This window comes from Nicotiana tomentosiformis, chromosome 4 (assembly GCF_000390325.3).
Source record: "Nicotiana tomentosiformis chromosome 4, ASM39032v3, whole genome shotgun sequence".
Taxonomy (NCBI): domain Eukaryota; kingdom Viridiplantae; phylum Streptophyta; class Magnoliopsida; order Solanales; family Solanaceae; genus Nicotiana; species Nicotiana tomentosiformis.
Window position 1 is genome coordinate 103,574,231 of NC_090815.1, and position 71,194 is coordinate 103,645,424.

Here is a 71,194-nt window from a genome sequence, read left to right on the forward strand (position 1 = left end):
CAAATGCTCCATCCCTATCTGAGGTAATTAGCAAAATACTGCTGCAATTTTCAGCTTGCTGTTTGGTTTGCGCTTTGTGATCATACGATGTTCAATTTTATCCTATCTTTGTTCATAAATTTTATTTTTGAAATACTTATGATTTATTTGAAGTTTTGAATTTGGAAATAAGCTTGATCTGTAATTTTGTTCTAGTTCTGTGACTGAGAATTTATTTATTTATTATTAATTTACTGAATAATGACATTTAGTTGTGGAAATAGAAAATAAGAACTAGTTCTGATTTCAAAGAAATTCATTTTATAGTGATTTGCTTGAGTCTTTTCTTATCTAGATTTTGGTTTACACGAGCAGTTGATGGAGAACTTCCCAATTATCAACTTGGAAAAACTGAATGGTGCCGAGAGAGCTGCCACCATGGGAATGATTAGAGATACACTCAAAAACTTCATTCTGCATAGCTCACAATACTCTTTCAAAGAACCTTAAAAGAAAGTCCTCCCTCTCTCCCGCTCTTCTCTCTACCTTTTGTCTGTTAGTGCAGCAGAAAAGGACCTTTTCACTCAATATGGTGTCTCCATTTTCTTTTTGATGAAGTAAGGTGTTATATTATTCGCATCAATAAGATGCAAAAGAATACAAAAGAAGTTGGATTAGCTCCTACTACAAAAAAAAATCCTATGTCCAAAGACTTTGCTTAATGAGTCCAATTACACCAAATCACATAAACTAGGGTTCCAATTTATGTGAAAAGCAAAAGATAGCAGCTATAAGCACCAAGCTGTGCCTTTTGTCTTCTGCTGTTGTATTCCTTTCTATTCATGTTTCATGATACGTATTTAGTCTCCAATTTTTGTTTTGACGAAATGGAAAAATTTGTATTTGAAATAATATCCATAGCTATAAATGTACTGCAAGTTAGCTATATAGATATGAGAATAAATTAAAAATTGCTCCAAGGAGTTTCATAGGAAAGTTGAACGTATAGTCTCATTCTTCTTTCATCTTTGTGAGTTTGTGGTTCATTAGTACTTGACCAGTTAACTGGAAAAAATGTCCAATTAACTTCTAGAAAAAGCTAATTGTGAAAAAAAATTAAACTTAAAGACCTATTTTTAAGTAGAAAAAGCTCAAACAAAAAGCCCTCAAACCTACCGAACCAAACCGAATATCGACCAAACCGAACTAACGAAAACCGAAAAAACCGAACTAATATTGGTTCGGTTATTGGTGCATCCAAATGAAAAATCGAAAACCGATCAAACCGAACCGACCGAAAGCCGCCCCTAATTCCCTAGGTGGAAGCTCTATCAGCCCATTTAGTTTTTCCAAGTTGATAATCGGGAAGTTCTCCATCTTTCTTGCAGAATGAAGAATGTGTTTTTGAGAGTGAAGAAATGTGTTTTTGAATATATAGTGAGTGAATAACAAGATCAAAGATGAATGTGAGTTTTTATGTCAAAAGATTGATGCTTTCTTGGATTTACATAATCAGTTGATGGAATTTGAGGTCCATCTAGTGATCGAGAAAGTGAACGAAAAAAGAGAAAAAAGCAAAGTAGTTTATATCCTAAGTGTGTGGGATTTATGGGAAACCTATATGTGTTGTTCATTTCTAGAGAGAATAGCCACGCGAACATGTATAGAAATGCAACGGAAAGTGAATTTCCATAAAATAGTTGTCAATTAGAAAGCTGTAAGGAGTTAAGATCTGTCTGTGACCAATTTATTTGAGCATATCATAAGTTAACATTACTATTAATAAAGAAACTTTGTAACAAATCTTTACTAAAATGTGAACGTGTTTACTTTTTTCTTACAATTTCTTCACAAAATGAAATAAGTTTTAAAAGCAATTGAATTGTTAAAGTCATCCTGAAGCAAAGCATTACTGAATATATACTATTATGCTTAATTTAAGGAAATTTCAACCTTATCAGCCCCTGGTCTTTGGCTGGGGCGGTCTTACTCGATCTAGTTTTATAAAGAGGTACGGTTGCTTGGTGCTATCATAAACATAAGAAAAAATTACTCTCTTTATCAGTTAATGATGCTACCAAAATTGGCCCGTGTTTTACCTTCTTACCTAGTTTGGCCCACTTTGTGTATAACTTGATAAAAGATTTCATTCCTTAGCCCAACATTAAAGACAGTCTCACGAATGGAAGTGTCACTAAATGATGCCAAAATATGGGCAACACCAAGAACGAGCTCTCCATACTCAAAAGTTGGTTTGCCTTTTACATTCTCTTCGGCGTCTTCGAAATGATTTTGAGCTGATGAAACTGCATTGTTTGGTTGAGGTAGTGTATTCAGTTTTTGGATGAGCCAATTAGGTGGAAAGTTTTATAGTCCAAATTGCAGAGATCATCATGGTCCTAGACCATGGAAGAAGAAATCCAAATCAAGATAAGGTTTTTTGCTTTCATTCATAATTTACCTTGTTCATTAATTCTATAATGTATATGGTTTCTGTATGTGGTGGTGAAGTCGATCTTCTCTTTACTATGTTTAATTGAAAACTTAACGAATAGAAGTCCACCATTGAAGACTATTCGAAACTTCAATTTTCGAGTTTGTTAGTTGTTTGGATTGGGAACATCAAGAGGAGTTCAAAACTTAAGTTTGAAGTGATTTGGAGTAGGTTTGAGCTAAATTTTAGAAGAGGCGTAAGGTAGGCGACGAAGTCAATTTTTGTATAATAGTGTATAATAGTGTATATGGGTGTATAAAGACCTTTTATATACTATTATACATTTTTATACACCTACTAGAATAGTGTACGCCCGTTGCGCGTGTACCCTATTTAAATGAGTAAAAAGTTTTAAAACAATTAAATAAATATTATATTAAAAATTATATTTTAACTATTATAGATAAAAAACTATGAGAGATATAATAGAAATCAAAAGATCATTATAAAAAAAAGAAATTTTGTTGGATATAATGTTCGCTTGGCCATTAAAATATGTCAACACTAATATCAATGATACAATAACCAAATTATGTAAAACCATACTAATTAGTTTATTTGATAACAATATGAAATAAAAGCACGAAGAAATGTATTGATCACATTAGCTAGCTAGCTCAATAAAAGAAGAAATTTTACCCCACAAAAGTCCTCAAGTGCCTTATTGATTTATGTTTAGGATCAAATTTCCGTGCTCTTAGAAATGTGTGTGTGTATATATATATATATATATATATATATATATATATAAATACAGATAGTGTATATACGTTGCACATGTACTTCATGCGAATTTAAAGAGCATATTCTTTAAAACATCGTATGATTTGAGTTATTCTTATTATTTTCCTAACAATCTATCGATAAATCAAGAATTTGAAGAATAGAGAACGAGATAGGAATGGAGAAGAAAAAAGGCTAAGATAAGCCCAAAAGCTAAAGTAATAGAAGAACAAGAAGCACTACTGAAGTATACCAAGAGAGGAGGGGAAGAAGAACCCAAGCGTACAAGAGAGGAGAAGAAAGGACAACAAGGAGAACTGAAGCATGCTAGAGAAGAGTCCCAGTACACAAATAGCAAAAAAAAAACCATCTTTTGTCAATTTTTTCTCCTTTTTCTTCATCGTTTAACTTGGATTCAAAGAAGCGACTACTTCTCGCATGGTTCCCTTAGTGCCTCTCCCTCCGATGTGCGCACCTTCTTGAAATTGCTCCCCCTCACGTCATTGTTTTGTTGGAGCTGTCACTTTCGAATTGATCATCGAGTAGTGAAATGTGTTCTAACAGCTTTTCATCACCTAGTTGTGAGCTTGTAACTTATTTAACTCTTCCACTTTGACATGTTTCTCTAGAATTTAATATTATAATAACTGTCTTTTACTTTGTTATCAAAAAAATTCAGCGCATAATAATAGTCTTTGGCTTTATTATTTTGCATTGAGATTGTCTTCGCTACTGATAGAGTTTTTTGCTGCAAATGACAAACTTTGTCCTGTTCCTGGATTTGCAGCAATACTTGCTGAAAGCGCAGGAAGAGAAATCCTCTGAGGCAGCAAAACCAGTGGAAGAAACTGAGGTTAAGACCCCTTCAGCTGCTCCAACTGAAGAAGTTATGTCCAAAACTGAGGAAGATCCAGTGGTTGAGAGCACCGAAGTTTCCCCTGCACCTGAGGAAAACAGTGAAGCTGCAGCTGAATCATCTGAAGCCTCTCCACCTATCAAGGCTTCCAGTGATGAAAGCAGCGAAAGTACTGAAGATGAGACCTCGGGAAATGAGGAATCTGCTGTTGAAACCCCTGAGATTAAGGTTAGATCTGTTAACCATTAGTGTTGACTCCTTTTACTAGTGCTGATATGCATTGACGGTATTCTGTTGTTTATGTTATGATTGGCAATCAGCTTGAGACAGCGCCTGCTGACTTCCGCTTCCCTACTACAAATCAGACAAGGCACTGCTTTACCAGATATGTCGAATATCATCGGTCAGTAAACACAGCTATACTAGCCATTCCTCCTTTTGTGTTTCTTTCTGTATGTCTTGTATTCTAAATCGATTGGAGTAATAAAGTTTCATTTATGTACAATTGATTTGTCTTTCAGCTGTGTAGCTGCAAAGGGTGAAGGTGCACCTGAGTGTGACAAATTTGCCAAGTACTACCGTTCCCTTTGCCCTGGTGAATGGGTATGTTTGTTTTATAGCTTTGGGTCTTCATAGTTATATGCTTTTGGAAGTATGCTAAATCATCTTGATTCCCGTGTTTAACTAATCTTTTGGCAAATATGGGATGAATTATGTATTAGGCGTCTACTAATGAGACGGAATTCCCATTGAGCAGTGGATGGACAGATTTAGATTTTTATGTGGATTTGACATTATGAAATTGAAACTGTTAGAACTTTAAATCACTAAGGTGGTTCGATGGTTCATGAACATGTAATAACTTTAAATCACTAAGGTGGTCCGATGGTTCATGAACATGTAATAACTTTAAATCACTAAGGTGGTCCGATGGTTCATGAACATGTAATGTTGGAATTGTAATGCAAAACTTAATTATCATAATTTCTGGATGGGAGGAGGGGAGGCATGGTGAAGCTTTGATTGAGATCTCGTGAATTATAGACAACAAAACAAGTGAGTCTAGGGAAGAAAGGAGGGATTGGTTGACACTTGTCACAGGCAGTTGGATAAATCCAAATATGGGAGGGAAGGAGGGATGGGGAGGGAGAAGGGTAGGAAGGAGTTAGAGACCTGCTCTCATTATCCTGCATTAAAGAGGAAGATGGATACTTTTCTGTCTTTGATATATAGGAGATCCGAGCTGTGCCAAATCTGGGGGCATGATTTCTTGGGCAGTATTTCATATCAGCTGAAATGGGAAAACACATCCATTGACATTTGAGTTTGCTTTTTCAAGCTTTTTGCTGTAACTGTAGGAAAAGACTTGTGCTTGTGGATTTAAATCCATAGGGCCATCCTAGGAGACCCAAGACGTTATCCTATTTAACTGAATTAGGAAGCGATCAAGTAGTAACCACCAGGATGACATCCTAACCCCAGCCCCGCATTCCAATATATAGATTTTTACAGAACTTTCTTCATAGCGCGCTTTCATGTAAAATTGTCTTGATTATATATACACCCTGGAAGGTGGTGGTGAAAGTTTGGAATTAAATGATGAAGTAGTGGCATTCTGGTGTGTATGGCTGGAGCATTGTTGTCAGCAATGTGGTAGTCATGAAATTACTAGGAGAACTTGGTATTGGTCTTGATATGTCCTTGATGTTAGCTCGGTTGAGGGTTCAAGCGTAGCAATGTAGTGATGCAGTTTCCTGGTGGAGTTACCGTGAGTGAAGTCAGCAATTTAAGTATTCTCCGGGTAGTGATTGTGGTGGACATGGCTGAGATGTGCACTATCGAGAGTTTACAGTTATGATCCCTAGTACTAATCGTGTAAGTCAGATGTAGCCAGTAGTGAATGATCAAATGCTTGAGTGAGGATATCTTTTTGCGGAGCACAGCAATTTTAGTGAGCCTAAAACAAGATTAAACAAGTATTACCAAATAGGCCTTATCAAAAATAAAAATATTACCAAATAAGGACTATCTGAAGCAAGACCTTGTCATTTGTTAGATAGTTTTTCTGGCTAACACATAGGCGGTTTTTCTGGCTAACACGTGATATCTTCTTAACTCGTAAACTTTTAGTTCTGATGGTAATTCTATTTTATGTGCCCTTACAATCTCATGTTATCAGCTTCATGTGTTCGTTGCTTTTGATAATGGCTGCAGATTGACCGATGGAATGAGCAAAGAGAGAATGGCACCTTTCCCGGACCATTGTAAGTTGTGGTGCCCAATTGTTCTCGTCCTTGCTGCATCTGAATTCCCAAATGAATGGGGACTCCATTTTTGTTATCAATAAATTTTGGCGTGCTTATTGGAACTAGCTCAAGCCTTCAATGAGTTCGCACCTACAAAAAAAGTTGTTTTGGATCATCTCTTATTGAGTTATCATCTTCGTAAGTACAATTTCACGCATCAGTCTCTTGTAGTTTACTCGTGATGAATCATCTATTGTTCACATTTTATAAACGATTCGAACTGATGATTAATCACACAAATAATGCTTATTTTTCCATCCCTATATTTAGCTCCTCTCACATTGCATGTGCCACCTCCTAGCTCATGCCTGATATCTAGCCATTGTTCTCATTATACGAAGAAGATTATAGTTTTAATCGAGCGAGTAATAGAAATATAAGATCTCAATAACCTGGTTTAAGGATTTTTATGATAGAAACAAGGAAAACCTGTCTTTCCTTCCAGGGAAAGCTGGTTTCAAAAAGTGAGTTTGCCTCAGTGGTAGGACTTGTCTAAGGTTATCTTGTCATGCACCAGCCTAAATAGGATATACCTAGATGTATAATTGAATAAACGATAATTTATTGACGAAACTAGCAATTATCGCCATTATTCTGTGCTGCATGCTCGTAAGTTTAGAGAACTATGAGAACTGCACGATTGCGTGCCCTCAAGTTCTGAAAATCTTTATTAATGGGTTATAACAATGGTTGTCAGTTCTCTATCTGGTATTTTGCTCCCTTATATATGGCAGATTCTACAGTCCTTTGCATCTTGCACCCTTTATGCATGCACCAAGCAAAAAATTATATTTGATTTGCACCTTCACCTTACATTTTTACGATTTGTCCCTTTACCGATTCATTTATTTAAAACCATAAGAGACCTAATAGAATTATTGTGACTAACAAATAGAAAAGGCATCATGAACGATTCTGGGTAGACATGCACCAAAGGAAAAGCAACAATTTTTCTTGACCGTTGAGTAGAGAGTGCATAGGATAAATTCCTTCCAACATGAGCTAATCGCCCCTAAGCTTCGCCTCTAGGGCAGCAATCTGCGCCATGCAATAATTGGTATGCCTAAGTCTCTGAAATATTTGGGTATAACTAGAACCAGAGATAACTTCAGTGGGTAGCATATATACCAAAAGCCAAAAACAGAACTCCTAATCAAAATTGGTGGAAAGAGAATGGACTGGATAGTGGATAGTGCCAACCAGAGAGATAGATGTCTATGTGGAGACGCAACTAGCAGAAATACTTGCTGAGAGAGAGAGAGAGAGAGAGAGAGAGAGAGAGAGAGAGAGAGAACTACATTAGGAGTGCAAACAGAAGGAACTCAAGATACCAGGCTTTTATGAAGGCACTCCACTTCCAAATTTAAAGACGAAGTAGTTTTCTCATATATTGTTGGCATTCATTCTTTCCAATTCACAAGAGAGAGTGAGAGAGATGAATACAAGGTCAAACTATTTACGAACCGGGTCAAACTAAGGCAACATCCTTAAATTTTAAATCAATTTCCTAAAGGGCACCAAGTATTCTTGAATGATAACTTAAGTAGTAGGGTCGATATCCTAATAATGGTAATGCTGAAGAAATGATAGACTATGTCAACTAAACTCAAACCCACAATTGCTTGGTTTTAAGCTGCAAGTCTTAAGGAACAGACCAAAGAACTCGCACTAGCAGCATCAGTAATGACAACCAACCTTGTGGAGCAAGGCACTGAAATGAGAAATACCAAAAATGTCTGATGACACAGCATCAAATTTCCAGCACCTGACATTCATCAAGATCTACTTATCCATATCATTGTCTCAGAAACAACCAAAATGAAAGAACTTCCAGGATAAAGAACTCTTTCCATCAAGAACTTCACATTAGCAAAGCAGGAGCAGTCCTATCCCCTTAACTAGCCAAATGTACCTATGCTCAGTACTAGAATCCTTATAGTTCCTAAAAATAAGCCAGTAAAATACAGTAGCATTCATCTATCAAAAATTGATGTTTACTTTAAATTGGCATTTTAGACAACCTCTTCACGTCAACCCTCCGTTGCTCCACACATATTTATGATAAGAAAATGGACATGTGGCCTAACTCCACCTCAAAAGCTAGCTCGTGAGGCGAGTATTGCCCAAGACCATACAAGGAGAACCATTTAAAAATTCCCAACCGATGGGGAGCTCCACATATTATTACTATTAAGTGTCTTGAGTAAAGTATATTTGCACAGACTTCTCATGAAAATACACTATATCGAACTGTCAGGATCTAGAGGCAGTTCAAATCCTTTTAAAGATTATTATTTGAAGAAATTTTGATGTAAAGAGAAAAGAACTACATTCACCTAAAGTATTACCTGAAAGGCTGAGCAAAGAACCACATCAAAATGGTTGTTGTTAACAGCATTCTTTTTGACATCCCTAGTCATACAAGGAAACCAATAGGTTCCTGGCCATATTGCATCATACAAAGATGCATACCAGAAGGAAGTTTACCGAAGCTAATTCATATATCCTCATACACCAACATAAATGACTGCGTCAAAGTAGAAGCCCTTGAGTAACACTAACTATGATTCGGTTAACCCATGAATCAGCAAAATCAACAACATGAAACCCTATAAATTTCACATTGAAGAGATTCCATTAAAGCAAACATTCAAATGCTAAATAAGCTGTTGTGACAACTAAAGACAGCGAGACTGGACAACATATGGTTTATACCCAATAAGCAAATCACACATAACAAACTCCAATTTTATATAAAGAAATATGCCACTTGTCAATGCAGAGAGCTAAACTACACAAATTTAGCAATTAACAGAACTACAAACAGAAACAAAACTAGAAAAGCAAGTTCACCCTAAATTAGTTTACTTTTGAAAGATGTTAATCCCCGAAGCTTCCATAGCTTCGCGCACCAGCTTCCCCTGCTCAGTAATCAGCTCCACCCTCCTGAAGCACAAGTCAAACTCAGCTAACCTCAAAGAGGTCAACTTTTCCTTCATCTCATTCCTCTTCTCAATACTAATCAACCCAGAATTCTCTTCAAGCCACTTCTCCAGTTCAGCAACACTTCTCTCACACGAAACCAAACTCAAATTCTGTGCAGCAAGCCCTATATTTTTCTCCCTCTTCACCACATCAGCACTCTGTTCCTCATCTTCCTTCACTGCGTCCTCCAATACCACATTATCTTGACCCTCCCTCTTACTTTGCCCCTTTTCTGAAGTTGTTCCATTCTCCACTACTCTATCAACTTCTTCAACTTTCTCACCCTTATTATCAGTTTTCTCTTTACTCCAAATCTTTTTGGACAATTCATAAGTTTTTTGCTCATGGGGTTTTGAAAAGGTTCTCTCCTTTTTTCCTTTTTTCTCTTTCCCAGCATTGTTCTCATACTTCCTCTTCAACCTCCTAATCTTATCTTGCAACTGTGTCTTACTCACGTCTACATGCAAAGATTTTTTTATAAATTCATGAAACGCACTCAAATCAGCAACCGGGTCGGATTTTTTCTTGGACCTGTAATCAATCATGCCCTTTAAAATAACAATTTCGTCATCTTCACTCCATAATCTCTGAAAAAGCTGCCTTTTCACATCCTCAGTGGGTGTTTTTTGCTTCACTGGAGTTTCAATCTCTTTTTTGGGTGTCTTCTTAGACCTCTTAGATTCCTTTGTTTCCCCATCGTGCACCGTCACCGGCCGTTTAGCTCCGGCACCGGCGGATGACTTCGCCGGAGGAGGAGAAGTGGGTTTGGCAGTAGCATTTGGTTTGGATCTAGGCTTGGGAGCAAATTTTTTTGGGTCGTCCATGGGTTTGGATGCTAAGGGTTTTACTATAACCGGGTTTGGTTTCTGGGTTCCAGGTTCGGATTCAGATTCAGACTCAGACTCAGACCCGGACCCGGATTCCTCTGCAGAAGAAGAGGAATCTTCAGGTGGTTGAGGCTTCTTCGGAGCGGCAACTGGTGGTTTTTTCAGGGGTGGTTGTTGTTTCTCGGGTTCGGGTTCGGGTTCTGACTCTGATTCTGATTCTGATTCAGATCCAGATTCAGAATCTGCGTTTCCTGGGGAAGAAACTTCCATTTCGTCGCCGGATTCTACTTGCTCCTCGGTATGCTTCTTAGCCATTTGAAAGGGTAAAGGGTTTAGGCGATTAGGGCAAAGCCGCAAAGGGTATTAGTCTACAGAATAGAGAAGAGAGTGGATTATAGCTCTGTCTCCCCCACTCTCTTTTCTTTTAAAGCGACGTTAAATCAAGGACTTCACTATCGATAATAAAATCTTCAAATAGAACTTTAATTTTTTTCCAAATAAATATATATTCAAACACAATATTAACTTTTAAAGCCTATATTTTATCTCATTTTCAAACACTCAATTTTTTCAAATTTCAACTAAATTTATATCCAAACGCGAGCTGCAATTCTATCCAAATAATTAATTTTATCGATTAAATATTAAAGTATGAAGTAGTAAATTATGGATACTGGTTATATATATATACTAGTCTTATAGTACGCGTGTTGCGCGTGAATAAATTTTAAAAAATCACATCAGTAATATTATTTGACTTCCTATATTACTTAAATAAGCATAGTTTTTAAAAATTTATGTAGAAAGTTATAATTTAAACGATCTTACATTTCTTATAAATTAGAGTATAGTTTACTGCTAATTTCAATATATAAATTTAAGTATCTTATGTATGTTTATCTTGTCAAATATTGTAATTGGGTTTGTGATTTAATATGGCCATATATTACAATATATAAATAAAAAATTAAAGTATGTTTATATATATTATTACTATGAATTATTATTAATTTTAAACGTAAGCATGTCGTTTATTTAAAGATATTTTCTTACTCGTCCTAATGTGCTTATGTGTAGTTTACAATAGTAAACTTTAATGTTTAAAAATTTAAGAAATAAATTTATATAGCTGAAATATTAGGAGTTTCTACATAGTTCAAATAAGAAAAGATTTAATACCAAAATTTTAATGTATTTCACTTAAATATTAGAAAAAAATATTAATTTACACTTTTATCTAATGTGAAATTATTTTTTAAAGAGTAAAAAATGCGAACGACATTCTGCTAAGGGGTTTCGTGCTTTTAATATAATAGATAATATATAAACAGATATAGATATAGATAATTTATATAAAAAAGTTTAATTAATTTTGATGAAATTTTAATTGATATTAAAATCCTAAATATAAGGACTTAGTTCAAATAAAAAGGATAAATTTAATAAACAAAATTTTAGTTGATCTCAAGATACTAAATATTAGGAAAACAACATAAACAAATTATACTTAATTTTCAAAAACTTTATGCTCAAGAACTCCTTCTACGTGTCTTCTTGACAAGTAGTGGTAGTTAATGTTTAGCCTTAAAATTTTTCTAATTTTGGTACTACTAATTATAAATATGTTACACACTTTAATTAGGAAAAGAAATTATGTAAGGTAAATCTTAATCGATTTTAAAGTCCTAAATATTAAGACTCTATAAATGTTTCAAAAAAGAAAAAAATTAATAATTAAGATTTTAATCAATTTTGAGGTCCTAAATATTAGGAAAATAATTTAAATTACAATCTTGTCCAATATAAAATCTATTTTTAAAGGGTAAAAAAGGTGAACGATATTTCGCTAAGGGCGTTCGTGCTTTTAATATAGTATAGATAGATATATGACTAATAAATTATGTACTAAGTTTTTACCATTAGATTGCGTCTGTACATTTAAATAGCGCTAGTTAGCATGAATATCAACCAAATCAAATTAGGCATAAAACAAGTTCTAGCTGGTTTTTGTTTTAGCAGTTTTCAAAAAATTTATAGTTTATTGGAAAAGGGTCAAATACATGTACTATGAAAAAACAGTTTAAATAAATAAAAGGGATGAGTAAAATAGGTTAGGGGCATCCACCTCATCAAATATAGGATTGGATGTCCACCTTGGATAAAATTAACGAAAGATAGGTATATTTGAACAAATAGTATAACGACAAGAGTATATTTAGATCCAAAGTATAACGAGGGGTATATTTAAATATTTTCTCATAATACATGTGTATATTTGGACATTTTCCGTAGTTTTATAAGTGTTTCGTTACTCTTATTTTTCTTGATTTATCATACTGATTAATTTAAAAATTAACGTATATCTTTGTATCTTGATCTATTTGCCTCTCCTTGTCATTATAGTTATTTGGATTTATTTGACAGCGTAATCTCAATAAATTACAGCATTCATAATATTTATAGAACAAATATTAGCTTATATTCAAGTCCGGCTTACAAGCTTACATGTCAAATATTTGGTATTTATAACCGGTAGTTAAGTAGAAATATATCTGTTATATTGAAAAGGGAAAATACATATATAGACCCTTAAAGTTGCCCGAAAATCCCATTTAGACACTTAAACTTAACTTTGTTCCAATTGAACATAATACTATGTTCATAACCATATCTATTGGGCACAAATAGCTAACTACTCGGCTAGGTGTTATATCAAGTGAAGCGCGTGTTTTTAAGCGCAACTGACGTGGAAAGCTAACTAATTAAAAGACGCCAACTGTTTTAATACGCCACATCAGATTTCTAAGTAGGCAAAAAATTAAAGACCCGTTCATTACTAAGTAGGCACCCATTCTCTCTCCCTGTTAACCCCAATTGAAGAATGGCGATTAGAGGTCCGAAAAATCCCTAGAAAAATTCCATCAATTACCTTTGATTCTTACATTATTTTCAGTTTATTCTCTTCGATTTATCACTGAAATCATCTCTTCTTTCGTATGTTGTGGGTTGTATGTTTATTTACGGTTATTTTGCGGAAGTTATCGATTACGATTTGAAGATTCGAGTTGATTTTTTGGGAAGACTGTCAACGACTAATGTTATTGGATTGTCTATGACTCAAGAGGTATTATTTTGCCCTTTATGTAGCATGCATTGATCAATTTTAGGGTTTTCGAAATTCTCTGTAAAGTTGGGGTTTTTTGGGGAATTTCCTTCGAAATATTCTGTTAGTTTTTGGTGATATATTTTTGGGGTTTTCTTTGAGAGAATCTTATGGATAATTATATTATAACACTCTTTCACTATGGGAGTGTATTTATCAATGATGGGGGGCCTAGCCTATGTCGGGGAAAAGGAACCCGAAGCAGTTTTTCTTATTGATAAAGATCATTTTTCGATGATGAAATTGCTATATTATACTAAACATTTCGGGTTCCCACTGTTGAAGAATTTTATTATAGAACCTCAAAAAGTGATGACCTTTTCAAGGTTGAATCTGATTCTCATCTGTTAGACATTGTAAAAACCCTAATACATTGTGATTTTTTGGATTTGTATGTGCTGCATGTGGTTAATGAGCCAGAGGTGGTTGAAACTATGGGCCAGGCAGCTTTACTAATTGGGCCAGAAATAGGTGAGATAGATAATGTTTATAGTGGTGCTAGGGCAACAAATGATGGTGATATTAATACTCAAACTACTATTGAGAAAGACCTAGGTAAACAACCCATTTAAGTTGTCCTCAACGGTCAGTCAGACATCTCAACTGACCACTTTACCAATTTAACACTTCAAGTGGCTATTAGGTGTACCTCGTAAATCTTTCACGCTGACATGGCAAAGTGTGTTCTTTATATTCAATTCTAAGTGCGTGAACCCTCAAAATTAAGTTTTTTCCTTTTTTAAAAAAAAATTAGCTTTACTTTATGTGGACCACCATAATTTTTATGTGGGTCCAACTATATTTTTTATTTTTCACACATTAATTTCACTTTCTTCCCAAAATATTTCATCTTCACCACCAAATTTACCTGCCCTAAATATGGCAATAGTAGCACCTCCACGTTCTACCATTAATCCACCTCCTCTTCTTCAATTTCAAAGTAATAATAATTAATAACATCCACTACACTGTAACAATTTCACTGACCACCCACAAAAATTCAATCCCATTTTTGACAATTTTCACTCATCGCTAAAGCTGTTGGGTCTTCGCAGGTTTTTAGAAAAATGGATGCCAGGATGACTGTTTTTAGTGGTCTCTTTCATGGTATTAAGGTGGAGTTTCAGTTAGTTAAAAATGAAAGAAAAAAATAGAAATGGAGAGATGGGTGCTCTAAAAGCTATGGCCTTTTTTTCTGGTGAGACAAATGTATTTTGCTGTGTTGCCTTTTCTTTTGGGTCTTACTCCATTTTTCAGAGAAGAAGACCTCCAATGTTTCCTTAAATGGCAGCGTACAACACGTGATGTCCAGATCTGATTATCCTGTAAAACGCATGAGATGAACGAAAAATTCTTGATTGAAACTCAAACTCTTCTAAAACCATTTGGGCCTCTAAATTGTTGTTCAGAATCCCATCATTTTTGGTGATATAATGTGTAGGAAATTAACGTGAGAGGTTTTTTTGGGGGGGGGGGGGAGGAGGGGGGGAGGATGGGGAAAGGCAAACGAAGAAGAGGAATAAGAGGGGGGCGGCAGCGGTCTAGTTAATAGTAGTAAAAAATATTTTTGGTTTCTTTAAATTTATTTGATTTTGGTTAATTACATTTGTGCAATTTTTTATTATAATTTACATGTGTCATTCTTTAATTGGTTATTGACATGTCATTAGAGAGTGTACTTCATGTATATGGCTTGCCGGACTCGGATGTTTGCGAGGTACACATAATAGTCACTTGAAGTGTTAAATTGGTAAAGTGGTCACTTAAGGTATCTGTTGATCGTTGAGGACAACTTAAAGGGGTTGTTTATGTATTTTGCCTAAAAAATATTAATATAGAGGTGGTCAGGTGGATGAAGGATTAACTTAAGGGTGGCAAGTGGGTCGGTCCCGGCCCGGGACCGCAGGCCAAACGGGCCAGGACCGTTTGGCCCAATTTTAGCGGGCCTGGGCCGGTCTCGTGGGCCGGTCCTATAATTTGGGCCCGTCAGGCCCGGGACCGTTTAGCCGTTGGACTGTCAAAAATAGCCGTTGGCTATTTATAAAATAGCCATTTAACCCCTCCAACTTTGTTTTAATCCCAAACTTTTTATAATTATATTTTTTCCCTATTTTCAACAATAAATATCCTATACTATAATATATATATATATATATATAATACATTTAATATATATTCTATATTATACTATACTATATATACATCTTATATATAGTATATAAGATGTATATATCTTATATATAGTATATAAGATGTATATATAGCTTATCGAATATAACTTTTATATATATATATTTAATATATATACTATACTATATATACATCTTATATATAGTATATAAGATGTATATATAGTTTATCGAATATAGCTTTTATATATATATATATATATATATATATATATATATATATATATATATATATATATATATATATATATATATATATATATATCGATATAAGATGTATATATCTTATATATATCTTATAAACTATATATATTCGATATTAAATATTGAATATTAAAATTTAGGATGTTAAATAAAATTTAGGTCACAATTCTATAATAAAATTTACAAAGCATTGCCTTAGATATTTTTTTTATCATCCTTTTGTCTCTAATATCTATTTAATTTTTTTTTTAAAAAATATGTTGGGCCCACTTAGCCCGTTTAGTCCGGGACCGTTTAGTCCGAGACCAAACGGTCCCGGTCCCGGGCCGGTCCATACAAAAAGCCCGTCTAGGCCCTGGTCCGTTTTGGCCCATTTAATTTGGGACCGGCCCAAGGCCGTTTGGACTGGCCCACTTGGCCCGTTTAGGCCCGGGACCTGCCCACTTGCCAGCCCTAGATTAACTGAAGAAAATGAATGGGTTGATGTTGGTGTAGTTGATGAGAGTAATTAACCTACTTAGAAAAATGTGGATGGGGCTCAAACAGATCTAGAAAGTAGCTGTGACTCACAAGAAGATGGTATTCCTGAAGAAGATGACTCAGAGGTTGATGAAGAGTTGAGATATGTTAGGGAAGAAAGAAGGAGTAAATAAAAGAGTAAGGTCCAAAGAAAAAAAGTTGTTGCAAAGAATGAAATACCTCTAGGAGAAGCTGGAATTGATAGAGGCTTTGAAGACAATTGGAAGGAACAAGGCCGCTAGATATACAGGAAGGTTAGGGGGTGATGAGCATTTTATTGATGGTTCAAAGGCAGATAGTGATGACAGTAGAGATGAGTTAGATCCTAAAGCTGTTAGGGGTGTTAATCTACCTGCTAGAAGAAAGATTAGTAAGCTAAGGTATGATGATGATTGTGTTGTGGCTATATTTGAAGTTGGGATGATATTTGAGAATGTTGTAGAATTTAGGAAAGTTGTGGAAAGTATGCTATTGAATACAAAATCCAGTTGATACTAAAACCTAATAAAAAGGAAAGAGTGGGAGTAACATGCATAGAAAAGAGATGCGGTTGGTTGTTGTATGCTGCACTTGACAGAGATTCGGGTGACTTTATGGTGAAAAATTATCACCTTGTGGACAAATGCAACACTTCAAACAAGAACAAATTGTGTACCTCTAAGTTTGTTACAAATAAATTCAATGATGAGATTACTAAACAGCCTTATATGAAGATTTGGGAACTTCAGCTATGTAGAGAAAAATTAGGCTTTTATGTTGGTAGAACAGTGTGTCATAAGGTAATGCAAAAGATTATGAAAGAGTCTATGGGTGACTGGAAACAAGAATTTGCTAGGTTGTGTAATTATGCTGATCAAATCAAACTAACCAATTCTGGCAGCTCATGTTGGGTAAGAACTGGTAGAGTCCTGGAAAAACTACATTTGTTTATTTCTATGTGTGCTTTGATGCTTTTAGGAGGGGTTGGTTGGAAGGATGTAGAAGAATAATTGGTTTTGATGGTTGTTTTATGAATGGTGCTTGTAAGGGTGAGTTGTTAGTTGCAGTTGGCAGGAATGGAAACCAGTAAATGTTTCCAATTGCCTGGGCTGTTTTAGACCAGGAGACCAAGCATATCTGGTTAATTACCTGATAGAAGATCTTCAATTAGGAAGTGGACGGGGGCTTACTGTGCTGTCAGATATGCAGAAGGTTGTGATGTTTATTCTATCCTAATTTTAACTGTTGTTTTATATGCTATTCACTAAATGTCTTATTCTTGTTTGTAGGGGCTTGTGCCAACTATACTTGAACTTCTACCTGACTGTGAGTACAGGATGTGTGCAAGACACATCTGGTCCAACTTGCAGCAACACTGGAAAGGAGAGGAGAGGAGAAAGCAATTTTAGAGATGTACTAAATCAGGTTATGAAGTCAAATTAAAAGAGGAGATGGCAAAACTTGATAAGCTTGATAAGCATATTTGTGAAGACTTGTTAAAATACAGAAAAGAAACATGGTGTATAGCATACTTTAAAGAGCATGCCAAGTGTGACATTGTTAAAAATAATACGTGTGAGACTTTTAACTCCTGGATTTTAGCTCCTAGGCACAAATCAATTATCACTATGTTGGAGGAAATTAGAAGAAAAATAATGACTAAAAATATTAAAATGTTAAAATTTGTTGAAACTTAGATATCAAACATATCTCCTATGGCTAGGTTGATATTAGAAGAGAGCAAGGAACTTTCTGGGAGATGTCAGTTTATGCGGAATGGTCAATATGGATGTAAAATAGAAGAAGGTGTGAAAAGATTTATTGTTGATTTGAGAAGGAAAACATGTACTTGTAGATAAACAAACGAATATTAGAAACATTCTACGAGTTTAGTGTTCCAAATAATATTCAGATTAGCTTGGAATGAACTAGTAAGGGCATTTCAATTCCTTTTTTTTAATTAATCACCTTAATCTAAAATGAATTGCGCACAATGCTTTCTGTCTTCTTTATTTTTGTCCAAAAGGGCCAAATATACCCATCTACTTTGGTATATTGTTCGTTTACCCTTCGTTATACTATCGGGTCACATCTACCCTTACCGTTAGCTAATTTTTTTTAAAAATACCCTCCACCTAACGGAAAGCCACCAAATTTAAAAAGTACCTATTTTTCTAAAACTCATTAATAACCCGTTAAATCTTTTTTATTTACTGCACTTCTTCCTTACAAATTAGTCTTCTCCTTCGTACTCATTTGTTGAATTTAAGACGTGAAAGACATAAAAATACCGACAATCATATATTCATATTCTCGGTTTGTATAATATGGCAGTAGACAAAGGAATGCCATATTATAACTACAAAAAATACAACCAAAAGTGATAACATGACATCCTAACGCCACCATGAACAACTAAGAACCAAAAATATAAATTCTTGCTAATCCTACTTCCACTATTATTCTCGGTCTCTCTCTAAATAAATAAAATGTGTTAAGACGTCTCAGAAATCTAGGTACCGTATTTTTATATGATAGGTTTAACGGGTTATGGGTTAATGAATTTTTTTAAAATGATTATTTTATTAATTTGATGCATTACGTTAGATGAGGGTATTTTTAAAAAGTTTTGCTAATGGTAAGGGTAAATATGTCCCGATAGTATAACGGATGGTAGACGTGAATAATTTACCAAAGTGGTGGGGTATATTTGGTCCTTTTCCCATTAACTATTGACTTACACTGCACAATTGATTCGTGAATTTGAATCTCCTTATTCAGTTGATTTGTTTCCAGTTCAATTTTCCTTTTGTTTCAAATCAAATATTTTGGTACTTCCACTATTTGATAAATTTCCAAACAATATGTAATTGAAGAACGCATTCATTTATTAATGTCGATTTGAGTTGGTCTAGTGCAACTTGTCATTTTTCTTATGGAACATCTATAGAGTAAGAATTGCCTAATATAACAATTAGAACACATTCAGAAAGTAACACAGTAAAGTCAACTTAAGAACCTATAGTACAAATAATGAGCTTATTTAGAAAAAGTCTACTTTTCGATTTATGTTCCAATAAAAGCGTGTTGAAAAGATAATAATCAGTAAAGGTTCTAATCTATTTTGCAATGCTTGGTGTCATTATTCACTTGAACATTAATCTTAACTAAAAATGATTATTAAAGGTAAATTTGTCTCTTATAAGAAGGCAGGAAGAAAATATATTTTCAAAATAATTTATAAAAAGTAACACTCAGACTTTACTCCCTCTACGTAAATGTTTTTCGAGTAGTTCATAATTAATGGCCAAAAGAAAAGCAAAACAATGTAGATCAAGAAATATTTTTGAGTTTTATATCTCGTAATAAATGTGGTCAAAAAAATAAAATATTTTTCGAGTAGTTCATAATTAATGGCCAAAAGAAAAACGAAACAATGTAGATCAAGAAGTATTTTTGAGTTTTATGTCCTTCTTGTGTCGTAGGGATCGTAGCTGATAAATGTGGTCAAAAAAATAGAATATTTTTCGAGTAGTTCATAATTAATCGCCAAAAGAAAAGCGAAACAATGTAGATCAAGAAGTATTTTTGAGTTTTATGTCTCGTAGCTGATAAATGTGGTTAAAAAAATAGAATGTTTTTCGAGTAGTTCATAATTAATGGCCAAAAGAAAAGCGAAACAATGTAGATCAAGAAGTATTTTTGAGTTTTATGTCCTCCTTGTGTCGTAGGGATCGTGGGTGATAAATGTGGTAAAAAAAACTCGCCTGCACCGCTTGTGATATTTTATTTTGCAAATTCTTCCAGAAATAATTAACTATGTTTTGCTTGAACAGTGTGTTCAATTGGTTCTCTCCAAAAGAGTTTTTTGCTTTTTAATAGAGTTGTCAATAAAAAAAAATAGAGTTGTCAATCTTTAAAGATGTATGTACTAGATATAAGCAGTCCAATAATTGGCATATGTGCAGGGGCCAGGAGCACACTGGAAAAAGAAAAGAACTTAATAGAAAATGTAAAATGTAACTTCCTCTTTTTACCAACAACAAAAGATACAAATGGAATGAAAAACAAAAAATTTAAACTCAATATAATGCATCTTGCAATAGATTAATTAAATGAAGGCGACATGTTGCTTTTAAACTGTGCAAGTATGACTATAACATGTTGCAGACGGAACACATAGGATGTTCTTTAAATTAAAGTAATCGTTTTCAGGCTTCTTAGAACAATCACAGCAAATTTTGAGAGTAACCCCAACTTTAGGAGGACTTACTCTTGCACTCTTTGACTGTAGCACATGCATTCCCCTGAAGTATATGTATATGTCAAAAGTTACACCCTTAATGAGATACAAAAGTTTGATTGGTAAACAAAATTTCAATTGGCCATTTGAATTTCTTTTACCATGGTCACTGTGGTCATGAGATTAATTAATGAATATAAAAGGAAGAAAAGTTTATCAACTTCTTACCTCCCTACAAATGAGGTATTTTTATAAGTAGTACATAGTTGGAGGGAGCTGTCTGAAGAGGTTAAAGGGTTGTTAAGGATGGATAAATTGCTTGCAATTATCATCTTTCAGGTCTAAACAGCAAAAAGGATATACTACTATATTTAAAAACTAATTAATAACAAGAATACATGTCTAAGTTAGGAATGTAAATGGAGTCCTTCATGATATTAGATTTTAAGAATTGTTTTGGGGAAGGTAGGCTCAAAGTTTTCTTCCTTATGTAATCGTGTTTGAGCATATATAACCTTTTCCACTCAGAAACCAAGCTGGGAATTTCCTTTAAAAAAGAGGACCACTATTAACAATAATAAGATTAGAACAGAGTGCTAGTACAATATAGGCATGCAAAACAGGAGAAAAAAATTATTACAATGCTAATACCAAATTGGCTTGAAAATAGCATTGTGAGATATTGTCTATTTCTTTTTTCCTTTTTTTTTTTTTAAGGTAAGATATAATCAAACAGTTAATCTATTAGTGTGCCTAAAACATCTTCGACATTCAAGTTAAACGTCACATTATTGTTACAAGATGAGCTTAATTAATTAACACATTGGCCTTGTTATCTAGCATATTAATATTATTAACTCAAACACTCAAAGATTAGAAAAAAATATCATGTGAAAGCATTCAACCATCCAAAGATCATCGAATGAAACACATTCTATTTATTGCATCAAAAGCGTCAGCCTTAATATCTTGTGCCTTTATAGAATCCATTTGGAACTCCAAAGTTTTCCCCCTTTCTTTACAGAACCTCAACTGTATTTTTAAACGTCATCTCACCGAAACAACTACTATCATCTCCTAAAAGAACTTACATGTAAGCCCGAGAAATCAAAAAATCATTTAAAAGCACAGTTGTATAGATAGAAACAATCCTATTCAACAACTCAAAATTAGGATTTCTGTCCAAATTCAGTTTAGCACATACTTAAATGAAAAGAAGTGGCTTCATGACTTCATCTTTTGTCAAGAAAAAGAATTCACAAGAATATTATAGCCAAGAAAGAATGCGAAAATTGTACCATATGTCTAGAAGTCGTTGATTTCCAAATATCATCAGATAAACAAAATAAAGTTAGATGTAACATGCACAACCAAATCTTTGGCATTCAACACTTTTTATATTAAAAAGGAAAGAACACGAGCAGCTAACGCTTTTTGCACCTGAAATTGATACATCATAAACTCACACATAATTATATTCGAGATAAGTCGAGTAACTCCAAATCAAGATTGATTACTAATATTTCTTGTCTGATGACATAACAAAAAAGCTAAAAGGCTTATACTATCCGTAAACAGTCATCGCATTGACAATATGCTTTATATTTGAGGCACGTAAGGTGTATTCATCACTGGAAGCACCAAGAAGGTGTTGATTTACAAAAGATAAGAGAACAGGGGATCCAAGAGCATAAAACCTAGATTTGGAAGTGTCAAAATAGCAAAACCTAGAACATCAACACGCCGCCAGTATTGAAGGATACCAAAGCTCAATTCCATAATGCATCGTTTTAGGTTTAAGCCCAGTCAAAGCAACAATAATAGCATGGTCAAGATGAACACCAAATGAATTGAAAAAAGAAATACCAATTAAATTCGACTATATAATAGAGTATATCAAATTTCCAGTATGCCACAGCCATTCATATTCTAATAAAACTACCTATATGAAGAAGAAGAAGAAAAGCACAAAACGCTAAAAAAAACTTCAACAATCTAAGCACGACAAAGCAGAGCAGATCATTCTAAGCTCTTTCTCCCCTAATCCTTCTGGCCAACTGGATATCCTTGGGCATGATAGTGACACGCTTGGCGTGAATGGCGCACAGGTTTGTGTCCTCAAACAATCCAACAAGGTATGCCTCAGCTGCTTCTTGTAAAGCCAACACAGCGTGGCTCTGGAAACGCAAATCAGTCTTGAAATCCTGGGCAATTTCACGAACAAGCCTTTGGAATGGCAATTTCCTGATCAACAGCTCAGTACTCTTCTGGTACTTGCGAATTTCACGAAGAGCAACAGTTCCAGGTCTGTATCTGTGAGGTTTCTTAACTCCTCCTGTTGTTGGGGCAGATTTACGGGCAGCCTTGGTGGCAAGCTGCTTCCTTGGAGCCTTGCCTCCAGTAGATTTACGGGCAGTTTGCTTCGTACGAGCCATCTGATTTCCTGTAAACAGCAACCAAAATCAATTTAATTTTTCATGGATCAAAGCATAAGATTGAACATTAACAATATATATATATATATATATATATATATATATATATATATATATACACACATAAATCCAAATTCTAGGGTTCCTAGAGTCTAGGTTTAGATCCAGATACACAATAATAACATATAAGACGGTCATAATTTCATCAATTTTTCAGATTCTAGAAGAAAAGGGGGGAAATTCAATGAAGCTGAGCTAACCCTAAGATCTCCCAAATCAAAACCTAAGGACTTCTGGTAATTAAAACGAAGAAACAACATCCGATTTTCCAAAATCGAAACGAAGAAACAACAATTGAAAATCATAAAACCAGAACAGAATTGAAGAACAAAGAAAAGAAGAAGAAATCAAACCTTAAGATTACTTGGGGTTTGAAGGCTGGTGAGGAAAGCTTGAAATTAGAGAGGACTGCGAAAAGTAGAAGAGGAACTTTTGATTTTGATAAGATGAATGATGCGAAAGACTTGTGTGATGCTATTTATAGAACATGTAAAAGCCGGAGTTGGTTAGGACTTCTTTTACTGTGTTTTTATGAAAGTACAGTATCGACGGTGGATAATTGCTTTTGTTGTGTTTTCTGGGGATTAAATGAGCGGTCACGATCAGGAGTTTTTCTCTGACACGATCTATGACGATCTGTACTCGCTCCCTTATTGGTTAATATTATGTCTCAAGGATTGAAGCTTCGTTAAGTCGGAAATTTTCCTCATTACACTGCGTTACAAACACACATCCGGACCGGAAATTTTCCTCATTAGACTGCGTTACAAACACACATAGATCTCATTTATTTATTTATTAAAATTAAGATGTTTGAATTAGATATATTTAATTATCAAGCTATTAATTTTAAATTTAAATACGAATAATTAATAATTTGTTTTTTATACGCTGAAATATGTGTAATGTATCTTCATTAAATAGCAACAAATTTAAGATTTAAAATAAAATGATAATTGAATATTATATTCACAATAATATTAAATAAAATATTTATTTATATGATCTTGTCTATACTATTTGTAAAGAGTTTAAGTTCTTTGAACTGAAAATTGAATTAATTGTGTAAAGATATTTCATAGTTAGGTTATTTATGGATAATTATAAGTAAATTTCTTGATAAATAGATTGATATTTTGATAAAAAATAATAATTGACCTAATATTATATTAAACTTCATTGATAGAGTAGAAGCTTCGTTATACTTTTAGTGTTAAAACTTAAATCCTTTGTATAATAAAATATATTTTATGAGCATGTTTGGCCAAGCTTCTAAAAGTATATTTTTTGTCAAAAAAATACTTTTTGAAAAGTTTAAGGTGTTTGGCCAAGATGAAAAAGTATTTTTGAGCAACAACATACGTTGTTCTTCTGCTTTTGGGGAGAAGTTGTTGAGTTTTTATTTAATAAAAAAAATAAAAAGGTGTGAATGAAAATTGAGAAAAAAACAAAAATTTGAACTATTCTTTTTACTAAGCCACTTTGTCCCTCGTCGTAAAATGGAAACAGAAACCCTCGTACTTACATGGTGCCTCGCGTAGTCGTCGTCGTCGTCGCTCGGATTCGGCTTCGGCCAATTGATTTGTTTGATAAACTTTTTGTACCAATTTTTTCCGTTACTTATTTTATTTTATGATATTTTTTCGAGGAATTTTTAATTTAAAATTTGGGGCGGTAATTTAATTTTCCAACAGTCAAATTCGCGCCTAACAAAAATTTAATTTATGGAGAACAGACACCTTCTCAAACGAACATATATCTTGGCACATGTTGAAACCTAAATCGTTGGCTATAAATACAACGGATTAGCCTCATTTTTTAGACATTGAACAACATAAAATTTGCATATATTAGAACCCGAGGAAAACCCGCAGCCGCTACAGTCTCTGTCACACCCTCTACCCTTCGGATGAGCACTTTGTGCGCACTGGGTAAACCTCATACTATGTAATACCCTGCAACCCACACATGGGATGTAAACCGCACTAGGCAAGCCCTGTGCGATAGGCTTAGACCCACAAGGCATTGAGGGCGGATCGAACTCCCATCACCCGTGTGGACAACACCCCTCCAAACCAACTGAATCGTCCATTCGGGACAAATTTACATATATTCTCTCCTCTCTTCTCTGCATTTCCGTATTGTTTTCAAAGCAAATAGTAAGCATCCGTATGATTTAATGTCATTTGATGAGTTCAGTGAAGTTCTATAATTTTCATTGCTGGTATTGCATAATAATTGTTTTGTTCTATCCTGAGAGGATTTAATCTAATAACCCTGGGCAATAGTGGGTGGGGGAGGGAGGGGGGGGGGGGTTAGAGTAATTACCCAACTCAATTTGGAAGATTCTTAAAATTAGCCCACGGGCCCACGTGTTCGGATTCCAAAAATTTTCGAAGATAAATGTTACCCACGACCTCACGAACTCAAGTATATAATTTATTCCCAATTCCATAATCAATTTCGTGGTCAAATCTCATTTTTTATCAAAACCTAAATTTTTCAACAAACTACTAAAATTTCTACATTTTACCCATTAAAATCTACCTATAATTTATGTATTTAACTCACATTAGATAGAAACTACTAACATTACAAAGCTTGATGAAAACCCCTCTCGAAAAGCTCCAAATCCAGACCACACAAGTGAGAAATGGGAAAAATAGGCCTAAATCCCTTCTTTAAAATATTTTTTGCTTAGTGATTCCTTCTTCGCGATCGCAATAAGGCACTCGCGATCGCGAAGGCAAAAATGTCGAGACCAGGAAAATGCCCTTCGCGAACGTGAGACCGGCCTCGTGAATGTGAAGGTTTAGCTGGCCTGCCCCTCGCGAATACAACGGCCTCAACGCGAACGCGAAGGCCATCGACTGACCCTCTCCCTAGCCGGGCTCGCACTTCGCGAATGCGAAGGCCTGAACACGAACGCGAAGTCCAGTTGCCTAGAGCCCCGCGAACGCGTTCCCCATCTCACGAATGCGTAGGGAAAAAATCCACCCACTCTCATTCCTTTATCACGAATGCGACCACTGCTACACCTTCGCAAAGAAGGAAAAACATAACAATAATTTATGGTATTTTCGACTTAGCTCCGGGCGGTTCGAAACACACCCGAGCCACCCCGGGACCCCGTCAAAATACATGAATAAATATCATACGGACCTGCTCGAACTCTCAGAACACGTAAAACAACAACGAAACTAAGAATCGCACCCCAAAACTAAATTGAATCAATTTATGAACTTCTAACTTCTCAACTAGCTCCGAACGCGCTGAATCATAGTTAGACTACTCAGAATGACACCAAATTTTGCGTACAAGTCATAAATCACTATAGGGACCTATTCCTAGCTCGTAATCCCAAACGGACCTCGTTAACACTAAAGTTTACTCCAAACCAAATTTAAAGAATTAGAAAACTTTCAATAAACCAACTTTCAATATTAAGCGTCGCAACGCTCCTGCATCACCCGAAACCCGATCCGAACACACGTCCAAGTCCAAAATCATCATACAAACTTATTGGAACCATCAAATCTCGGTTCCAAGATCGTTTACTCAAAATGTTGACTCAAGTTAAACTTGACCATCATATGCCACTATTAAGGAACTAAGTATTATGATTTCAACCGGAACCCTTCCAAACCTAAATCCAACATTTACCACAAGTCATAAAATAGTAAACGTACATATGCGGAGTCTTAATTAGGGGAACGCGAATTTAAAAAGTAAAACGATTGGTCGGGTCATTACAGAACCTTTACCGGCCCTTTTGGTAATTTGATATTTAAAGTACTTTGAAAAGATTGGCCAGAAATAATGTGCTTGCAAAAAGTACTTTTGAAATAAATTGGCCAAACACAAATTGTTATTTTGCAAAAGTAATTTTGAAAAAATAATTTGTTCAAAATAAGCAGTTTTTGAACAAAAAGCACTACTTAAGTGCTTTTGAACAAAAATATTTTTTAAAATAAGTAATTTTTAATAGCTTGGTCAAATAAACTCTAAATATTGCAGTAGCAATAATTTATGGTGATGGCTACGAGGTGATAGCTAGTAATAGTTATAATTGACATAAGAGGTTGTGAGTGATAGTTATACTATAAGGGGTCGTTTGGTGCGAGGGATACGTAAAATTAGTGGTGGTATAAAAATTTAATACCACCTTATATTTATCTCTATCAGGAGGTTTATCTCTATCAAGAGGTGGGATAATTAATGTTGGGATTATTATCCCACGACAAAATAGCAAAATTCACCAAAATAGCCCTAAGGTCCCCAAACCCTTTTTCTACATTACTTTTCCTATTCTTTACCCAACATTGGTAAAGCAACGCCGCTACAAATTTCTCTGCTCTTCGGGAAGATTTCTTCTCTTCTTTGGATGCAGAAGTTATGTTGTAGTGATTGAAGAACAACTTTGACATTATCTTCCATTTTGCTTTTCTCACAAGGTTAAAACTTCTATCAAAACCTATTTCTCTTATTCTTTCTTGTTATCATTTATAAGTTCCCTATTGCATAATTTGGGTACAGTCCTCTTCTCTACCAAAATAGTAAAAATCTGAACTCTTTTGTGAATGCTACGCAATTGTTTTGCTGAATTTTATTTAGCAAATAATTGAGGAAAATCATAGCCTTTCAAACTCAATATGTAGTGTCGGAAGAGCTGAAATATATGAAAGAGTACTAGTTATATGTGAAAGAGCTGTAACATGTGAAAATCACAGTTGTGGATTGTCCTCTGCCATTTATTAGCCCTTCTCTCTTTATGTTGATGATGAAATCTTAGTTTAGCCTCTTTCCAGATATTCGTTAGGTTCATTTGTTTCTCTTTATGTGCTTGAAAATTATAAACTTTTGCTCACAGATTTCTTTTTCTAATTGAAATATTTTGTATATTAATTTTTTTATTTTTATAATGGCAAAATTAGGTTTTCTTATGGATCACCAACTAATGTCTGATATTGAATGCGTTATTATCCTTAAAGAAATATTGTGCCAACAATTTCTTGTTGTGTTTATATTTCTTTTCATGGCTATTTATGGTCATTCTATAATAAGACAGCATAGAAATAGGCATGTGATTAGGTATCGTATGAGTGTTCGAATTCCTAAAATTATGTCTCATTTGAATTGTATCATACATGACAGTGATATTGCATGTATTGATAAGTTAAGAATGGATAGAAATTCCTTTCACACTTTAGTTCTCTTAACTAAGAAAATTGGAGGTTTGACTAATAGTAAAAATATGTCAAGTAGTGAAAAGTTAACAATGTTCTTAAATATCTTGGCTCATCATGAGAATAATAGATCAATTAAGGTTGACTATGTTAGCTCGGGTTGGAGCGTAAGTCAAGCTTTCAATGAATGCTTGAGAGCAGTTCTCAGACTAGCTCCATTGTTGCTTGTTAATCCCAAACAAGTGCTTGAAGATGAGATTGAAGATCAATGGAGACGGTTTAAGGTATGTGAAATTTCTTTTGAGCATCTATTAATTTATGTAAAACTAAAAAAATATAATCATACGAAAAGAAATTAATAGTTTGAGATAATCTATGATGCTCAATCTTAACTTGCTGACAATTAGGGCACTGAGCAACAAACTCTGCTATATCCTTCTTCATTTCGCCCCACCAGTATATTTCCCTTATATCATGATACATCTTCGTTGCTCCTGGATGAACAAAATAACGAGAATAGTGAATTTCCCCCATAACTTGCTAGCGCATCCCTGCCACATTAATAACACATAATCGACCTCGATATTTGAGGACTCTATCTCCTGTAATTTCAAATGATGTCTTCTCCTTTTGGGGGGTTGTATCTCTGTAATGAGTTAGCACAGGATCCTCATACTGACGTTCCTTCACTTCAGTTACTAAAGAGGATGTTGTCATGTCCTGAATAGTAACTCCAGTATCACCTGAATCCAGTAATCGAACCCCAAGACTAGCTAGCCCATGAATATCATGGGCTATCTCACTCTTCTCTAGTTGTAAATATGATAGGCTATCCATAGATCTACAACTGGGGGCATTGGTTTCTACATTCGCCTTCCTTGGATGGTATAAAATATCAACATCGTAGTCTTTCAGTAGCTCCAATCATCGCCACTGACGTAAATTCAATTCCTTTTGCTTGAAGACATATTGAAGGCTCTTATGATCTCTCTCTCTCTCTCTCTCTCTCTCTATATATATATATATATATATATATATATATCAACATGAATGCCATATAAATAGTGACTCCACATCTTTAGTACATGAATCACCGCGGCTAACTCTAAATCATGGGTCGGGTAATTTTTCTCGTACTTTCTTAGTTGTCTAGAAGAATAAGCGACAACCTTACCATGATGCATCAATACATAACCCAATCCAACGCCCGAAGTGTCACAATGCCGATGATTGTGTATTACGAGATGCTATAGTGCGAACGAATGGTTTGAAAATCCCTGAGGGTATGCCATGCATATGCTTATACACTCAAGTTATATCACAAAAAGAATGCTACATAAAAGTAACTAAATTTTATGTTTATATTATAGGAAATTATTATTTGTGCGATGGAGGATATACAAATGGAAACGATTTTCTTTCACCTTACAGAGGGTATAGATATTGGTTAAGGGATTGGCAAGGTGACAAGCCGCCACCTTGATGTCGAGAAGTGCTTTTCAATATGAAGCATGCTAGGGCTCGTAATGTTATAGAAAGAGCATTTGGTCTCTTGAAAGGGCGTTGGGGAATTCTTATAAGCTATTCGTGGTACTCAGTTAAGGTTCATAACATGATCATTAGTGCTTGTTGTTTGATGCACAACTTTATTCGTAGAGAGATGGAAGTGGATCCCTTAGACATTGATATGGAAGAACAAGTGGAGTATCAACATGACAGCATTAATATTGTTGAATCACATGAGGAGTGGACCACATGGAGGGGTGAGTTGGCTCAATCAATGTGGAATGCAAGTCTAAACAATTGATCGTTTCAAAACGTTCCATGCTTGTATTATATTTTGTGGTGTTTGGGTATTTTTCTCTTTAGTTTTTTGTATGATTGTAAGGAATATCAACTTTCAGTTTTTTGTGATTATAAGAAATAGTTACTTACTTTGATTTTTGTGAAGATTACTTATGTTTAGTTAGCGTTTCTTTTCTGATAGTTTTATACTTCCATACATATGCTTTTTTATGTGTAAAGTGTATGAATTTTTATTTTTGTGATGCTAAGTAATATTGGAAATACTTATGCTTCTTGTGGTGATACTGGAGAAACTGAAAATACTTATGCTGGACCTAGTTTTACTGGAGCATCTGAAAAGGAAGATGCTAGAGCATCTGAAAATGAACATGCAGGATTCCAACAAAATCATAAACAAGGTGAAATACTAATAGGTCCTCTTCTAATTTCAATGAAAAAGAGAAAAGCAAGAAAAGAAAGGGTTGTGGACGATTATAGTGAGACATTTCTTAAGGGTATGACAGAAGTTATGAAAAACTTTATTGAAAGTCAAGATAAAAGAATGGGTGCCTTGATTGATAAGATTGGGGATCGTGACCGATCCGATATCCGATATTCGTGGTGAAATTTATTCCATCCTTTAATCTCCTCTATTTGAGTTGTACTCTGTACAAGAACGTATCAAAGCTATAATGATTCTCTGTGAAGATATCAAAAAGATGAAATTATTTTTACGTATGGGTGAACTTGAACGCCAAACAATGATGTTCATAGTTGTCAATGGTAAACTTTGAAGTATGGTAAAGTTGTGTATATGTGGTAGCACTAGTTTGATAGTTTTTGCTCGACTAACAACTTTAAAGTTAAACTGCAGTGCTATTTTTGATACCTCGGGTTATGTTCATATTCTTTTGTTTATGACTAGTGGGCACGAGGATGCTATATTTTTTGTGTAACTAATGTCTATTAAATAGCTTAACTATAGTGTAAATGTAAGTGCATATGTAATTATATTACTACTATGACAATTCTTCAATTTCTCTTTTTAGCTTAACTATGTTTTTGATGCCTCTAAATTTTATAGTTTTGGTTATGTCTTTCTGGCCAACTTGCGGATCTTGGTTTGAACCTCTGATGTAGAATTTTTTTTTAAATCACAACACATTCCATGAAAATTGAGAAGACCAAGAAATCAGTAGTATTATACATGGTAATTAACTATCTTACATCTGAAGGAAACATGGATTAAGGTTAGGAAGAAGATTTAGAAGAAGAAATCATCAGATATATTTTAAACAATTGAAAACTAGATCCTCAAAAAATTATTTAATACTTGTTGATGTAAAAATTGGAAATTGACGTATGTCAATTGGATAAAGGAGCAAGAAGATGGAGGCTAAATAAGACGGAGGGTATTTTTGTAAACAAATAACTTTTTCTTAGAAATTATGCAATGCATGTCATTTTTAATACAACATACTAAACAGTGAATAAAAAATAATAGCAGGATAACTAATCCCACCATAACTTATCCCGGGTATTCAAACCAAACGACCCCTAAGGTTATTGGGTGAGGCCATAGGTGATGGTTAAGGGTAATTAACATGCAGTATAATTCTTGTTATTTGTTCAAATCTAGAGTATTTTTTTCCAAATTCAATATTCGATTATAGTACCTTCAAATAATGAGTTCTTATTATGAATAAGTCCCAAAATTTTAAGATAGCATAATAGAAAAGATATGTGAGTATTTGCGATGATTTTACAATGTATCTATTTCGTGGAGGATAATAACACAACCCAAAAAATAATAATGAGACTAGAAGACATTACAACGAGTTTTTCAATTAAATTTACGTTTCGATATTGTAGATCAAATCCTTCTTTACTTTCTACTTCCGTAATGTTTACTATGTGAAAGTGGAACTTCGTGCTATCTTGAAACTTCTTTGTTTCTTGCTCTATTTTCATTTTTTTGCTACATAACTTATTCGATTCCCGCATTTAAATATACCTACAACTAAAACAAGCTAAAATAAGTGAAATCCAAATAAAAGCAACTTAATATGATACAATCATATAGTACTGATTTTTGAAATTTTATTCAAATTTGTAATACATGTTTGTTGTACTTTTTTTCTTTGCGAAAAGTTTTAAATGAAAACGATTAGGCTTTCACTGAAATTTTAGCTTTTTTACTCATTTAACAATGTCAAAATCTCAAAAAGATAAAGTATTCAAGTAAAAATTTCTCTTTGCACAAAATCTTTTCTCAATATTCTCCAAAAACTTTTCAAACATTTATGTTGTTTTTTTATATTTATTTATAAAACTATTTCATTAATGGAATATTCTTTTCCAAGAAATAACTGGAAGAAGATAACAAAAGAGCCTCTCACGTTAAGGAGTAGATTTAAAATAGTCCATTAAATATATTTTAGATCAATTTGACATTTAAGTGCGTCAAAAGTATGCATTTTTTGTCCTTGTCAAATAGTTAACAAATGTTGGCCGTTAAATTTAACATGAATTATGAATAATATTTTAAATGGGAATACACATTTAGATGTGCATTTGCTGTTTTTACTATTTTTAGTCTATATCTTATGTCTGGTATAATTTATTAAGATTAAATTTATGCTATTTCGGTCGAGGTGTATGGTGCAATTTTTGTGATTTGACGAGACTTTCCTAGTGCTTTTCTTCAGATCTTCTTTTTTTGACAGTTTTCGTTAAATATAACTGCACGAGTTTGTTAGATATTCAACAGAGATCCAAAGTAGTCATTGCTGATAAATTTAAAGGACCAAAGTTGATATGAAATATATTTAAGATACAATCTTATACCTGCTCAAACATAAGGATTATTTTTGTCATTTTCTTAAAAGAAGGGGATAAAGTTAGCGAAAGCAAACCAGTCACACCTTCGCCTTACCAAAACGATACGACGAAAAGAAGCAGAAAGTGGAGAGCTATGGTACTACTCCATTGCTGCCGCAGCGCAACCTCCTTCTATTCCCTCAAAACTTTCTCCAAAACCCTAACATTTCGTCTAACGCCTTACTATCCAAGGCCTCTGCTCCCTCTCGTCGTTAGACCTCTTTCTGCCTCCGCCGTCCAAACTGCCGGCGCAGCCGCCACCTCCGCCACAGACGATAGTAAAGGTCAGCTTAGTGATGCTCGGAAACTTTATTTATTTATTTATCATTTATGGTAAAAGTAATATTGTGGTGGTAATTGTAGTGGTGAAGCCTCAATGGAAAGCGGCAATAGATTTCAAGTGGATAAGGGATAATAAGGAGGCAGTTGCGGATAATATTGCGAATAGGAAATCCAGTGCTAATCTGGAGCTTGTGCTTGAGCTCTATGACAAGTTGCTCAATGTTCAGAAGGTCAATTTTCTATCTCAATTTCTTCACTCTTTTGGCTATAAAGTCTCAAGCTTTCAATTTCCATGTCTGTTATCACTGCTAATACTGTAGTTAACTTGAAAATGTAACAAGAGTCTACCTTTTAGCTAAAGAATTCTGAGCATTAGCTACTGCATCATTGTATGATCTTCGCAAGCACTTAACATTTACAGGAACACACACACATATTATAATGGAATTAGTGGAAAATGTTATTCTGAGCCAGCATCACAAATATTTCTCTCCTTTAAAACGTCAGCTAGTTCTGCAAAGACACAAAAAAGAGCAAAAATGGTGTATTAATGTGACATGGCAGGCTTCCACACTAACTAATGGTATTTTAGAAGAGAAAAAATGGTAAAATACTTTCATGAACATTACATTGTTAAAGACACTCTGAATCTACATATTTCCAGAGTAATGAATTGGTCAATTGGTTCTGCCTTATGCTTTATGCCTGAAAGCCTATGCAAAATTACAGCCAGAAAGTACACAATTGTACAGCACAACTAAGAAGCCACGCTTCAGCATTTTGACATCGGAACCTCACTTGGCTGAGAATTCTACTTAGAGTTATTCCCATGACCCATTAGTTAGTACACAAGTAGTAAACATCTCCACATGGAAAAGCTTCACAAACCAGATATAAGAGAGATTTAAGTGAATTGTTAGAAATCATACCTCCCCTTGATGCTCATCACCTTTAGAATGTTCACCTGTCAAAATTATCGCTAGTCAACATCTTTTCCAAATCGGTAAATCTTTTACATCTTTATGTTTAATTTGTTCTGGAAAAAGGATGAGCCGATAAATCCTATTTGTTGATGAAGATTCAAAAGGAGCACTCATTTTATTTATTCCCTCATCATATATCCCTTTAAGTCGAATCAATATATTGCATTCTAGTAATTAATTCATGGATCCAGGTAGCATAAGAGATGCTAATTTTAATTGCCAAAGCAACAGGTTCTCCCCTATTTTCCAAATGCAACAGCCATTTAAATCTAGATCATAATCGTCATTGAACCATAATGAAGGGAATTAACTTAGAAAAGATTGAAGCATCCTATTAGAAATACCTCCCTCTTAGGTCTGAGGTCCACAAAGTGAGATTATCCCTTAGGAGCTGCATGATAAGGGTGCTGTCCTTGTAGGATTTTTCATTATGGCTATCAAGCTCAGCAATAGCTTCATCAAATGCTTGCTTGGCCAAGTGGCATGCCCTGGTATGAGGTGGATATTTTTAGAAGATAAAAGAGGAAAATTAAATAAGTTATGGGAAGTATCCATAATTAAAGCAGATTAGAAGTTAAATCACTTAAAGAAAAAAGGTCAAAGTACTCAGATATGGTCCTGTCTATAGATATTTCTTCCTTTTGTCATCTTGGCCTCTCTTTTGCAAATGGTACCAAATTTGTGAAGTATAATTGATGCATGAAAAGAGCAGCTGAGTTTCTGCAAATTAGCATTGTCTTGATTACTGCAAAGTTTTTTAGTGCTTTGTGTTGCATCCTTAGACGCTAGAGCTTTGATTGAATCATAGAAGTAATACATTCACATGCTCGGATGAGTTCTATGGAGCTGGTTTCTTCTCAATTTTAGCTAATTGTTACTCACAGATAGCAGGAAGTGGAAAGGCTACGAGCTGAGAGAAATGTAGTTGCTAACAAGATGAAAGGAAAGCTGGAACCCTCAGAGCGCCAGAAGCTCATAGAAGAAGGTGGGTTTCTTATTCTATTTCTAACTGGAAGCTTTAGGTGGCAGGAATATTGATTGTGTATATTGTATTTTCTTCAGGAAAGAATTTGAAGGAAGCACTTGTGACTTTGGAAGAAGACTTGCTCAAACTTACAGATGAGCTGCAGCAAGAAGCACAATCGGTACCTAATATGACACATCCAGATGTTCCAGTTGGAGGGGAAGATTCTTCAACAGTCAGGAAAATGGTATTCTGGTTTGATATATGCAGACATATTGGTCTCGTATTGCTCTGCATTCTCCTCATTTATCTTCCTCATCTTTCATAGGTTGGTAAACCTGTAGAGTTAAGCTTTGCTGTTAAAGACCACGTCCAGCTGGGAAAAGAGCTAGATTTGTTTGATTTTGACGCTGCTGCTGAGGTATTCTTTCTGAACTAAGGTATTTAATTGATAACCCTAGAACTAACTTAGCAACTGTGGTGTATTATCGATAACTTTCGATTTTGTTTTTCAAAGAATCTGTCTCTTTCTCACCATGTTACCCTGGAATACTGAACCATGTTCTTGCAAATATCTTTCTTGCTACTCCTTTGTCTCATTTTATGCGGCACTTCTCCTTTTAAGTTTGTTCCAAAAAGATTGATACATTTTTTTTTTTAAATTTGGAAACTATTTAGTCTTAACATCTCTATTTTACCCTTACTAACATTAAGTTTTGGGACCCTACTTGATATAAAAAGTTGATTGATAGTTATGAGAGAGAAGATAAAGAGAGGCGTGGAGCTCTTACCACCTCTTATTTGATTGTTAGTAGTAAGGGCAGTTTTGAAACTGTGCACATATTTTTTTTTGATGACCGAGAAATCCGTCTGGGGCCGATCCTTTGGACCAACCGCAGCCTTCGAAACTCGGTGGATAATGGACCCGCCCCTCTACCCTTCTCCACTTAAATACCAGGCTTTGCTTTGCATGGTGTGGGGGCTTGAACCTGTGACCTAAGACACAAATCCACCACCCTTTGCCACTTGAGCTAGGCCTTGGGGGCGATACTGTGCACATTTTTAGTTCATTTATCAAAAGGCTTCCTTTTTTTCTTGAACTCCGTGTAGGATCAAACTCCGTCACGTTATGGGACAGAGGGTGTATTAGTTTCCCACCTTGTGTCACAACTGTTGGCCTTAAAGCAGTCTATACTAAACTGGTAGTAGATTCTGTTTGCTGTTTGTACATATAGACTTCCTCTACTTCCTTTATTGTTAGATTACTCACTTTCAGAGATCGAAGGCACATGATTGTGTGTGTCTCTGAAGAGGAAAATTGGCCTGCTATCAGTTCTTACTTTCAGGAGATGGAGAGGTTAGTTTAGTGTGCATTCATGGATCAGTTAAATATATGTTTTTCAGGTCAGTGGGTCCAAATTCTATTACTTGAAGAATGAAGCAGTTATTCTAGAGATGGCTCTTGTAAACTGGGCAGTTTCAGAAGCCATGAAACGAGGCTTTACACCTCTGACTACCCCAGAGATCGTTCGGTCATCTGTGGTGGAAAAATGTGGATTTCAACCCCGTGGAGCAAACACTCAGGTTTGTCTTTCTTTACTGATGCTATTTTGTTGACTTTGATTATGATCCTTGATATATCATTTTTATCTTCCTTAGTTCTGTTTGTTAACTTTGCCATTTTGTCGGAGGGATAGGTGTTATCACTGTGTTTGAGAATCAGACATAACCATAGTGAGCCATATAACTATCCTATCTTCCAGTATTTCTTCTGAACTGATTTTTGATGGTAGTGTCGATTCTGGTAATGTCGATTCTTATTACCACACCGTGCCTCTGAGATTACTCATACTGTCTAGGTTCTATTTAATGACTAAACTGACAACAGTATCAACTTATTTTAGAAGAGCTGTCAACAATGTCATGCCAAGTCTAGGAATACCAATGCAATCTTGGTTTCTTACTAAAACTGAAGAGTTCAATGACCTTAAAGAAAATATTGTTTTCGAATATAGAGACTTCTTTTCCCCCATACTCTGGGTTTAATTTGATATGCAGATGTATTAATTGAATTCAAAGCTAGCTCTTTAGGTGAATCATTTTTGTTGTATTGATGAATATAAATCACTGCTCTTGCCTTAACTTGAGCTAGCTTTGAATTCAATTAATACATCTGCATATAAAGTATGCATGTTTTAGCTTTTCTTGTTCCTTCTTGATTATGTTTATCGTTGTTTTCCCTAGGTTTTCCGGTTATTTTCCCCACTTTTTTTGTTTTGTCGGAAGGGGAGGGGGCTATCTGTCTCAGCTAAATTGGTTTAGGCTGATCAGCGATATTTTTACCACACCACTGGCAGGTTTACTCCATTGAAAATAGTGACCAGTGCCTGATTGGAACCGCTGAGATTCCAGTAGGTGGAATACACATGGATTCCATTCTTTCCGAGTCTTCATTGCCATTGAAATATGTGGCTTTCTCACACTGCTTTCGGACTGAGGCTGGTGCTGCAGGCGCTGCAACAAGGTCAGTCACTCTGGACTTCTTTCATTCTTTTATTTTTCTCTCTTATTCTTTTTAATCTTCTGTTGTTCAGCAACTAATATATGATGGCTATTGTAGATAATATTTTAGACTATATCACTGATAAAAAAATAAAAATATATTAAACTTTTGCATGAGCCCACTTAAAATGCATTTTTTATTTAAGTGTTTGGGTTTTGTGGCCGTTTGTGCCTCTAGCTCCTAGTTTCATCACTGATTAGGCGCTGCAACAAGGTCAGTCACTCTGGACTTCTTTCATTCTTTTATTTTTCTCTCTTATTCTTTTTAATCTTCTGTTGTTCAGCAACTAATATATGATGGCTATTGTAGATAATATTTTAGACTATATCACTGATAAAAAAATAAAAATATATTAAACTTTTGCATGAGCCCACTTAAAATGCATTTTTTATTTAAGTGTTTGGGTTTTGTGGCCGTTTGTGCCTCTAGCTCCTAGTTTCATCACTGATTGCCCATAAAAGATTGCTGATCTTTTGAAAATATTATAATATGTGCAGGCACATTCATGCATATATTTCTTACATTGCATTGAGTAATTAATCCAAAATATTTTGGTGGCAGGGGACTTTATCGAGTTCACCAGTTCAGCAAGGTGGAAATGTTCATACTGTGCCGACCAGATGAGAGTGATTCATACCATGAAGAACTCATTGAGATCGAAGAAGACCTCTTCTCGTCACTAGGATTTCATTTCAAGTGCGAATCATTATTCCAAATCCACTAACAATTATGCATGTTTAGATGACTTTTTGTTTGTGCACCCAATATACACTTGCCTTTCTTCTCCATTTGTTTTGAAAACCAAATCATACTATGTGCAGGACATTGGACATGGCAACCCAGGATCTAGGTGCACCAGCTTATCGTAAGTTTGATGTGGAGGCATGGATGCCAGGGTTGGGCCGTTATGGTGAGGTAAGCAATGACACCAAGTCTATTACTATTTTTTTCACATGGAACTGAAAACCGGACACTGACCATTGTTTCTACAAACCTTGGGTATTTTGGATAAACTGATTTTAGATAGCTGATAAGCTTGAAGTGCTGAAACTGATTTTTTAAATAAGCATTTACGTGTTTGGATACATGTGCTGAAACTAATAATAAGTAATTGATGTGTTTGGTAGAAAAGTGCTGATAAACTGTTATTTTGTTAAAATGATAAAAATATCCTTAAAAACTTTACAAAAGATTATAAATTAAAAAGTTTCTTTGTAAAGAAAAAGATGAACAACGAATATGGAATGAAGGGAAAGTTAGAAAATTTATTTTGGGAAAAATATTTTGTGAATTAAAAAATATTATTAAGGATAAACTAGTAAAAGTTTTGGTCAAATTAAAACTGCTTATAAGCTAAAAAGCCATAAGCTGGGGGTGACCAACTTATGACTGATTTTAGCTTATAAGCACTTTGGATATTTACCAAATGCCCAAATAAGCCAAAATGTGTTTATAAGCTAGTTTGACCAGCTTATAAGCTTAGTCAAACACCCTCAAAGTATATAATTGTTTGAAAGAGCTGAAGGGTCCGAACGAAACTAGAACAAATGAATCACTGCTCTTGCCTTAACTTGATTCTAACAATATTCTTCTAACAATATTCTAATCTGTTATGTTCTTTATTTAACAGATATCAAGTGCATCAAATTGTACAGATTATCAAAGCCGCCGGCTGGGAATTAGGTATCGCCCTGAACCATCAGCGTCATCAAGTCCTAAAAAGGGTAAAAACTCAGCTCCAACACAGTTCGTTCACACATTAAATGCTACAGCATGTGCAGTTCCGCGAATGATAGTGTGCTTGCTTGAGAATTTCCAGCAAGAAGATGGCTCAGTTATTATACCAGAGCCATTGAGGCCTTTCATGGGTGGGCTTCACATTATTAAACCAAAACATATACAGAACTAAAACAGGAAGCGAATTTGAAATTAGATACTGTTGTCTGCATCATAATTATTTTTCCCTATCATCGTTTTAGAAAGTTTTCAAGTGTTCAGTTCGGCAGCACATTGGACAGACGTTTAAGATGAGCAAAGTTGATATAAAAGTTGATTATTCGTTATCATTGTAAATGGCATATTTGCTGCTTCTTTTGAGTTTGTTGACTCTACTATGTGCAACTATCTACGTTGTACCTTGTAGATAGTAATCGAAACCTAAAAATTATGGTGAAGCTCGGTTGTACTGTTGCTTTAGATCGTGATGTCTAATTACGGAACTGCAGTAATCAGATTAGTGTCGGTAAATAATCTACTGTCGACTGAAACTATAGATGAGAAAGGTCATACCTTGCCGTGGAAGTAAATATTGATCGTAAGTTGGACACACACATCAATCCAATCTCCCGCAACTGCTTTCTGAGGGATAGATGATTCATAATCTTTTCTAAAATAACCGAGAGATTAGTTGTTTTCAGCTTCGAAACTTGGAAGATAATGGAGGCGTCCCTCTACATTTTCTACTAATTAGCTAGCGTTTGGTTATAGATTTAATTGAAACATGGAAAAAAGAGTGTTTGAATATAGATAAAAATGATTTTTGGAAATTATAATTGTGTTTGGACATGCATTTTATTTGAAAAAGGTTTTGAAGTTTTGTGAGTGGAAGAAAAATTTTCACCAAAAAACTTAAGTTTTTGTAGTTTTCACCAAAGTCCTGGACGTAGGATAGTTGCTTCATCCTGCTTTATCAGTAAAGTGAGTTTATTGATTTGTTAGGTAGTTGCAACGTTGAGTTCAGGCCGACTGTCTGTGGAGATTGCAAGGTAGCTGCTAGCGTCCATAGGACCTTGTTACTCCTTTTGTCATTTCTTCTTTTGGACAGTTAGACAGCTTATATATCTTAGTTCATAGTTTTAGATGCTCATGACTTAGTGACACCCCGATGTTTGGGGCTCGTTTCCGTATTTTTCTATATTATATTTAGATTTGATTTAGTTTATGAAAAATTTAAATGTTGAAATATTTTATTAAATTCTTATAATCGGTTTAGTAGTAATATTTTGGGAAATAGGCTTGCCTTGTAACACGATAGGCGCCATCATGACCATGGTTAGATTTTGGGTCGTAACAAGTTGGTATCAGAGCTCTAGGTTACATAGGTCTCACGAGTCATGAGCGGGTTTAGTATAGTCTTGCGGATCGGTACAGAGACTTCTGTACTTATCTTCAAGAGGCTGCAGAACCCTTAGAAAAATTTCCCTTTCTTGTATTCTATCGTGCGGAATTGATTCAACTTGAAACATAACTCCTTGAATTCCTTCCACGCATTCGTATGCGCACATGGGCGCTCGGTATCAGTTGTGCATCGACGGCTTGTGATTCCCTGGATGAGGTGCGAGATGTGGTTTATGTGTGTTGATGTTGGGCCAGTCTGGAGGACTCGAGGCCAGGGTTTGACTATAGCTTGAGCACTGAGGTGTTGATTGTGTGAGCGCGTGCTTGTGGTACTTTTGGGGATATTTAAGAGAGTATTCAGCGGCTTATGAGCCTTAGGGCGGTGTGATTTTATGCTTGCGTCTCGTGTGTTGAGTCTGGGTTGAGGATTGTGGTGTTATGGCAGTGCGAAGTATCAATTTAAAGGTAATTCAGAAGGGACCTCTTATTTTTTTGAGGTGGTGCAGGGCAAAGGCATTGAAAAAAACCAAAAAGAAGTTGACCAACACAACATAGGATTGCCCTTGTAACCAAATATGTAGTTTGTTGAAGCATGAAAGATCTTGAAACACAAAACGTGAAGAGTTGTACAGAAGTACAGATGAAACACACCTGTTTATGTTACAGTGATTGGGAAAATCTGATTGCAAATACAATTCTAAGTAAACAGTTTCTATCCCCTCGCACGGAAAAAAATCTGCCTCCTAAACCTCTCAGTTAAAATGTGTAGACCTGTAAGCATATGTTTCTGCGTTGTGCTCAGTGCATTCATAGTGCAAAAACCTCAGCTGCCACCTTTCTACAACTTGAGTTTGGTAACATCAATTTTCTGGACAGGATAACTATATGCCTCATAGTTTATTTGTTGTCCCAAGCAGCTTAATTTTGTGAGAGTAGTAATTAAGTCTACCTGAAATTAGACATATCCACTGTTAGTTTTAGCGTTAGGCAAATAATTTAACATTTTACAACTACAGGTTGACATAGAAAACAAACGGAAAGGGAGATAGAGAAGAGGTCTCACTAGCACTTCTTTGTTCAAATATTTCAGGTAGATAATAGCTCTAATACGACTTTTTGAAGTTTAACAAATATAGAAAGTCTCTTATTTTCAATTACCAATGTGATTTTCCTTAGTTATTATAGAGGTCCTTTAGACAATTACTAGGAGAGCATATACTAGCCTCATAATCAGTTCGAGAAACTGTTTCCCTGCTCCTTTGGTACTTCTGAACCCACGGAAGAACTTCTGGGTCGTTGGCGAGTAGGGCCTCTGTTGCATCTTGATCAGGACCTATGAATGCAGACATTACTGCTAGCTGTGCAGAAATTGAAAATTATAGTTAGTTGTTTGTGCTCATTCGTTCACTATGAGCAAGCATATTGTGGACGAACCAAAAGATGTTACTGTCCCAAATAACTACATGTATATTTTTACCTGACGAGGGCCAAAGCCAACAGCTTTGAACTTGTCTTTCATTTCCTGCACACTTGCTTTATCCCACTGAGGCACCCTTCCCTCTGGATCAGGCTCCTGTGCATCTGACCTCCCAAATTGCCTATCAAATAGGCCCCACTGTGTGTAGAGGGAAATATTACACAAACAAATGAACAATCTGAAGCAAAAGCTTCTTCTTTTTTTTTCTTGGATAAATAATCTGAAGCAACTGCTTAATCGAATAACCATACAAGTACTAAATGATTAGCATTTCTCTTCATTTATCTGCTCAGAGTCAGAGTCGTTTTCCAAGTGACGTTCACAAATCACGGGATAGAGGTCACATTTAAGGGAAAAGGGCAAGATTTACCCTTACTATTGAAAACAGTTTACATTTATCCTTCGTTATACTTTTCGTCTAAATTTATCCCTACCGTTAGCATTGTAAACAAATTCGCCCCTATTCCTAACATGCTTTCCACAGTGGCACTGGACCCAACAAATAAAATGCCAAGGTGGAGTCCACGTTCCCACATTTAATTGTAACTATAGATAACAGAAAAAACTGGCTGAAGTGTACCACACAATATTCAGATGGGGAAAGAAAGATAAATTAGCTGATCAGTCTTTTGTTAACCTCTCCTCTACTTGTGTTCAAGGTCTCCTTTTCTCTCTCTCTCTTGCCTTTTTCTTTTCCCATTTTCCCCCGTTTATCTTGTTTTATCTTCTCAAAATGGAAACTTTAGGACAATAAAACCATAAACAGAAAAGAAATCCGTGCTTCTCATGACATGAAAATTTGGAATTCAGGGGTATATGCTTGTCCGCTAATCAGTAAACTTGATGTCATCATAAGAAAAATAACCTGTCCGTTAGAACCGTATGCACTGTATAACAAAGATCCCTTCTCTACATTACCACCACATTTGCGAATTGCAGAAGCGAGAAAGGTTGATTTGACTGCACTTTGTGCTGCATCAAGCAAAGAAAACTGAATGAGGAAATTTGAACCATAATAAGGTGTTAAAGTTAACTGAGAAGCTTATAACATTCAAAATATTTTTCTGAAGTTAACTGTCTTAGGCTTATGATATTCATAGTGTTTCCTTCTGTAGTTTTTGTAATGTAGCGTACAGTTTATCTTGGACGACTGAGTTAGCCTTTGACTGTTACAATAAATTTTTAAATTTTGACCGAGCTAGAAGCTCGAATACGAGTTCGGCTGAACCAAGTAACTTTTGCTCAAATAGTGTATCTATGCTAAGAAATTCATTAAATGTGTACAAATATAAAATTTAGAACCCAGTTATAGGTGTTTTAGTGGTCGTTTTAAAATCCAGAATCCAACAACAACAACAACAACAACTACCCAGTAAAATCCCACAAGTGGGGAGGGTAGTATGTACCAGACCTTACCCCTACCCCGAGGGAGTAGAGAGGTTGTTTCCGATAGACGCTCGACTCAAGAAGACGAAAAGAGACACTATATCAGTACCAGCAACAGAAACCATAGAAATAAAACAACATCGTAAGATCTAGAAGCCATAAAGTTAAAATCCTGACTCCGCCTCTGCTATCAAACTCATAACAAACTAGCATCTAAAATTCCTTACCAGCTAACTGGATGAGATCTGCATATGAGATGGGTCCACCTTTGGAATCTGAATCTATCTCCTTTTTTGATTCCTCCAACAAATTCATAGCAGCAGCAAGCCCCTTATTTTCTGGTCTGCTGATCTCTGAGCTTCACACAAGGAATAAGGTACAAGAAAGATGTATAAAAGTCAAGGTAACAATATCTCAATGATGAATTAACTTTCAATAAAAAGTGAGATTTCATCCTATAGTAGGAAATTTGATGCCAGATATTCACCCGAGCTAACGAACACAGTTCGTATATCTTAGCATTTCCATCCACTTTGAGTCTATGATAATAGCAGTCCTGAGATCTAACTAAGAATTCAAGTATCTTTGGACTGAAGAAAACATGACCAGTGTCTTTTATCTGGTTTTAACTTAAACAAAAAGAGATACAATATGATATTTTTCACTTGATTTCGTGGGAGTGTAATGCTTTATCCAAAGCAATAGGTCGACGAAAAAAAGTACCTGAAACGTATTGATCCATTGGGACCCCCAGATTTTGTTGCCTGCAAAATTTTTCTCAATTACACAAGTCTATTACTTTAGTCACTCAAAGTACAGGAGATAATGGTCTGACCTTATCATAAGTCATGATATCATTAAGTGCTAACGTTAGTATGGATGGAACGATATCTGGATTTCCCTGCAACAAACCAAAAGAAAAGAAGTTGGTAAAGAGAACTTTCATAATTTGCATGTTCAACTTGACTACTTGAGACTTGAGTAATTAACACCACTTATTGAGAATTCACCTTTATAGCTTCATAAAGAATTCCCTTGATCTTTGCTGTAAATCAAAGAAAAAGGAATTCCAGTTCAGTAAAATGAAGCATGCCAAGTTTGCTTTTGAGAAGAAAATGAAGACTTACATTGAAACTCTGAACGCTGTCTGCGTTGTATCAGATCAGCAGCATTAGCTACTTCAACGAACGAGCTGGATCTTGCTATCAAGTCCTAACAAAAATTACAGCTGAAAGTAATCATCATCTCAACACTCTTATTTGGTTAGCTGAGATATCAGTCCACAATGTAAATTTGTAGTAAAATTTATTAGTGCATATGCATTTGAATACGTGGTCCGCATTGACTTTATCCCTCTTTGTTCAATTTTCCATCTAGCTTACTTGTTTACTTTGAGAGTTATCTGTGTATAAATATTTTCCTTTTACTGAAAGAAAAATGCTTTTTTACTAAAATGAATGAGTTCTTAGCTACTCAACATTGTTGAAGTTAATTCATTTCTTCTATTAACAGTTAATGTGAAAATATTAGACACAATGTAAGTGCTCAAGATGCATATTGGATGATTGGGACTATACTACATTGTTGAAGTTTAACTCATTAAATTCTCCCAACTCAGCAATCCTGCTTAAACTGAAACAATGAACTCACCATCCCTACTGCTGCTCCAAAGGAGTGAAGAACATCACGTCTACGAAAGCAACGATCCTCATTGTTAAGCTCTGGTCCAAACTTGCAACAAATCATACCCTGAGATTTTCATAAAAAAAAGAAAATCAAGAACATCCAGTATAAAGCCAATGCCATTCTGGAGAAAAACTAAATTCACTTGGTACAAATTCTGCCCAACCCATGAATTCTACTAATAAAAATAAGCTGAAAGTTACATTCTTTATTATGTAAGTGGCAATAACAAATGGAAGTGATCATGGATGACATGTAAGTAAAGATTGTTAAAACCCAATTAACATTTCAAGGAAAAGATGCATATAAGTATAGCATGTTACAGAAGAGAAGAGAAAGAACTAAGAAAAAAGGAGGTGGCTTTTACAGCTTGAGGAGGGTATCTGGAGGCATTGGCAATGGAAGATGGTGAAGGAATCAGTGAAACCAAAGATGGAAGTGTTGAAGAAAAAGAGACCATTCCTTCTTTCTTGCTATTCCACAAGATTCTGTTGCTGTGCAATATTGTAGGGGAAGAAGAATGGTTGGAAAGAGTAGTGAAGGAGAGAGGATAGTGAGCGTGATCAGTGGGGTCTTCAAAATCTTGAGCTCTGTACAATTGTGTTATCCTATCCAAACAATGGCATTGAATTTACACTGACCCAATTTAAAGGAAAAAAAAAACTGGCCAATAGCAAAATCTTGCTTTTGAACCACAAATTCTTCTCATTCGCCAAAGAGGTTTGATCAAGGGTATTTTTGACATTTCAATGTTTTAATACTCCTAACATACCATAGCCCATAGGGCAAATAGCTCAAACCATCCCGTTCGAATTGAACAGCAGCCCCCTCATCCATTTCTGGATTTTCGCTTCTCTCTCAAATTCGCTTTACATTCTTCATCTATCTACAATATTCTAAGCTCAGAGTCCCCCATTTACCTTTCGTTGTTCGTTTCTCTTCTTCCTACAGTGTTCAGGTTAGTATTATCTCTCTGCTCTTTACTTTTTACTTTTGTTTTGCGCATTATTTCATTCTGCGCATGGCTTGTTCCTTTTTTGTTCTTTCGGTTGGGGAATTATGTGATTCTATTGGTTATTATACATATGAATTGGAGTTAAGGGTTATAAATTGGTGCTTTGTCTATTTTCCCATTTTTGTGGTTATGATAGTTGAACCTAACTTCCTATAAGGGTTCTTTTACTGATATGATAAAAATCAAAGTAGTAGGCCTTCAATTTTGTTTCATTTACCTCTCTGCATTGAGAAGAGACCTCAAAACCAAGGCAACATTTACCTTAAAAACACTGAATCTTCTAAAAGTTTTCAAACTATCGTGCAGGCTTAACCTAATGAGGTGGATAGTTGATACATTTTAATTTTAATGATACAAAAGTTGATATTTCAGTGGAATATTGCATATTGTATATAATGATATTTTATTACATTACACGTTTGTATGCATTTCTTTCCTTTCCAGGTTTATCTACAGAGTATGGTTCTTAGTTTTAGGAATTCAACAAACTGCTTCTTTATCGAAAATGATATTTTTGGGATCCACTGTGGACATGGCTCATATTCATGCTTGTTGCATATTACCCTGGTTTATGTTTTCATTTCGGCGTCACTGTAAATTATTCTAACATCTAGCCAGCACTTACTACACTTTATTAACGACATATAGTTGCTTATTGATTTTATTTTCAGATATACTAAACTATACACACTATCCTTGTGGACTGGAGTCGAAAATTAGTACTAACATATTTGTTCTTATTTTTCTCAATTACTTGACTAATATGCAAATTGTTTCCTCTATTTTCTTCAAATAATGATGTCAGTAAAGTTCGTTTTTGATGTCTTTATATTTAAAACTTTTAATCCCTCCCAGGAGCTTCTCACTCTGCTCCTTTGGTGAATCGAACCCACTACCTTGGTTGGGGGTGGAGGATGCTTACTACTTGAGCAACCCTCTCTTGTCTTTTTCGATGTATTCTAAATTAGAAATGCTAATAGTTTAACACTGTTTTCACCATCTTCTTCTCAGGCGTTCAAGCTTCCACCGATGTAAGAGACCAATCCATTACGACAGTAGTCCGAAGTGTCATTCATATCCCCAGCAATGGTCTTTCGTCGCATGGGTCATTTTTCACCTTGTCTTTCTAAAACCTCACCCTTCTTCTCTCTTCTCACGAAAACCCCTTATCCATTTCATCTTCCCCATACTATCCACTTCTTCAAACCAATTCATACCAAATTCCCACATACATATCCCTTTTCCATGAACCAAAAGACCCATCTCTGCACTTCCGCTGCTTTCCTCCAACAACCCACAAGTAAAACCTTTTCCAATAGCAGGTCCGCCAAGAAAGCCCGGCGTGACGCGCCTGAAAGTGTGCTGCGCCATAAGCTAGACCAGTGTTCAAAACACGGTGACTTACAGGAAGCCCTTCGCCTTTATGAAGAAGCTAAGTTAAACAACATTTCACTCAGTGTTCATCATTATAATGTGTTGCTTTATCTTTGTTCTGCTTCTTGTACCAAGGAATTTGGTATTGAAAAAGGATTTGAGATTTTCAAACAGATGGGTGTAAATGGTGTTGCTCCTAATGAGGCCACGTTCACTAGTGCTGCTAGATTGGCGGTTGCTAAGCAAGACCCAGAAATGGCTTTTGATATAGTGAAGAAAATGAAGAGTTCTGGTGTTCCTCCGAAGTTAAGATCTTATGGGCCAGCATTGTTTGGGTTTTGTGATAAGGGAATGGCTGATAAGGCTTATGAAGTTGACGTACATATGGGGGAATCAGGGGTTGTGGCTGAGGAAGCAGAGCTTTCTGCACTGTTAAAAGTTAGTTCTTTGTCCGAAAGGGCTGATAAAGTATATGAGACGATGCATAGATTAAGGGCAAATGTAAGGCAGGTGTGTGAAGAGACTGCTGGTGTCATAGAGGATTGGTTTAACTCTGAATGTGCTGCAGAGATTGGGGTGGAGAATTGGGATGTTGGGAAAGTGAAGGAAGGTGTTGTGAAAGGAGGGGGTGGTTCGCATGGACAAGGCTGGTTGGGAAAGGGAAATTGGTCCGTGGTGAGAGCCGAGATGGATAGCTCTGGAGTTTGTAGTTCGTGTGGTGAAAAGCTTGTGTGCATTGACATTGATCCCAAGGAGACAGAGAACTTTGCTAATTCCTTGGCAAAATTGGCTTGTGAAAGAGAAGTTAAGGCTAATTTTGTGCAATTTCAGGAGTGGCTTCAGAAGCACGGTCCATTCGATGCTGTGGTGGATGGTGCAAATGTTGGCCTTATTACTCAACGAAGTTTTAATTTCTCTCAGCTCAGAAATGTTGTCAATAAATTAAGACAGATGAGTAAATCAAACAAACTTCCGCTAGTTATTTTGCACAAAAGTCGTGCAACTGGTGGTCCTGCTCAACATCCTAATAACAAGAAGTTGTTAGAAAGCTGGAAAAAAGCGGGTGCACTTTATGCCACTCCACATGGTTCAAATGATGATTGGTACTGGTTATACGCTGCTGTCAGTTCTAAAGGTTTGCTTTTGACAAATGATGAGATGAGAGACCACTTGTTCCAACTGTTGGGCACTAGCTTTTTCCCCAGATGGAAGGAAAAACATCAGATCCGGATGACAGCTTCAAGAGATGACGGACTTGAGCTCCATATGCCACCACCTTATTCAATTGTTATTCAGGAGTCCGAGCATGGTTGTTGGCATGTGCCAACTGTTATTGGAGATGACATTGAGATGCCAAGACAGTGGGTATGTGCAACCAGGAGAAAAGCACTGCACTCTCTCTTTCAACCAACTGGGGAATCAAATCATTAATATATAAATTGATCGACTCCGAGGGAGCCATGGAATGCATCTTGTGAAAGTTGCACTTGGAGAGACCTTCATTTTGATTCTTTTTTCATGTCAACCACAGGAAAAGATATATTAGCTTGTATGCCTCAGTAGATGATATTGGTAGTGCTGATGATATCGGTAGCAGTTGCGGATCTAGGATTTAGATCCTATGAGTTCAATTTTTAAGATTTTTAACATTGAACCCATTATAATTTTAAAGTTATGGGTTCATATTTACTATTTATATTAATTTTAATAAATTTTACATATAAATTTTATGTTCCGCTCTGAAAGTTATGAGTTCAATTGAACCCGTACTTATAATGCTATATTCGTGTCTGATTGGTAGTACTGCAGTTTTAGGATATAGGTTACATGACTGGTGAATATATCACCAGTGTCACAATAGTTTTATTGCCAAAATTATAGAATTTTTCTCTGCGGCCATGGTGTCGATAATATAAGTAGTTTTTTATCATGGGATCATTATACAAATAGCCGACCATATTAATTGTTTACGTTTTTTTACCATATACATAGATTATATATTGATTATACATAATTATATATATACATAAATTATACATATATTATACTTTCACCGGCTATTTTCAGTTTATCATTTTAGATGAACGATTATTTGGGTTAATTCTTCATCATACCAAGTGACCATGTGAAAACCACCACCTCCTGTTAGCATATGCATAGTGAAGCTCTTGGCAAGAGTGTGAAGTTATCACTAATGACTTTGAGAATTATGTATTTAACAAGATTGGTTATTTCTAATATATATAGTAAAAATAATGTAGGATTGAGTATACGTTGTGTAAGAATATTTAAACCAACTTTTTGGGTGCTCTTTGAAAAAATGGTTGTATTGTTACAAAAACCACTATCTTTACCATAGTAATCAGGTTTTGAGATGTGTGACTTTGTGCCAAAATTTGCTTTCTGGTTCCTTCCTTCTGGCATAATTGCAGGAAACAATCAGTTGTTAAGTGGCTCTGCTGGTAAGAGCTGTTTTAATCTGGCTTTTGCTTTTGTGTACTTGAACTTCTAGGACTAATTAAATTATGATAAACTAGCATTTGTATCTACATGTTTAATCTATGGATTTTTCTTTAATGATGTTAGTCAGACTATCTCAAATATATGTCTTTATTTCCCTTGTAATGGACTTTGCTAATAAATTTTTAATTCTTCTGGTTAATTAGATTTCTAACTGGATTAAATATTACTCTTGCAGGAGATTGTTGGATTCCTTACCATAATACAAAACTTTTGATTTCCTCATAGAAGTCAACCAACTTAATTTGGGATTAAACCTTAAACCTTTATCGTCTTCATTTTTTATTAAGATATAAACAGGGAAAGTATGCACAGGTCTATCTTTGATAGAGAAACAAGAAAACATCAATACCAAGATCACAAGAAATTCCTCAATGATTATATGTTGGATTTTATGGTAGATGATGGTCTATTGATGTTATTGTAGAGATCTCAAGTTCCATCTAGATATTTTTATTAACTGAGAGTAAAGTTGGTTAATAAATTCGTATTTTTATGAGGCTAGAGTACTAAACTGGTTAAAGGAACACAGGTACATGGGAGAGCTCAAGTCAGCCATTCTGGCGAAAAACTATATTCATTTACCTTTATCACTCAATTTTCAAAATATAACACTATATATTTTACATTATCTCTTTGTGAGTTTATAAACTGCAAGTTATGCAGTTTCATAGTTATAAAGTTGGAAAATATTATTTTTCGAAAATAAGTCATTGTCATTGCAATAACCAATACTTAGACATTACTATCTATTTTTATCAACACCATCATTCGATTTCCTAATATCATCACATTTTAATAAATGTTTGGAAAAATATATATTTTCCTCTCCAACTGAACGCCAAAAATCTTTTTTCCAAAAGATTAGTTATGTTACAAAATAAAGAGTGTAAAGTAAAGACAAGTATAAAGATAAACTGATATATTATTCAAATTTCAAACTTATATACATAATGAACTGAAATCTCCTCTGTTTATAGAAGAAAGAAAATTGTTGTGTAAGCTGCTTCTGCAAGCTGCTGTGTAAGCTGCTTGTAACCTGCTACTGTACCAGATATATAAATAATCATCTACTGGGGGTGATGTTTATCCATAACGGAGTATCGAAAGGATAAGCTCATTGTACCAAATATAGATAATCTTCTACTGGGGGTGATGTTTATTCATAATGGAGTACCGAAAAGATAAGCTTCTTCAGGAGGCTTATTTCCAATAGAGTACTAAATAGATAAACATATTTACGGCGGAGTCTCATATAGATAAGTTTCTTCAGGAAGCTTATTTACAACGAAGTACAAAATGAACATCCATAATATAATATATTTATCACACTCCCCCTTGGATGTTCATTAAAAGATAATGTGCCTCATTAAAATCTTATTAGAAAAAATTCGGTGGAAAAAAATTCTAGTGAAGAAAAAAGAGTACACATATTTAGTAATACGCATAACTAGTTGTCTTATTAAAAACCTTATAAGGAAAACCCTGTGGGAAATACCTTAGTGAGGGAAAAAGAGTATAGCGCATATTTTACTCCCTCTGATAAAAACCTTGTTTCAAATGTTTGAGTCTCCGCATTCCAATCTTGTATACCATCTTCTCAAAAGTTGAAGTTGGCAAAGATTTACTGAATAAACCTGCCGAATTGTCACTTGAACGGATTTGTTGCACATCTATGTCACCATTTTTCCGAAGATCATGTGTGTAGAATAGTTTTGGTGAAATGTGCTTTGTTCTATCTCCTTTTATAAATTCTCCCTTTAATTGGGCTATGCATGCAACATTGTCTTCGTATAAAATTGTGAATCTTTTATCACATTCCAAACTACATTTTCCTTGAATAAAATAAATCATTGATCTCAACCATACGTATTCCCTACTTGCTTCATGAATAACTATTATTTCAGCATGATTTGAAGAAATAACAACAATAAATTGCTTAGTGGAGCGCCATGATATGACAGTACCTCCACATGTAAATATGTACCCGATTTGAGATCGAGCTTTGTGTGGATCAGATAAATAACCTGCATCTGCATAACCAACAAGACATGCACTACCTTTGTTAGAATAAAATAAACTCATATCAAGTGTTCCCTTTAAATATCGCAATATATGCTTAATCCCGTTCCAATATCTCCGTGTAGGAGAAGAGTTATATCTTTCTAGTAAATTAATAAAAAAATACTATGTCAGTCCTTGTAGCATTAGCAAGATACATAAGTGCACTAATTGTACTAAGATAAGGTATTTTGGGACCAAGGAGTTCCTCATCCTCTTCTGGAGGTCGGAACAAATCCTTATTCACTTCTAGTGATCGAACAACCATTGGTGTTCTCAATGGGTGCGCTTTGTCCATGTAAAAGTGTTTTGAGACCCTTTATGTATAGGTAGATTGATGGATAAAGATTCAGTCTGCTAAATGTTCAATTTGCAGATCAAGACAAAGTTTGTCTTTCCAAGATCTTTCATCTCAAATTCTTTCTTAAGATATTCAATTGCCTTTTGAAGCTCTTCTGGAGTTCCAACAAGATTTATGCCATCAACATAAACAACAAGTATAACAAATTCTGATGCCATTTTCTTTATAAAAATACATGGACAAATAACATTATTTATGTAACCCTCTTTCAGCAAATATTCACTAAGGCATTATACCATATACGTCCAGATTGCTTTAAACCGTACAAAGATCTTTGTAATCTGATTGAATACATTTCCCGAGATTTTGGATTTGCTTCAGGCATTTTAAGTTCTTCGAGGATTTTCATATAAATTTCATTATCAAGTGAACCGTACAAATAAGCTGTAACTACATCCATTAGATGTATTTTAAGCTTTTCATGTAGTGCTAAACTGATGAGATATCGAAATGTTATGGCATCCATAACAGGTGAATATGTTTTATCAAAATCGACTCCAGGTCATTGTGAGAATCCTTGTATGACAGGGCGAGCTTTGTATCTTTCAATTTTATTTTTATCATTTCTTTTTCGCACAAAAACCCATTTATGACCAATTGGTTTTATACCAGCAAGTGTTTGGACTACTGGTTTAAAGACATCTCTTTTAGCAAGTGCGTTCAATTCTGATTGAATTGCCTCTTGTCATTTTGGCCAATCAGATCTTTGTTGACATTCTTTGACAGATCGGGGTTCAAGATCCTCATTATCTTGCATAATGTTAAGTGCAACATTATATGCAAAAACATTATCCACCACTATTTCAGATTAATTTAAATTAATCCCTTCACCAATAGAACTTATTAATAGCTTCTCACTCACTTGAGTCTTGGGTTCATTGATTTCTTCAGGAATCTCAGAACTAATCAGATCTTGGGTCTCTTAAGGGGATCCCTTCATAGTATCGTTTTGATCATTTGTTGATTTTCTTTTTCGAGGATTTCGATCCTTAGAACCCAAAGGCCTACCACACTTCACACGTGCTTTAGGTTCACTAGTTCTCATGCCAGTAGATGGTCCTTTTCAAATCAGTAAATGCGTCTCGCATTTGATTTGCTATATTTTGTAAATGGATGATCTTCTAGACCTCCTGATTACATATAGAGGGGTACATGGGTCAAAATGAGATAATGATAAAAAATATCACACAATTTCTCTTTTGATTTCTTTTTTCTCTCCCCCTAATTTTGGGAAATTTATTTCATCAAACTGACAATCTGCAAATCAAGCAGTAAATAAATTTCTTATCAATGGTTCAAGATTGCGAATAATAGAGGGTGATTCAAACCCAATATATATTCCTAACCTTCTCCGTGAGCCCATCTTACTGCGCTGTGGTGTTGCTGCTGGCACATATATAACACATCCAAAAATTCGTAGATGGGCAATATGTGGTTCATGACTAAAAACTAATTATGACGGAGAATATTTATTATAATATATCGGTCTGAGATGGATAAGTGATGCTGCATGTAAGATAGCATGTCCCCAAACAGTAGTGGGCAATTTGTTTTTCATAAGTAGTGGTCTTGCTATCAATTACAGGTGTTTAATAAATGACTTTACAAAGCCATTTTGAGTATGAACATAAGCTACATGATGTTCAACTTTTATCCCAACTGATAGACAATAATCATCAAAAGCTTGAGATGAAAATTTTCCAGCATTATCAAGGCGAATAGCCTTTATAGGATAATCTGGGAATTGTGCCCTTAATCGAATTATTTAGGCTAATAGCTTTGCAAATGCCAGGTTGCGATATGATAGTAGGCATATATGAGACCATGTTGAAGATGCATCTATTAGGACTATAAAATAACTAAACAACCCACTTGGTGGGTGAATAGGCCCACATATATTCCCATCTAAACAACCCACTTGGTGGGGATTCAATGCTAACCTTCATTGGTGATGGTCTAGTGATCATTTTTTCTTGATAACAAGCATCACAAGAAAATTCATTATTTATAAGAATCTTTAAGTTCTTTAATGGATGCCCACTCGAATTTTCAGTAATTTTTATCATCATTATTGATCCGGGATGGCCCAAACGGCCATGCCAAAGCACAAAATATTTGATCTTTGAATATTATAAGCCAGAAGATAAAGTTGGTAACTTTTCTACAATGCACTTCTGTCAAGAAACATTCTTTGTAATACAAAGATATTCTATATTCATTTAATCTATCGTTTCAACATGATACCCATTTCGGCGAATATCTATGAAACTCAACAAATTTCTTCGGGACTTGGAGGAGAATAATGCATTGTCTATTATAAGATTCATTCCCTTAGACATAAATATAATGGCTCTTCCAGAGCCTTTAGTCAAAGTTATATTACCAGAAATTATTAAAATATTTTCTTTTTCCTTATGCAAATAAGAAAAGTATTTCTGATCTTTGAATATGGCATGAGTTGTTCCACTATCAATTATATAAATATTCATGATTGATCTTTGATCCAAACATAATTTGAGGATTATCCATATTCTTCAAAATGACATAAACAAAATTGTATACGGTCAAAATCGGGCCTACCCGATTTTGCTGTTTGATCGAGACAAGGGAGTTGCATCGGGGGTTGCCTCGTAATAAATCGGACCCGAGCTCGAGGATAAGACATAAATCCTAGAGATCGAAGTGTACGTTGAGACCGAGACCAGCAATAATCGAGACCAAGTATGACCGACTTCGAGGGAGATATAATAACGGAATGGCGAGATATGAGTAACCGATTGAAGATCACGGCATGAATCTTGGGACAGATATTCGTGATTAGTCGAGGATCATGGCGTGAATATCAGAACAGACCAAATCAGAAGCGGTTAACTAGCTGTTTATATGATTTCCTTATAAAATTAGAGACATACCATAATTAGGTTTTCTCTACTATATAAAGAGGAGTTCCAATCATTTGTAGATCATCATGATTCACTGATAAGAATATACATATACGCTGCTTTCTTTGTCTTACTTATTGTTTATCACTGCTTGTTCCATCATCTGTTGTTCTTATTAACTAACCTCGAGACTATCTTGAATCAAGGTCGAGGCATTGTTTGCAGATCAATTTCATTTATTTTACTGTCCAATTTATCTATTATATTCGTTGTTTATCAATTGGTGTTGGTTTAAATCACATATCCTTAAAACCACAATATAAGTTTAATTGTTACTCAATTTTAAGGGTAAACAGTTTGGCGCCCACCGTGGGGCTAAGGATAATAGTGATTGTTCGGTACTGATTCTGGTAAAACGCACTATTTTACGCTTGTTCTTGTCAAATATCTTTGCTTTCAGGTTAAAAAATGTCAAACTCACAAAACGCATCCACACACGGTGACAATGGCCTCGGATTCCATGGTGAAAACGAAAATGTGATTGCTCCAGGAGTTGAGGTGCCACAGACTACTTTCGAGGGAGAACCGGCTGCCAACCCAGTTGATGTCAGTTCGCACGTTGCTCTAAATATGAACCTAGGCTCAGGTCTCGAGGAGAGCGTACGCAGAGAAGGCCGATCTAGTGACCAAGGAATACAGGGCAGAGGAGATGAAGGAGTCAGTCTCCAAGTGATATTCGAGATGCTTCAGGCTCCGCAAGCCGCTATTGCTCAGTTACAAAATCAAAATAGAGCTCCGAATAGGGTCGAGCCGGAAATTACTCGTCGTACCGAACTAGTACCGGAAAGGTAGAATGGTAACGTATCGGGGACTGATCCTACGGTAATGAAAATGCTCGAGGAGCTTACCAAAAGAATTGAATCGAGGGAGAAGAAAATCGAAGCCAATGATAAAATAGTGGAGGCATACAACTCTCGAGTCGACCAGATACCGGGGGCACCGCCAATCTTGAAAGGGATGGATTCGAAGAAGTTTGTACAAAAGTCATTTCCTCCAAGTGCGGCTCCGAAGCCTATTCCAAAGAAGTTTCGTATGCCAGACATACCCAAATATATTAGGACCACTGATCCTAACGAACATGTTACTTCATATACATTCGCCATCAAGGGTAACGATTTAGAAGATGATGAAATCGAGTTTGTGTTATTGAAAAAATTCGGAGAGACCCTTTCGAAGGGAGCAATGATTTGGTATCACAACCTGCCACCAAATTCCATCGACTCATTTGCCATGTTAGTAGATTATTTCGTAAAGGCACACGCCAGGGCCATAAAGGTCGCAACGAGGAAATCAGACCTTTTCAAGGTAAGACAAAGGGATAATAAAATGCAGAGGGAGTTCGTATCCCGATTTCAAATGGAACACATGGAGTTGCCACTAATCACAGATGATTAGGCCGTTCAAGCTTTCACCCAAGGGTTGAACGAGCGAAGTTCGATAGCATCAGGACAGTTGAAATAAAATTTGATCGAGTATGTAGCTGTAACTTGGGCAGATGTGCACAATCGATATCAATCGAAGATCAGGGTTGAGGATGACCAATCAGGAACCCCTTCCAGTTCAGTACATACAAATAGGTCGGCAGTTAAAAACCATAGGGACATCGACAGAGAGCAAAGGTGGAACAGAGACCGATATCAACCATATACCGCAGATCGAAGGAACGATGGTTCAGGATGCAATTCCACCTGGAGCGATCGAAGAAGTGATCAAGGACAGAATTCTCGGGGACTTATGAGCAAAAGTGGTTTTGACAAGTATGCCGATCCCACAGAGGCACCTCGGTTATCGGAATATAACTTTAGCATCTATGCATCGGGCATTGTATCGGCAATCGGAAGGATCAAAGATACTAGGTTGCCCAGACCCATATTCGACTCTCCACCAAATGATGAAAGTCCTGACGTCGGCCGGTGTAAAAACAGTATACGGGGAGCAGTATGCTGCAAAGGAAATGTTTGCGGTGGATGAGGTAACACTGGTATCGATACTGTCAACCACGGAGAGGTTGAGCATCAAAAGTAAACAGGAAGTCAAATAGCAATCACAGCCACTAGCCTCAACCGAATCAGGGAAGCAGGAGATAGAAGAAGAAGAGGAGGATTTTCTGACACCCTCAAACTTTTATTGTTTCCGAAGATTCTGACGCCACCAAATCAACGGTCGAAGAGCTGGAACAGGTTATATTGATCGTACCTACCCGAGCGAAAGGTATACCTGGGAACATGATTAACCCCCGAACTCAGAAAAAAACTTATTCAATTTTTTATTGATAACATAGATTGTTTTGCTTGGTCCCATTTAGACATGGCAGGGATTCCACCGGAGATAACGACGCATCGGCTAAGCCTGGACCCTAGGTTCAAACCGGTGAAGCAAAAGAGAAGAACCCAGTCTGAGGTAAAGCACACATTCACGTAACTAAACTTCTCAAAATAGGATCCATTCGGGAGGTGAAATATCCAGAATGGTTAGCCAATGTAGTTGTAGTCCCTAAAAAGGGAAACAAACTCAGAATGTGTGTAGATTATAAGGATTTAAATGAGGTGTGCCCTAAAGATTCTTTTCCACTGCCTAACATCGAACGTATGATCGATGCCACGGCTGGCCTCGAGATCCTTACTTTTATCGATGCCTATTCGAGGTACAATCAAATCCAAATGAACCCGGAGGACCGAAAAAATACTTCATTTATCACCAAGTATGGAACATATTGTTATAATGTAATGCCCTTCGGGCTAAAAAAATGCAGGAGCTACTTACCAACGCCTAGTAAATAAAATGTTTGAAGAACAAATAGGTAAATCAATGGAAGTTTATATTGATGACATGCTAGTTAAGTCCCTGCGCGTAGAGGACCATTTGGCTCATTTGCAGGAAACGTTCGAGATTTTAAGAAAATACAACATGAAACTCAACCCCAAGAAATGTGCTTTCGGGGTCGGTTCGGGCAAGTTCCTTGGCTTCATGATATCGAATTGGGGGATCGAGATTAACACCAATAAAATCAAGGCCATCAAAGACATCACCGTCATAGACAATGTAAAAGTCGTGTAGAAGCTGACTGGACGGATAGCTGCCTTAGGTCGATTCATTTCGAGGTCATCGGATCGAAGTCACAGATTTTTCTCTCTGCTAAAAAAGAAGAACGATTTTGCCTGGATCCCGGAATGCCAATATGCATTAGAGGAATTGAAGCGATACCTATCGAGCCCACCACTGCTTCACACTCCAAAGGTAGATGAAAAACTTTGCTTGTACTTGGCAAAATCGGAAATCGCGGTAAGTGGTGTCCTAGTTCGGGAAGAGCAAGGTTGCAATTTCCCGTTTATTATGTAAGTCAAACCTTAGGAGAAGAAGAAACTAGATATCCACATTTGGATAAATTAGCACTTGCACTGATAAGCGCCTCTAGAAAGTTAAGACCATACTTTCAATGTCACCCCATATGTGTATTAACCACTTACCCACATCATAATATTTTGCATAAACCCGAACTATCGGGCCGATTGGCCAAATGGGCGGTCGAACTCAGTGGGTAAGATATCGAATATCAACCCCGGACAACCATCAAATTTCAAATTTTAGCGGACTTCGTGGCTGATTTCACGCCAACCTTCGTACCCGAAGTCGAAAAGGAACTCTTGTTAAAATCGGGTACATCATCGGGGGTATGGACCTTTTTCACAGACGGTGCTGTGAATGTGAAGGGGTCCGGGTTAGGCATCGTTTTGAAGCCACCCACATGTAGCACTATTAGGCAATCTATCATAACTTCTAGGTTAACTAACAATGAGGCCGAGTACGAGGCCATGATTGCAGGTCTTGAGCTAGCTAAAATCTTAGGAGCAGAAGTCATTGAAGCCAAGTGTGACTCTTTACTGGTGGTGAACCAAGTAAACAAAACCTTTGAAGTTCGAGAGGAGATAATGCAAAGGTATTTGGGCAAGCTATAGGTAACCTTGCACCGTTTCAAGGAATGGACTTTACAGCATGTACCTCGAGAACAAAACAGTGAGGCCGGTGCAATTGCAAGTTTAGAGTCATCGATCGAGGAAGATGAGATCAGCTCGGGGACTGTCGTTCAACTCTCGAGATCCGTAAATGGGGAAGGGGAGCCAATACAGGGACATGGGAGTCTCTGGCGCTTCTTTTGGGGTTAGTGCCAGAGAAAACAATGTAGACCAAAACAAAGGTACCAATGATCTCAATTCTCAGCAGCAAGATCGACACTCTTTGTATGGCCAGCATCCATTACATTAGCACCTCCACCGTAACCGTAATCAGGGAAGGTCACGCCGAGCTAAACTTTACAGGCTTAACCTGGGACTGGAGGAATAAATATATTGAATACTTGAATAATGGAAAGCTCCCATCGGACCCTAAAGAGTCGAGGGCCCTACGAACCAGAGCTGCTCGATTCACATTGGCTGAAAATGGAACATTATACAGAAGGACATTCGATGGACCATTGGCAGTATGCTTAGGACCAGGAGACATCGATGCCACTCCGGCACTGAATCACTGATTCACAAAATCATTAGAACAGGATACTACTAGGATAACATAGAAAAAGACACTAACGAGTTTGTTATAAATGCCAAAGGTTTGCACCGATGATCCATCAGCTCGGAGAACAACTTCATTCAGTCATATCCCTATGGCCATTCATGAAATAGGGGATGGGTATCGTCGGCCCTCTGCCATCAGCCCCAGGTAAAGCCAAGTTCATTTTATTTATGATTGACTATTTCTCTAAATGGTTGAAGCACATGCGTTCGAGAAAGTGAGAGAGAAAGAGGTTATAGACTTCATCTGGGATCACATCGTGTGTCGATTTGGGATACCTGCCAAAATAGTGTGTGACAATGGAAAACAATTTATCGGCAGCAAAGTGACAAAATTCCTTGAAGACCACAAAATAAAAAGGATATTATCAACGTCGTATCACCTTAGTGGGAACGAACATGCCGAGTCGACGAACAAGACTATTATCCAAAACCTAAAGAAAAGGTTGAACGACGCTAAGGGGAAATGGAGAGAAATTCTACTCGAAGCCCTTTGGGCATATCAAAAAACATCAAAGTCCAGTACAGGGGCAACCCCGTTCTCCTTAGTATATGGCTCTGAAGCCTTAATTCCAGTCGAAGTCGGGGAACCCAGTGCCAGGTTTCGACACACAACAGGAGAGTCGAATGACGATGCTATGAATACTAGCCTCGAATTATTGGATGAAATATGAGAAGTCACACTCGTTCGAATGGCTGCACAAAAGCAATGAATCGAAAGATACCACAATAGGAGAACCAACCTTCGCCACTTCAAAGTCGGGGACTTAGTCCTGAGGAAAGTCACCATCAACACTCGAGATCTTAATGAAGAAAAGCTCGGCCCAAATTGGGAAGGACCCTACCAAGTCCTCGATATCATTGGAAAGGGATATTATAAGCTCGGCACGATGAACAACGAACAATTGCCAAATAATTGGAACATATCGCTTCTCAAACGGTATTATTGCTAAGGTATGACTTTATTTCCTTTTTTCATTTATATATTCAACACTAAATCATTGCACATAATCGATCGAAGTTATCGAGACCTCATGTTTTAAAGCACGCATTGCACTCTTTTTCCCTTAGATCGGTTTTTGTCCCAAGTGGGTTTTTCAGTGAGTTTTTTAATGAGGCAACGATTATGTGCTACCTAAGAACCATTCAACAGTATCCAAGGCTCCTTTACAATCAACCTCGAATACTTGGGGCATCACCCTCGGATGTTACACTTTCGAGGAAAATACTTCGTGTCAAAGGGACTCGATAGAGAAACTTTGTAATAGGCCAAACGGTCGAATGAACCGTGTCCGTATAGATTAGTCGAGCCCCGATGGAAAAACATGTACGCATGTATAAATTATAGAAAGAAGCATTCTTTTATATCAAACATCTTGTGTCTCAAAGAAATTTTTCTACTATACAAGCTCCATACTTACGATTTTGTGAGAAATGACTCAAGGGCCAAGTGCAAATATACCTCGTACACTCGGGGACTGCCATCGACGATCGACATATTCAAGTAATCTAAACTCAAATTCATAAGACCTCAAAGAGGCACCCCTCGATCTACATACCAAGGCCATCATTCTCGGGGACTAACACTTCGAACAAGTTCGAAGTATTTTTGGGAAATAAGCCCAAGAGGCATACCCAAAGGCTACGGCCAAATTAAAGCGGCTCGGAGATGTCCGAATTCCGCAATAAAAATAGGCTTTCGAATTCTTTGAACAAATGGTTAAAAATGGCTATCCTCGGTATGTAATCAAAAGGGCTTCAATAAAATCAGCCCTCGAAAAACCTTAAGAGGTATCAAATTATCTTAGCACAAACGTGCTAAGGCACAAAAAGCAAAGGGGTTTCAATCGACGTCGAACCCTCAAAAAACCCAATGGGTAAAGAATACGTGTTAAGACATAAAGAAATTTTTATTTTACTAAGTCTTCTAAGCTGAAAAGGGGGAAAACAGCCATTTTTTAGAGGCCATATCGGCCCAATATAAAGAGCCTAAGGGCCAATACACTTAGAGTTCGAGATTTTGTTCTCATTCAATTCAGACCTAAGGGTTCCACTATTCCGGGCTCAAATAAAATATAGCTCGAGGATTCATCATTATTTGATATAAAAACCTTAAGGGTTCTGTTACTGTGAGTTCGAAACTTTCTCAAATTCGGCTTTAAAAGCAGTACATTTACGACTTAGATCAAGCCATTCGAAATCAAAATCCCAAACATATTATCAATCTCGGGGACTAGACCTAAAAAACCTAAGGGTTTATTCTACTCTGAGTTCGAGTTATTGCTCACTCGACTATAAAGGCTACAATAACCCGATTACAACAAAGTTTTCACAAGGCAAAGGCAAAACAAAATTTATCATAAATCAGAAATCGGAGACAAAACGGAAAGAAAAGAAATCTTTCATATATGCAAAGTATTTACAAAGACCACTCAGGGTCTTACACAAAAAACAAAAGGAGAAAAAATTATAAGTGCATACTCCGCCTCGGGAGCCGCATCTTCGGGAGCTTCATCTTCATCTCTGCTCTCGGATCCACTCACAGAGTCTTATTCATCGAAAAGCAAAGCTCCGGCCTCGTCCTCCAAAACCTTCGCATTCTCGATATCAGCCGTGAGGTCAAAGCCACGAGCATGTACCTCCTTAAGAGTCTATCTTCGAGAATGGCGCCTAGCATGCTCGGCAACACGGGGCAATCTAACCTCAGCAGCATCAGAAATTTCCTTTGCCCGAGTGTTAGCGGCTTTCGCGTCAGCTCGGTAGGAGGCCACAAACATCTCTGCCTCGAATGTGGCCCTTGCAAGCTCAGCGGCCAACCGGGTCTCGAGCTCTTCAACCTTCTAGGCTCGGGCCAAGTTCTCCTTCTTCACACTTTGGAGTTGATGCTCAACTGAAGACAGTTGGGCCCGAACCGTTTCTTTCTCCGAGGCGAGACGGTCCATGTTCTACTTCCACCCCAAAGTCTTTGCCTCTTTCATCTTAGCCTCCTCACGAAGATGCTCAACCAATTTGGCCTTCTGCTAAACCTGCAAGATCAAAGTGTTAGTTGCCAATATCAAGTCAATACATAAAAAGCTCCCAAAAATTTACATTACCCGTTCAATGAACTCGGTCTGATCTCGATGAGCTTTTGTCAATCCAGCTCGAATGCTCACGATCTCCTCTTCTTTTTGCACATAGAGGAGTTTGAGGGCGTTTCACTCCTCCGTAAGCTTTTTAAGATCAGCCTCACATCGGGCCAGCTCAACTGGGTACTTGGAAGGCGCTTCTCGATGGAGCGTTATAACCTGTACAGAAACAAAGGAAATCAAACTTAAAGAAATAAGAACAAACACAAACATGGTAGCATGGGCTAAAACTCACTTGGTTCAGAAGCTGCCGAGCCTCATAAAAAATGAGTGATGTGTCAAGGTCGGAAACATCATCGACCCCCGCAAAGCAACCATGAAATGTATCGTCCCCTTCGGGGGTCGTCCCCACTTCAGGGGTTCCCATGGACCGAGTATCCCGAAATTGCCCCTCGGAGAATGTGGGGCCGGGCGGCGAATTATCGATATTAATTGCCCCGAACGAGTCACTCGGGGAATTATCTTCTCTTTGAAGGGCCTCAGAACCATACCCTTCGGGCACACCCGCCGGTTGCTCATCACGGCAGGAGACATCATCAACACCCGATGACTCGGGGATCCTACTCGGACCTTCCCTCGAGATTACCTCAATCTGCGGCTGAACCTCCTCGACCGTCATCGGCTCAGCAGTTCTCGAAGCTTCGATGTCTTCCCTCTTCCGAGCCACCAGCAGGCAGTCGGCATCTTTTCCCTTCTCGTCTTCATCTCGTAGCGTTTGGACTACATCGGCAGAAAGAACAGAGGGATCAGTCTTCGACTTTCGAGCCCTACGTTTCTTGGGCTTTGGGGTATCTGGAGTCGAGGCCCTTCTCGTTTTCTTGTCTTTTATCGGCTTCGGGGCTTCCCCTTCCCCGAGGGGAGGCGGCCTCATGACGACATTATCTCCAAGACCTGTATGAGAAGAAATCAAGTTAAAAAGAAGTATTTCATAGGAAAGCATCAAACACGAACAGGGGAACTTACCATAATTTTTGGCCTCCCATCAGCACTTGGTCAAATCGCGCCACGAGCGCTCAGCATACGAAGAGGTAAAGGAAACATAACAAGTAATCAAATGTTATCGGTGAAGTTCTACTAAACCGGCTCGTCCACCCTCGGTCCTTGTCCTCATCTATGCTCGAGAATAGCATCATCGTGGCCCGGCGCTGAAGCCTTATTAGTTTGCCCCGATAAAGACGGGGGGTGTATAGCCTAGTGAGATGATCGAGGGTGAAAGACATACCCTCAATCTTTCTCGAGAAGAATCTGAGCAAAATGATAATGCGCTAAAAAGAGGGGTAGATCTAGCCTAGGGTTACTCGGTATTGGCGGCAGAAGTCGATTATGACAGGATCGACGGAACCTAGTGTGAAAGGGTAAGTATATACACTTAAGAACCCTTTCACATGAGTGGTGATGTCCTCCTTAGGGATAGGAATCACCACCTTTTTATTCTACCAGTGGCAGTCTTTTTTCACCTGCTCGAGATCGCCTTCGGATATCGAACAGATGTATATAGACATGGGCTCGCATCGGCCAGGAACCGAAGAGGGTTTTTCAACTTTAAAGTCGGAAGTAAGTTCATATGGCCCGGGAATGCACTCTTTGATATGTGGCTCCACTGGTGTCTTGTCACCGGCCGGCCGCGATGAGGAAGCTTTTTCTTCTTGAGGAACGGTCTTTGACGTTTTCCCCATTGCTATATGAGGTTTAAGGAAGAAGAAGGCGAAATTTATATTTTAATAAGAGATTGGCAAATGGAAACCGGCAAAGTTATGAACTTGAAGAGAATAAAAGAGCTTTTGAAGATTAGAAGAAAGTTTGAAGGTAAAGTTTGGGAAGATTATGAAGGCGGTCTATTTATAATAGCCACTTTGATGGTTTGAATGCACTGATGGCCGACCATCTACTGACGTTAATTAATGACCTTGGGGACTGTGCAGACGCGATGCTTCAATCGCTTTTGTCGCTTACGTCACATTGTTGACGTCATAATTGGTCGGGGTACTAGATCGAAGGTTCAGTTCGTTTCTTCTCGTTACACTCCAAGAAACGAGGGGACTATCTGTATACGGTCAAAATCGGGCCTACCCGATTTTGCTGTTTGATCGAGACAAGGGAGTTGCATCGGAGGTAGCCTCGTAATAAATCAGACTCGAGCTCGAGGATAAGACATCAAGCCTAGAGATCGAAGTGTACGTTGAGACTGAGACCAGCAATAATCGAGACCAAGTATGACCGACTTCGAGTGAAGCATAATAATGGAATGACGAGATATTAGTAACTGGTCGAAGATCACGACATGAATTTCGGGATGGATATCCGTGATTAGTCGAGGATCATGGCGTGAATCTCGGAACAGACCAAATCAGAAGCGGTTAACTAGTTGTTTATACGATTTTCTTCTAAAATTAGAGACATACCATAATTAGGTTTCCTCTATTATATAAAGAGGAGTTCCAATCATTTGTAGAACATCATGATTCACTGATAAAAATATACATATACATTGCTTTCTTTGTCTTACTTACTATTCATTACCGTTTGTTCCATCCTCTACTGTTCTTATTAACTAACCTCGAGACTATCTTGAATCAAGGTCGAGGCATTGTTTGCAGATTAGTTTCATTTATTTTACTGTCCAATTTATCTATTTAGTTCGTTATTTATCAATTGGTGCTAGTTTAAATCACATATCCTTAAAACCACAATATAAGTTTAATTCTTACTCAATTTTGAGGGTAAACAAAAATAAATATGATAGTAAAAATCATTATCAAAGCATAACTTTTATTTATGTAGAACAATTACATAATCATACTATCTACTATAAAGAACAAAAATTAAAATATTTATATTTCTACAGATTCATCACCTATCACATGACTTGTTTCTCCTTTCGGGAGTGCAAAGTAATCAGCTACATCCAAATGCATGAAGTCTAAATTATCTTCAGAAATAAATTTTGCTTCAGCATTTTTCTCTGTCTTCTTCAGGGAGGCTTGATACAACTCAACCAGGTACTTTGACATACGACATGTACGTGATCAGTGCCATTTTTCTCCATATCTATAGCATGCATTTTCTGCCTTTGCTGCTTGCACCGCTTCATGCTTTTGTTTCTTCCTTTTCCACTGCTGGTGGTGAGGAGGGTTCTTTGGTGCATTATTATTATCATGATTAGGGTTTCTTCCCCGACCACGGCCATGACCACGATTAGAGCCACGTCCTCTTCCACGCTTAGCTTGGTAAAAGTTCATCTCATTCACTTTAGGGAATGGACAACAACCAGTAGGTCTACTTTCATGATTTTTCATTAATAACCCATTATGTTGTTCGGCTACAAGAAGATGTGAGATAAGTTCAAAATACTTTTTGAATCCCATCTCTCGATATTGTTGTTGCAGGAGCATATTCGAGGCATAAAAAGTGGTGAAAGTTTTCTCCAACATATCATGATTAGTAATGTTATCACCACATAATTTCAATTGGGAAATAATTCTGAAGATATCAGAATTATACTCACTGATAGATTTAAAATCGTGTAGCCTTAGATGAGTCCAATCATAACGTGCATGTGAAAGAACGACCATCTTCAGGTGGTCATATCTATCATTCAAATTATTCCACAGTGTGACTAGATCTTTAATAGTGAGATATTTCATTTTCAAGCTTTCATCAAGGTGATGGCGTAAGAATATCATTGCTTTGGCATGATCTTAGTTTGATGCTTGATTTTTATCCTTGATGGTGTCTGCCAAACCCAAGATGAATTTCAGTATCAAGCACCCAAGACATGTTGCTTTTACTTGATATATTCAGGGATACAAATTCAAGTTTAGAAAGATTTTACATTATTTAGAAAAAGAAAATCCGTACCTCTGATACTTTTAATGTATTTGCTCGATATGGCAGAGTCTCGTGCTGATAACGTGTTATAAAATAAAGACAGTAAAGTAAAGGCAAGTATAGAGAGAAACTGATATATTATTCAAACTTCAAACTTATGTGCATAATGAACTGAAATCCCCTCTATTTATAGAAGAAAAGAAGATGTTGTGTAAGTTAGGGGTGGGCATAATACCGATCGAACCGAAAAAATCGGCCAAACCGTTAATTTTGATTTTTCGGTTTCGGTTTAATCGATTTTTCGATCGGTGCACGATTTTTAAATTATTAATTTTTGGTTTTTCGGTGCGGTTTACAATTTTGATATTTCGGTTTTCGGTTTAACCGAATAACCAAAATTTTGGGTATTAGTTATTACCCATTTTAGGCTGAAGCCCAATATCTATTTGAACTTTGAAGCCCAATTTAGTTTACCCAAACCCAAACTTATTGATAGTCTGTCTAATACCCAAAGTCCAAACCCATCGGTTACAACCGACTAAATCACTAATACACATTACACTTAGTCACTTCCCATTTTCCATTTCCCAAACCTAAATAAAGAATTAGATTTAGGGTTCTCAAACCTACATCAATTGAAAAGTTTGTCTCTTCGGTTCTTCCTTCTTCCTGTGCGACTGTTGCGACTCGTCGTCGCCGATTGCTGCGACTTCTTCTGAGTTCCTGTGAGTTCTGCGCTTTCTTCCTCAGCTCACTGTGACGCCTTCTTCCTCAACTTGTCGCTCATCCTTCATCCTCAGGTTAGTGCGAGTTCTTCTGAGTTATGAAGAAAGAAAATATCTTAATCTTTTGTGTATGTTGATTTTCAATTAGTCTCACTGTTAGTCTTTTGTTTATGTTGATTTTTAATTAGTCTCATTGTTATTCTTTTGTGTATGAAGAAAGAAAATGTATCACTGTCTTAGTCTTTCACTTCAATATATTTCAAAATCGGGTCTAACGTATGGACAACTTTACTTTAGTACTAAGCACCACAAATTCTCTCAAAATTTTAAAAAGCAATCAAGTACACCAATAAAATAATAAGGTGCTTGGATATTTCTGTCAAAGAAGGTTTATGGCCAACCGAAAAAGCAAAGGATTTACTTTACATACCACTACAATAAATAAGTATTGTAAATAAACTCTAAAGTTAAAAGAGAAAGGTGCTTGGATGTTTCTGCCTAGGTAGATGGCCAACCTAAAAAGCAAAGAATTTGCTTTACATACCACTACAATAAATAAGTAATGTAAATAAACTCTAAAGTTAAAAGAGAAAGGTACAGATTAAACATGTTTCCACTTATGAACATAGAAAAATTAGTATCTACACATAATCGTTTGATAAATGCTGCATGTACTAGTAAATGGATTCAAGGTTCTATAGCAGTAAGAACGATTGAACAACCAAATAATATTAATAATCTCATCACTACTAGTACAAAATTATTTCAACATGAAAAGATGAATCAAAGAAAGTGCAAACTTTAACCTCATGTAAAATATTTTAAAGGCAGTTAACCAGAAATTTAATCCAGTGAACAACAGATTAGAATAGAAAAATACTTAACAAAATCTTAATATCAAAGAATTAGTTTTTTTTCGACATTTATTATATGTCGCTAAATAAATGTCGTCGTAGCTATGATTTCTTATAGTATCTATTTGTTATAGACTTATAGGAGTTCCGACCTTAATTCTATTTTCATTCGATTTTTTAATTTTTTTTGTAGGTTTAACTATGCCTCGTGGTCCTAAAGCTAGATCGCCTATTTGGGAATATTTTGAGCTAGTTAAAGTAAATGAAGAAGCCCGCAAAGCAAAATGCCTTCATTGTGGTCGAGTTTATAATTGTCATCCAAAGTATTATGGCACTTATGGCTTAGTGAAGTATATTAAGAAGTGTCTCATGCCTCATCCAGTGATTCGTATTTAAGGCTTTAAGTATCATTTTCTAGACTTACTTTGTGGCTTGTGGCTTGTGACTAGTTTGCCACTATTTTGTTGTTTGGTGATGGTATTTCTAGACTTATTTTGGACTTTGGTAGTTGCTAGATTTGCCACTGTGTTAAACTGTTTTGGACTAGTTTGCCAGTGCTGAACTATGCGGTATTTTGCTACTTAGGTGTTCTGTTTGCACTGATGCCATTGAAGGCCTCCCTGCTCTCTGTGTACTTGTTCTCTATAGTCTATTCTCGGTTTCATTTATAGTGTAGTTTCAACTTAGAGTGTTATTGGCAGCAAAACTTGTGTTAGACTGTCGTCTGCCACTGTCTTTCTCTGCTGCTGGGCTGGACAAACAACAACTAAATGACAATTTGCTGGGTTGTCTTTCTCAAAAGTCAAAATGACAATTTGCTGTTGGGCTGGACGAAAAGCAAATAAATTCGAGCCTTGTTTATTGATGTTCCTACAAACCGTAAATACTTGTTGTTCCTACAACCGTTTAAAATCGAAAAAATAAACCGGAAATAACCGAACCGAACTTTGAAAAAACCGCACCGAACCGTAAAAGCTTTGGTTTGATTTGGTTATTAATATTACAAAATTGAAAACCGATAAATCGAACCGTACTTTCATAATAACCGACCGAACCGACCGACGCCCACCCCTAGTGTAAGTTGCTTCTGCAAGCTGTTGTGTAAGCTGCTACTATACCAGATATAGATAATCTTCTAACGGGGGTGATGCTTATCCATAACGGAGTACCAAAAGGATAAGCTCATTGTACTAGATATAGATATTCTTCTAGCGGAAGTGATGTTTATCCATAACAGAGTACCGAAAGAATAAGTTTCTTCAGGTGGCTTATTTCCAATAGAGTACTAAATAGATAAACATATTTACGGCGGAGTCTCATATAAATAAGCTTCTTGAGGAAGCTTATTTACAACGGATTATTAAATGAACATCCATAATATAATATATTTATAACAAGTTAGTACTGAAATTTCCATTTTATAAAATATTTTCCAATCACACCAAGCACCTTACCGAGTAATATATTGTATCAACTGACAATAGATATAAAATGCCTCTTCTTCGTTCTTAAGTAATACATGCATCGAGGCCTCTCTACATCCAGGACTGGTAGACAAGAAGCGAGAGTATACCAAGAAAGGACAATTTTTCCCAATAGCAAGTTAAGCATTTACAAGGATAAGATGTATTTTGGGGGAGGATTGAATTGATTTGCTTTCTTTTGTTGAGAATGTCAATAATAATAAATAGACACCAAAAGAAAAAGAAAGAGCTAAATGTAAATGAGAAAAAAAGTATCTCCACTCTCCACAATGAGCCTGTTGTCCATCTGTACAAATTTGACATGTTTTACACTTCTCTTGACTTGATCAACTTCCCCTTCATGGGAAGCCTCATCTCAATGGAGAAATCTATTTTCTTCAATCATCTACACCTATGAGTCACTTAGAACAATCTAATCTCATCGTATATGCACATTCCGCATGCTAGTCGGCTTGTGCCTGCTCCAGCTTCAATAAATAAGACTGAAACAGCATCACTAATACAATGTTTGGGCACATTTTCTCCGAAAAACATTGGTCTTGTGCTTCATCTGAACTGCCTGATACTATAAGAATTGTTCGTGTATGACGATACCTTTTGACATAAACAGTCTGGCAAAGGATTTACATAAAATGCCTCCTCCGAGCGGAACCTATCCGTTCCCTTTGTACCTGCAATTGGCCCTTTCCTCTTTCTAGGCGATCCTTGCCTGCATAATCGAAGTAAACCAATGAGATCATATTACCAATTTGTGCCGTTCTTGGTTAAAATACCCATATCTGCAATCTAATAACATAAGCAAAGGATTCCATAATGCGGACAGAACAGCATACTAGAACCAAAATCCAAGATGCACTGTTTTTGTCACAGGAGTTCAAGAGAACCTATACAAAGTAGGTAAGAGCACAACAGAACTCAAATTTGCAATTTCAGTCATCGGCTTAAAAGTGGAAGTCACATAGATATCACTTGTTATTGGCCGATGCTAGGGCAAACTTCTAAGAGCATACAAGGGCAGACCTTTGCCCAAACACACCACAAAGAAAGTGCATCATCACTCCAGAAA

General features: G+C 36.3%; 7 protein-coding genes and 2 long non-coding RNA genes across 12 annotated transcripts in view; 5 read left to right on the forward strand and 4 right to left on the reverse strand.

Moving 5' to 3' along the window:
• Window positions 1–6,621, forward strand: part of LOC104115039 (cytochrome c oxidase subunit 6b-1-like) — a 6,894-nt gene extending 273 nt beyond the window's left edge. Inside the window, exons 1-5 of the mRNA XM_009625610.4 lie at window positions 1–23; window positions 3,984–4,280; window positions 4,373–4,455; window positions 4,574–4,655; window positions 6,267–6,621. The exon at window positions 1–23 is cut by the window's left edge and continues 273 nt beyond it. Of these exons, the coding sequence (XP_009623905.1) occupies window positions 1–23; window positions 3,984–4,280; window positions 4,373–4,455; window positions 4,574–4,655; window positions 6,267–6,320 (539 nt within the window). The 3' untranslated portion in view covers window positions 6,321–6,621. The remainder of the gene's footprint in view (window positions 24–3,983; window positions 4,281–4,372; window positions 4,456–4,573; window positions 4,656–6,266) is intronic.
• Window positions 6,622–8,974: 2,353 nt separating this feature from the next.
• LOC104115040 (STOREKEEPER protein-like) lies at window positions 8,975–10,594 on the reverse strand. The gene has a single exon (XM_009625611.4). The coding sequence runs from the start codon at window positions 10,483–10,485 to the stop codon at window positions 9,223–9,225; it is 1,263 nt and encodes a 420-aa protein (XP_009623906.1). The 5' UTR covers window positions 10,486–10,594; the 3' UTR covers window positions 8,975–9,222.
• A 6,708-nt stretch (window positions 10,595–17,302) lies between these two features.
• On the forward strand, window positions 17,303–17,669 carry LOC138909054 (uncharacterized). The gene is made up of 2 exons (XR_011415557.1): window positions 17,303–17,436; window positions 17,514–17,669. It is a non-coding gene; the product is annotated as an uncharacterized lncRNA (long non-coding RNA).
• A 4,648-nt stretch (window positions 17,670–22,317) lies between these two features.
• Window positions 22,318–23,453, reverse strand: LOC104115042 (histone H3.3). Its single transcript, XM_009625612.4, has 2 exons — window positions 23,316–23,453; window positions 22,318–22,910 (listed from the first exon to the last, which is right to left on the reverse strand). Exon 2 carries the CDS (start codon window positions 22,900–22,902, stop codon window positions 22,492–22,494), a length of 411 nt encoding a protein of 136 aa, XP_009623907.1. The 5' UTR covers window positions 22,903–22,910; window positions 23,316–23,453; the 3' UTR covers window positions 22,318–22,491.
• Window positions 23,454–27,158: 3,705 nt separating this feature from the next.
• On the forward strand, window positions 27,159–30,098 carry LOC104115043 (uncharacterized). Of its 2 annotated transcripts, none has more exons than XR_011415555.1 (2): window positions 27,159–29,431; window positions 29,519–30,098. It is a non-coding gene; the product is annotated as an uncharacterized lncRNA (long non-coding RNA). The 2 variants fall into 2 exon arrangements; XR_011415556.1 differs by having other exon boundaries at window positions 27,159–28,432.
• A 2,736-nt stretch (window positions 30,099–32,834) lies between these two features.
• LOC104115044 (serine--tRNA ligase, chloroplastic/mitochondrial) lies at window positions 32,835–39,671 on the forward strand. 2 transcript variants are annotated; one of them, XM_070200086.1, is made up of 10 exons: window positions 32,835–33,097; window positions 33,177–33,325; window positions 34,970–35,063; window positions 35,141–35,289; window positions 35,371–35,463; window positions 36,447–36,626; window positions 37,400–37,566; window positions 38,167–38,301; window positions 38,427–38,520; window positions 39,236–39,671. In XM_070200086.1, the coding sequence occupies exons 1-10, from the start codon at window positions 32,908–32,910 to the stop codon at window positions 39,512–39,514; spliced, it is 1,530 nt and encodes a 509-aa protein (XP_070056187.1). In that variant the 5' UTR covers window positions 32,835–32,907; the 3' UTR covers window positions 39,515–39,671. The 2 variants fall into 2 exon arrangements, with proteins under 2 accessions (XP_070056187.1, XP_070056188.1); XM_070200087.1 differs by lacking the exon at window positions 32,835–33,097 and having other exon boundaries at window positions 33,184–33,325; window positions 34,963–35,063.
• Window positions 39,672–41,285: 1,614 nt separating this feature from the next.
• LOC104115045 (thylakoid lumenal 29 kDa protein, chloroplastic) lies at window positions 41,286–45,880 on the reverse strand. The gene is made up of 11 exons (XM_009625616.4): window positions 45,636–45,880; window positions 45,236–45,334; window positions 44,713–44,797; window positions 44,596–44,630; window positions 44,421–44,486; window positions 44,309–44,349; window positions 43,813–43,943; window positions 43,065–43,171; window positions 42,200–42,337; window positions 41,946–42,080; window positions 41,286–41,671 (listed from the first exon to the last, which is right to left on the reverse strand). Exons 1-11 carry the CDS (start codon window positions 45,726–45,728, stop codon window positions 41,561–41,563), a joined length of 1,041 nt encoding a protein of 346 aa, XP_009623911.1. The 5' UTR covers window positions 45,729–45,880; the 3' UTR covers window positions 41,286–41,560.
• A 205-nt stretch (window positions 45,881–46,085) lies between these two features.
• On the forward strand, window positions 46,086–50,577 carry LOC104115046 (proteinaceous RNase P 1, chloroplastic/mitochondrial). Of its 2 annotated transcripts, XR_011415558.1 has the most exons (3): window positions 46,086–46,226; window positions 47,295–49,206; window positions 50,356–50,577. XR_011415558.1 is itself a non-coding variant. In XM_033660984.2 (2 exons), exon 2 carries the CDS (start codon window positions 47,370–47,372, stop codon window positions 49,086–49,088), a length of 1,719 nt encoding a protein of 572 aa, XP_033516875.1. In that variant the 5' UTR covers window positions 46,086–46,226; window positions 47,295–47,369; the 3' UTR covers window positions 49,089–49,392. The 2 variants fall into 2 exon arrangements, 1 of the variants encoding a protein (XP_033516875.1); XM_033660984.2 differs by lacking the exon at window positions 50,356–50,577 and having other exon boundaries at window positions 47,295–49,392.
• Window positions 50,578–70,214: 19,637 nt separating this feature from the next.
• LOC104110842 (O-fucosyltransferase 7-like) overlaps window positions 70,215–71,194 on the reverse strand; it is a 6,108-nt gene continuing 5,128 nt past the window's right edge. The window contains exon 12 of the mRNA XM_070200088.1: window positions 70,215–70,837. Coding sequence (XP_070056189.1) covers window positions 70,675–70,837 — 163 coding nt within the window. The 3' untranslated portion in view covers window positions 70,215–70,674. The remainder of the gene's footprint in view (window positions 70,838–71,194) is intronic.

Coding starts and splice junctions, on each gene's coding strand:
- LOC104115040 (XM_009625611.4), bottom strand. CDS start 10,485: ATGGCTAAGAAGCATACCGAGGAGCAAGTAGAATCCGGCGACGAAATG.
- LOC104115045 (XM_009625616.4), bottom strand. CDS start 45,728: ATGGTCTCTTTTTCTTCAACACTTCCATCTTTGGTTTCACTGATTCCT. Junction 44,487..44,595: donor TTCTTTATGAAGCTATAAAG/GTGAATTCTCAA, acceptor GGTTTGTTGCAG/GGAAATCCAGATATCGTTCC. Junction 44,350..44,420: donor ATATCATGACTTATGATAAG/GTCAGACCATTA, acceptor AAAATTTTGCAG/GCAACAAAATCTGGGGGTCC.
- LOC104115042 (XM_009625612.4), bottom strand. CDS start 22,902: ATGGCTCGTACGAAGCAAACTGCCCGTAAATCTACTGGAGGCAAGGCT.
- LOC104115044 (XM_070200086.1), top strand. CDS start 32,908: ATGGTACTACTCCATTGCTGCCGCAGCGCAACCTCCTTCTATTCCCTC. Junction 35,064..35,140: donor CCAGAAGCTCATAGAAGAAG/GTGGGTTTCTTA, acceptor TATTTTCTTCAG/GAAAGAATTTGAAGGAAGCA. Junction 35,464..36,446: donor ATTTTGACGCTGCTGCTGAG/GTATTCTTTCTG, acceptor TATGTTTTTCAG/GTCAGTGGGTCCAAATTCTA.
- LOC104115046 (XM_033660984.2), top strand. CDS start 47,370: ATGGTCTTTCGTCGCATGGGTCATTTTTCACCTTGTCTTTCTAAAACC.